The sequence below is a fragment of the Nicotiana tomentosiformis genome, chromosome 8, assembly GCF_000390325.3.
Source record: "Nicotiana tomentosiformis chromosome 8, ASM39032v3, whole genome shotgun sequence".
Lineage (NCBI taxonomy): Eukaryota > Viridiplantae > Streptophyta > Magnoliopsida > Solanales > Solanaceae > Nicotiana > Nicotiana tomentosiformis.
Genome location: NC_090819.1, coordinates 546,315 through 618,403, shown reverse-complemented (window position 1 = coordinate 618,403; position 72,089 = coordinate 546,315). Strand labels below are relative to the sequence as shown.

The 72,089-nt window shown below is 39.6% G+C and overlaps 3 protein-coding genes across 3 annotated transcripts; 2 read left to right on the top strand and 1 right to left on the bottom strand.

The window, feature by feature from the left end:
- The first annotated feature begins 45,162 nt into the window (after positions 1–45,162).
- Positions 45,163–46,280, top strand: LOC138896786 (uncharacterized). The gene is made up of 2 exons (XM_070182097.1): positions 45,163–46,149; positions 46,248–46,280. The coding sequence occupies exons 1-2, from the start codon at positions 45,163–45,165 to the stop codon at positions 46,278–46,280; spliced, it is 1,020 nt and encodes a 339-aa protein (XP_070038198.1).
- A 4,231-nt stretch (positions 46,281–50,511) lies between these two features.
- On the bottom strand, positions 50,512–51,441 carry LOC138896784 (uncharacterized). The gene has a single exon (XM_070182096.1). The coding sequence runs from the start codon at positions 51,439–51,441 to the stop codon at positions 50,512–50,514; it is 930 nt and encodes a 309-aa protein (XP_070038197.1).
- A 17,796-nt stretch (positions 51,442–69,237) lies between these two features.
- Positions 69,238–70,948, top strand: LOC138898292 (uncharacterized). Its single transcript, XM_070184354.1, has one exon. The coding sequence runs from the start codon at positions 69,486–69,488 to the stop codon at positions 70,740–70,742; it is 1,257 nt and encodes a 418-aa protein (XP_070040455.1). The 5' UTR covers positions 69,238–69,485; the 3' UTR covers positions 70,743–70,948.
- Positions 70,949–72,089: the final 1,141 nt, after the last annotated feature.

Sequence of the window (72,089 nt, the reverse complement as noted above, 5' to 3'; positions counted from 1 at the left end):
GCAAAATGGAGACAATGCTTAGGCTCATGCAATAGGAAAGGCAGAGCTTAGCCTTGTTTAATTAAGGAGGCAGAGCTTAGCCTCATGCAAAATGGAGACAATGCTTAGTATCATGCGGTAGGAAATATAGAGCTTAGCCTTGTGCAATTGAGGAAGTAGGGCTTTGTCTCATGCGAGATGGGAGACAATCCTTAGTCTCATGCAATAGGAAAGGCATAGCTTAGCCTTGTGGAATTAAGGAGGCAGAGCTTAGCCTCATGCAAAATGGAGACAATGCTTAGTCTCATGCAATAGGAAAGGCATAGCTTAGCCTTGTGCAATTAAGGAGGCAGAGCTTACCCTCATGCAAAATGGAGACAATGCTTAGTATCATGAAATAGGAAAGGGCAGAGCCTAGCCTTGTGCAATTAAGGAGGCAGATCTTAGCCTCATGCAAAATTGAGACAATGCTTAGTATCATGCAATAGGAAAGGCAGAGCTTAGCGTTGTGCAATTAAATAGGCAGAGCTTAGCCTCATGCAAAATGGAGACAATGCTTTGTCTCGTGCAATAGGAAAGGCACAGCTTAACCTTTTGCAATTAAGGTGTCAGGGGCTTAGCCTCATGCAAGATGAGAGCCAATGCTTAGTTGCATGCTATAGGAAAGGCAAAGCTTAGCCTTGTGCAATTGAGGAGGTTGGGATGGGAGACAATGCTTAGTCTCATGCAATAGGAAAGTCACAGCTTAGCCTTGTGCAATTAAGGAGGCAGAGCTTAGCCTCATGGAAGATGGGAGACAATGCTTAGTCTTATGGAATTAGAAAGGCATAACTTAGCCTTGTGCAATTAAGGAGGCAGTGCTTATCCTCATGCAAAATGGAGACAATTCTTAGGCTCATGTAATAGGAAAGGCATAGCTTAGCCTTGTGTAATTAAGGAGGCAGAGCTTAGCCTCATGCAAAATGGAGACAATGCTTAGTATCATGCGATAGGAAATATAGAGCTTAGCCTTGTGCAATTGAGGAGGTAGGGCTTAGCCTCATGCAAGATGGGAGACAATGCTTAGTCTCATGCAATAGGAAAGGCATAGCTTAGCCTTGTGCAATTAAGGAGGCGGAGCTTAGCCTCATGGAAGATGGGAAACAATGCTTAGTCTTATGCAATAGGAAAGGCATAACTTAGCCTTGTGCAATTAAGGAGGCAGTGCTTATCCTTATGCAAAATGGAGACAATGCTTAGGCTCATGCAATAGGAAAGGCATAGCTTAGCCTTGTGTAATTAAGGAGGCAGAGCTTAGCCTCATGCAAAATGGAGACAATGCTTAGTCTCATGCAATAGGAAAGGCATAGCTTAGCCTTGTGCAATTAAGGAGGCAGAGCTTACCCTCATGCAAAATGGAGACAATGCTTAGTATCATGAAATAGGAAAGGGCAGAGCCTAGCCTTGTGCAATTAAGGAGGCAGATCTTAGCCTTATGCAAAATTGAGACAGTGTTTAGTATCATGCAATAGGAAAGGCAGAGCTTAGCGTTGTGCAATTAAATAGGCAAGCTTAGCCTCATGCAAAATGGAGACAATGCTTTGTCTCGTGCAATAGGAAAGGCACAGCTTAACCTTTTGCAATTAAGGTGTCAGGGCTTAGCCTCATGCAAGATGAGAGCCAATGCTTAGTTGCATGCTATAGGAAAGGCAAAGCTTAGCCTTGTGCAATTGAGGAGGTTGGGATGGGAGACAATGCTTAGTCTCATGCAATAGGAAAGTCATAGCTTAGCCTTGTGCAATTAAGGAGGCAGAGCTTAGCCTCATGGAAGATGGGAGACAATGCTTAGTCTTATGCAATTAGAAAGGCATAACTTAGCCTTGTGCAATTAAGGAGGCAGTGCTTATCCTCATGCAAAATGGAGACAATGCTTAGGCTCATGTAATAGGAAAGGCATAGCTTAGCCTTGTGTAATTAAAGAGGCAGAGCTTAGCTTCATGCAAAATGGAGACAATGCTTAGTATCATGCGATAGGAAATATAGAGCTTAGCCTTATGCAATTGAGGAGGTGGGGCTTAGCCTCATGCAAGATGGGAGACAATGCTTAGTCTCATGCAATAGGGAAGGCATAGCTTAGCCTTGTGCAATTAAGGAGGCGGAGCTTAGCCTCATGGAAGATGGGAAACAATGCTTAGTCTTATGCAATAGGAAAGGCATAACTTAGCCTTGTGCAATTAAGGAGGCAGTGCTTATCCTAATGCAAAATGGAGACAATGCTTAGGCTCATGCAATAGGAAAGGCATAGCTTAGCCTTGTGTAATTAAGGAGGCAGAGCTTAGCCTCATGCAAAATGGAGACAATGCTTAGTATCATGCGGTAGGAAATATAGAGCTTAGCCTTGTGCAATTGAGGAAGTAGGGCTTAGTCTCATGCAAGATGGGAGACAATCCTTAGTCTCATGCAATAGGAAAGGCATAGCTTAGCCTTGTGGAATTAAGGAGGCAGAGCTTAGCCTCATGCAAAATGGAGACAATGCTTAGTCTCATGCAATAGGAAAGGCATAGCTTAGCCTTGTGCAATTAAGGAGGCAGAGCTTACCCTCATGCAAAATGGAGACAATGCTTAGTATCATGAAATAGGAAAGGGCAGAGCCTAGCCTTGTGCAATTAAGGAGGCAGATCTTAGCCTCATGCAAAATTGAGACAATGCTTAGTATCATGCAATAGGAAAGGCAGAGCTTAGCGTTGTGCAATTAAATAGGCAGAGCTTAGCCTCATGCAAAATGGAGACAATGCTTTGTCTCGTGCAATAGGAAAGGCAAAGCTTAACCTTTTGCAATTAAGGTGTCAGGGCTTAGCCACATGCAAGATGAGAGCCAATGCTTAGTCGCATGCTATAGGAAAGGCAAAGCTTAGCCTTGTGCAATTGAGGAGGTTGGGATGGGAGACAATGCTTAGTCTCATGCAATAGGAAAGTCATAGCTTAGCCTTGTGCAATTAAGGAGGCAGAGCTTAGCCTCATGGAAGATGGGAGACAATGCTTAGTCTTATGCAATTAGAAAGGCATAACTTAGCCTTGTGCAATTAAGGAGGCAGTGCTTATCCTCATGCAAAATGGAGACAATGCTTAGGCTCATGTAATAGGAAAGGCATAGCTTAGCCTTGTGTAATTAAGGAGGCAGAGCTTAGCTTCATGCAAAATGGAGACAATGCTTAGTATCATGCGATAGGAAATATAGAGCTTAGCCTTATGCAATTGAGGAGGTGGGGCTTAGCCTCATGCAAGATGGGAGACAATGCTTAGTCTCATGCAATAGGGAAGGCATAGCTTAGCCTTGTGCAATTAAGGAGGCGGAGCTTAGCCTCATGGAAGATGGGAAACAATGCTTAGTCTTATGCAATAGGAAAGGCATAACTTAGCCTTGTGCAATTAAGGAGGCAGTGCTTATCCTTATGCAAAATGGAGACAATGCTTAGGCTCATGCAATAGGAAAGGCATAGCTTAGCCTTGTGTAATTAAGGAGGCAGAGCTTAGCCTCATGCAAAATGGAGACAATGCTTAGTATCATGCGGTAGGAAATATAGAGCTTAGCCTTGTGCAATTCAAGAGGTAGATCTTAGCCTCATGCAAAATGGAAACAATGCTTAGTCTCATGCAAGAGGAAAGGCATAGCTTAGCCTTGTGCAATTAAGGAGGCAGAGCTTAGCCTCATGCAAAATGGAGACAATGCTTAGTCTCATGCAATAGGAAAGGCATAGCTTAGCCTTGTGCAATTAAGGAGGCAGAGCTTAGCCTCATGCAAAATGGAGACAATGCTTAGTATCATGCAATAGGAAAGGGCAGAGCCTAGCCTTGTGCAATTAAGGAGGCAGATCTTAGCCTCATGCAAAATTGAGACAATGCTTAGTATCATGCAATAGGAAAGGCAGAGCTTAGCGTTGTGCAGTTAAATAGGCAGAGCTTAGCCTCATGCAAAATGGAGACATAGCTTTGTCTCGTGCAATAGGAAAGGCACAGCTTAACCTTTTGCAATTAAGAAGTCAGGGCTTAGCCTCATGCAAGATGAGAGCCAATGCTTAGTCGCATGCTATAGGAAAGGCAAAGCTTAGCCTTGTGCAATTGAGGAGGTTGGGATGGGAGACAATGCTTAGTCTCATGCAATAGGAAAGTCACAGCTTAGCCTTGTGCAATTAAGGAGGCAGAGCTTAGCCTCATGGAAGATGGGAGACAATGCTTAGTCTTATGCAATTAAAAAGGCATAACTTAGCCTTGTGCAATTAAGGAGGCAGTGCTTATCCTCATGCAAAACGGAGATAATGCTTAGGCTCCTGCAATAGGAAAGGCATAGCTTAGCCTTGTGTAATTAAGGAGGCAGAGCTTAGCCTCATGCAAAATGGAGACGATGCTTAGTATCATGCGATAGGAAATATAGAGCTTAGCCTTGTGCAATTGAGGAGGTAGGGCTTAGCCTCATGCAAGATGGGAGACAATGCTTAGTCTCATGCAATAGGAAAGGCATAGCTTAGCCTTGTGCAATTACGGAGGCGGAGCTTAGCCTCATGCAAAATGGAGACAATGCTTAGTCTCATGCAATAGGAAAGGCATAGCTTAGCCTTGTGCAATTAAGGAGGCAGAGCTTAGCCTTATGCAAAATGGAGACAATGCTTAGTATCATGCAATAGGAAAGGGCAGAGCTTAGCCTTGTGTAATTAAGGAGGCAGATCTTAGCCTCATGAAAAATTGAGACAATGCTTAGTATCATGTAATAGGAAAGGCAGAGCTTAGCGTTGTGCAATTAAATAGGCAGAGCTTAGCCTCGTGCAAAATGGAGACAATGCTTTGTCTCGTGCAATAGGAAAGGCAGAGCTTAGCCTTCAGGGCTTAGCCTAATGCAAGATGAGAGCCATTGCTTAGTCTCATGCTATAGGAAAGGCAGAGCTTAACCTTGTGCAATTGAGGAGGCTGGGATGGGAGACAATGCTTAGTCTCATGCAATAGGAAAGGCATAGCTTAGCCTTGAGCAATTAAGGAGGCAGAGCTTAGCCGCATGCAAGATGGGAGACAATGCTTAGTCTCATGCAATACGAAAGGCATAACTTAGCCTTGTGCGATTAAAGAGGTAGATCATAGCCTCATGAAAAATGGAAACAATTCTTAGTCTCATGCAATAGGAAAGGCATAGCTTAGCCTTGTGCAATTAAGGAGGCAGAGCTTAGCCTCATGCAAAATGGAGACAGTGCTTAGTCTCATGCAATAGGAAAAGCATAGCTTAGCCCTGTGCAATTAAGGAGGCAGAGCTTAGCCTCATGCAAAATGGAGACAATGCTTAGTATCATGCAATAGGAAAGTTAGAGCTTAGCCTTGTGCAATTAACGAGGCAGATCTTAGCCTCATGAAAAATTGAGACAATGCTTAGTCTCATGCAATTGGAAAGGCATAGCTTAGCCTTGTGCAATTAAGGAGGCAGAGCTTATCCTCATGCAAAATGGAGACAATGCTTAATCTCATGCAATAGGAAAGGCAGAGCTTAGCCTTGTGCAATTAAGGAGGCAGATCTTAGCCTCATGCAAAATGGAGACAATGCTTAGTATCATGCGATAGGAAATATAGATCTTAGCCTTATGCAATTGAGGAGGTAGGGCTTAGCCTCATGCAAGATGGGAGACAATGCTTAGTCTCATGCAATAGGGAAGGCATAGCTTAGCCTTGTGCAATTAAGGAGGCGGAGCTTAGCCTCATGGAAGATGGGAGACAATGCTTAGGCTCATGCAATAGGAAAGGCATAGCTTAGCCTTCAGGGCTTAGCCTAATGCAAGATGAGACCCAATGCTTAGTCTCATGCTATAAGAAAGGCAGAGCTTAGCCTTGTGCAATTGAGGAGGCTGGGATGGGAGACAATGCTTAGTCTCATGCAATAGGAAAGGCATAGCTTAGCCTTGAGCAATTAAGGAGGCAGAGCTTAGCCGCATGCAAGATGGGAGACAATGCTTAGTCTCATGCAATACGAAAGGCATAACTTAGCCTTGTGCAATTAAAGAGGTAGATCTTAGCCTCATGCAAAATGGAAACAATGCTTAGTCTCATGCAAGAGGAAAGGCATAGCTTAGCCTTGTGCAATTAAGGAGGCAGAGCTTAGCCTCATGCAAAATGGAGACAATGCTTAGTATCATGCAATAGGAAAGGGCAGAGCTTAGCCTTGTGCAATTAAGGAGGCAGATCTTAGCCTCATGCAAAATTGAGACAATGCTTAGTATCATGCAATAGGAAAGGCAGAGCTTAGCGTTGTGCCATTAAATAGGCAGAGCTTAGCCTCATGCAAAATGGAGACAATGCTTTGTCTCGTGCAATAGGAAAGGTGTAGCTTAGCCTTCAGGGCTTAGCCTAATGCAAGATGAGAGCCAATGCTTAGTCTCATGCCATAAGAAAGGCAGAGCTTAGCCTTGTGCAATTGAGGAGGCTGGGTTGGGAGACAATGCTTAGTCTCATGCAATAGGAAAGGCATAGCTTAGCCTTGACCAATTAAGGAGGCAGAGCTTAGCCGCATGCAAGATGGGAGACAATGCTTAGTCTCATGCAATACGAAAGGCATAACTTAGCCTTGTGCAATTAAAGAGGTAGATCTTAGCCTCATGCAAAATGGAAACAATGCTTAGTCTCATGCAAGAGGAAAGGCATAGCTTAGCCTTGTGCAATTAAGGAGGCAGAGCTTAGCCTCATGCAAAATGGAGACAATGCTTAGTCTCATGCAATAGGAAAGGCATAGCTTAGCCTTGTGCAATTAAGGAGGCAGAGCTTAGCCTCATGCAAAATGGAGACAATGCTTAGTATCATGCAATAGGAAAGGGCAGAGCCTAGCCTTGTGCAATTAAGGAGGCAGATCTTAGCCTCATGCAAAATTGAGACAATGCTTAGTATCATGCAATAGGAAAGGCAGAGCTTAGCGTTGTGCAGTTAAATAGGCAGAGCTTAGCCTCATGCAAAATGGAGACATAGCTTTGTCTCGTGCAATAGGAAAGGCACAGCTTAACCTTTTGCAATTAAGAAGTCAGGGCTTAGCCTCATGCAAGATGAGAGCCAATGCTTAGTCAAATGCTATAGGAAAGGCAGAGCTTAGCCTTGTGCAATTGAGGAGGTTGGGATGGGAGACAATGCCTAGTCTCATGTAATAGGCAAGTCATAGCATAGCCTTGTGCAATTAAGGAGGCAGAGCTTAGCCTCATGGAAGATGGGAGACAATGCTTAGTCTTATGCAATAGGAAAGGCATAACTTAGCCTTGTGCAATTAAGGAGGCAGTGCTTATCCTCATGCAAAATGGAGACAATGCTTAGGCTCATGCAATAGGAAAGGCATAGCTTAGCCTTGTGTAATTAACGAGGCAGAGCTTAGCCTCATGCAAAATGGATACAATGCTTAGTATCATGCGATAGGAAATATAGAGCTTAGCCTTGTGCAATTGAGGAGGTGGGGCGTAGCCTCATTCAAGATGGGAGACAATGCTTAGTCTCACGCAATAGGAAAGGCATAGCTTAGCCTTGTGCAATTAAGGAGGCGGAGCTTAGCCTCATGCAAAATGGAGACAATGCTTAGTCTCATGCAATAGGAAAGGCATAGCTTAGCCTCATGCAAAATGGAGACAATGCTTAGTATCATGCAATAGGAAAGGACAGAGCTTAGCCTTGTGCAATTAAGGAGGCAGATCTTAGCCTCATGAAAAATTGAGACAATGCTTAGTATCATGCAATAGGAAAGGCCGAGCTTAGCGTTGTGCAATTAAATAGGCAGAGCTTAGCCTCGTGCAAAATAGAGACAATGCTTTGTCTCGTGCAATAGGAAAGGCAGAGCTTAGACTTCAGGGCTTAGCCTAATGCAAGATGAGAGCCAATGCTTAGTCTCATGCTATAAGAAAGGCAGAGCTTAGCCTTGTGCAATTGAGGAGGCTGGGATGGGAGACAATGCTTAGTCTCATTCAATAGGAAAGGCATAGCTTAGCCTTGAGCAATTAAGGAGGCAGAGCTTAGCCGCATGCAAGATGGGAGACAATGCTTAGTCTCATGCAATACGAAAGGCATAACTTAGCCTTGTGCAATTAAAGAGGTAGATATTAGCCTCATGCAAAATGGAAACAATGCATAGTCTCATGCAATAGGAAAGGCATAGCTTAGCCTAGTGCAATTAAGGAGGCAGAGCTTAGCCTCACACAAAATGGAGACAATGCTTAGTCTCATGCAATAGGAAAGGCATAGCTTAGCCCTGTGCAATTAAGGAGGCAGAGCTTAGCCTCACGCAAAATGGAGACAATGCTTAGTATCATGCAATAGGAAAGTTAGAGCTTAGCCTTGTGCAATTAAGGAGGCAGATCTTAGCCTCATGAAAAATTGAGACAATGCTTAGTCTCATGCAATTGGAAAGGCATAGCTTAGCCTTGTGCAATTAAGGAGGCAGAGCTTATCCTCATGCAAAATAGAGACAATGCTTAATCTCATGCAATAGGAAAGGCAGAGCTTAACCTTGTGCAATTAAGGAGGCAGATCTTAGCCTCATGCAAAATGGAGACAATGCTTAGTCTCATGCAATAGGAAAGGCATAGCTTAGCCTTGTGCAATTAATGAGGCAGAGCTTAGCCTCATGCAAAATGGAGACAATGCTTAGTATCATGCAATAGGAAAGGGCAGAGCTTAGCCTTTTGCAATTAAGGAGGCAGATCTTAGCCTCATACAAAATTGAGACAATGCTTAGTATCATGCAATAGGAAAGGCCGAGCTTAGCGTTGTGCAATTTAATAGGCAGAGCTTAGCCTCATGCAAAATGGAGACAATGCTTTGTCTCGTGCAATAGGAAAGGCAGAGCTTAGCCTTCAGGGCTTAGCATAATGCAAGATGAGAGCCAATGCTTAGTCTCATGCTATAAGAAAGGCAGAGCTTAGCCTTGTGCAATTGAGGAGGCTGGGATGGGAGACAATGCTTAGTCTCATGCAATAGGAAAGGCATAGCTTAGCCTTGAGCAATTAAGGAGGCAGAGCTTAGCCGCATGCAAGATGGGAGACAATGCTTAGTCTCATGCAATACGAAAGGCATAACTTAGCCTTGTGCAATTAAAGAGGTAGATCGTAGCCTCATGCAAAATGAAAACAATGCTTGGTCTCATGCAAGAGGAAAGGCATAGTTTAGCCTTGTGCAATTAAGGAGGCAGAGCTTAGCCTCATGCAAAATGGAGACAATGCTTAGTCTCATGCAATAGGAAAGGCAAAGCTTAGCCCTGTGCAATTAAGGAGGAAGAGCTTAGCCTCATGCAAAATGAAGATAATGCTTAGTATCATGCAATAGGAAAGTTAGAGCTTAGCCTTGTGCAATTAAGGAGGCAGATCTTAGCCTCATGAAAAACTGAGACAATGCTTAGTCTCATGCAATTGGAAAGGCATAGCTTAGCCTTGTGCAATTAAGGAGGCAGAGCTTATCCTCATGCAAAATGGAGACAATGCTTAATCTCATGCAATAGGAAAGGCAGAGCCTAGCCTTGTGCAATTAAGGAGGCAGATCTTAGCCTCATGCAAAATTGAGACAATGCTTAGTATCATGCAATAGGAAAGGCAGAGCTTAGCGTTGTGCAGTTAAATAGGCAGAGCTTAGCCTCATGCAAAATGGAGACAATGCTTTGTCTCGTGCAATAGCAATGGCACAGCTTAGCCTTCAGGGCTTAGCATAATGCAAGATGAGAGCCAATGCTTAGTCTCATGCTATAAGAAAGGCAGAGCTTAGCCTTGTGCAATTGAGGAGGCTGGGAGGGGAGACAATGCTTAGTCTCATGCAATAGGAAAGGCATAGCTTAGCCTTGAGCAATTAAGGAGGCAGAGCTTAGCCGCATGCAAGATGGGAGACAATGATTAGTCTCATGCAATACGAAAGGCATAACTTAGCCTTGTGCAATTAAAGAGGTAGATATTAGCCTCATGCAAAATGGAAACAATGCATAGTCTCATGCAATAGGAAAGGCATAGCTTAGCCTAGTGCAATTAAGGAGGCAGAGCTTAGCCTCACACAAAATGGAGACAATGCTTAGTCTCATGCAATAGGAAAGGCATAGCTTAGCCCTGTGCAATTAAGGAGGCAGAGCTTAGCCTCACGCAAAATGGAGACAATGCTTAGTATCATGCAATAGGAAAGTTAGAGCTTAGCCTTGTGCAATTAAGGAGGCAGATCTTAGCCTCATGAAAAATTGAGACAATGCTTAGTCTTGCAAAATAGAGACAATTCTTAATCTCATGCAATAGGAAAGGCAGAGCTTAACCTTGTGCAATTAAGAAGGAAGATCTTAGCCTCATGCAAAATGGAGACAATGCTTAGTCTCATGCAATAGGAAAGGCATAGCTTAGCCTTGTGCAATTAATGAGGCAGAGCTTAGCCTCATGCAAAATGGAGACAATGCTTAGTATCATGCAATAGGAAAGGGCAGAGCTTAGCCTTTTGCAATTAAGGAGGTAGATCTTAGCCTCATGCAAAATTGAGACAATGCTTAGTATCATGCAATAGGAAAGGCCGAGCTTAGCGTTGTGCAATTTAATAGGCAGAGCGTAGCCTCATGCAAAATGGAGACAATGCTTTGTCTCGTGCAATAGGAAAGGCAGAGCTTAGCCTTCAGGGCTTAGCATAATGCAAGATGAGAGCCAATGCTTAGTCTCATGCTATAAGAAAGGCAGAGCTTAGCCTTGTGCAATTGAGTAGGCTGGGATGGGAGACAATGCTTAGTCTCATGCAATAGGAAAGGCATAGCTTAGCCTTGAGCAATTAAGGAGGCAGAGCTTAGCCGCATGCAAGATGGGAGACAATGCTTAGTCTCATGCAATACGAAAGGCTTAACTTAGCCTTGTGCAATTAAAGAGGTAGATCGTAGCCTCATGCAAAATGAAAACAATGCTTAGTCTCATGCAATTGGAAAAGCATAGCTTAGCCTTGTGCAATTAAGGAGGCAGAACTTACCCTCATGCAAAATGGAGACAATGCTTAGTATCATGAAATAGGAAAGGGCAGAGCCTAGCCTTGTGCAATTAAGGAGGCAGATCTTAGCCTCATGCAAAATTGAGACAATGCTTAGTATCATGCAATAGGAAAGGCAGAGCTTAGCGTTGTGCAGTTAAATAGGCAGAGCTTAGCCTCATGCAAAATGGATACAATGCTTTGTCTCGTGCAATAGGAAAGGCACAGTTTAGCCTTCAGGGCTTAGCATAATGCAAGATGAGAGCCAATGCTTAGTCTCATGCTATAAGAAAGGCAGAGCTTAGCCTTGTGCAATTAAGGAGGCTGGGATGGGAGACAATGCTTAGTCGCATGCAATAGGAAAGGCATAGCTTAGCCTTGAGCAATTAAGGAGGCAGAGCTTAGCCGCATGCAAGATGGGAGTCAATGCTTAGTCTCATGCAATACGAAAGGCATAACTTAGCCTTGTGCAATTAAAGAGGTAGATCGTAGCCTCATGCAAAATGGAAACAATGCTTAGTCTCATGCAAGAGGAAAGGCATAGTTTAGCCTTGTGCAATTAAGGAGGCAGAGCTTAGCCTCATGCAAAATGGAGACAATGCTTAGTCTCATGCAATAGGAAAGGCATAGCTTAGCCCTGTGCAATTAAGGAGGTAGAGCTTAGCCTCATGCAAAATGAAGATAATGCTTAGTATCATGCAATAGGAAAGTTAGAGCTTAGCCTTGTGCAATTAAGGAGGCAGATCTTAGCCTCATGAAAAATTGAGACAATGCTTAGTCTCATGCAATTGGAAAGGCATAGCTTAGCCTTGTGCAATTAAGGAGGCAGAGCTTATCCTCATGCAAAATAGAGACAATGCTTAATCTCATGCAATAGGAAAGGCAGAGCTTAGCCTTGTGCAATTAAGGAGGCAGATCTTAGCCTCATGCAAAATGGAGACAATGCTTAGTCTCATGCAATAGGAAAGGCACAGCTTAGCCTTGTGCAACTAAGGAGGCAGAGCTTAGCCTCATGCAAAATGGAGACAATGCTTAGTATCATGCAATAGGAAAGGGCAGAGCTTAGCCTTGTGCAATTAAGGAGGGAGATCTTAGCCTCATGCAAAATTGAGACAATGCTTAGTATCATGCAATAGGAAAGGCAGAGCTTAGCCTTGTGCAATGAAATAGGCAGAGCTTAGCCTCATGCAAAATGGAGACAATGCTTAGTATCATGCGATAGGAAATATAGAGCTTAGCCTTATGCAATTGAGGAGGCAGGGCTTAGCCTCATGCAAGATGGGAGACAATGCTTAGTCACATGAAATAGGAAATGCATAGCTTAGCCTTGTTCAATTTAGGAGGCAGAGCTTAGCCTCATGCAAAATGGAGACAATGCTTAGTCTCATGCAATAAGAAAGGGTAGAGCTTAGCCTTGTGCAATTAAGGAGGCAGAACTTAGCCTCATGCAAAATTGAGACAATGCTTAGTCTCATGCAATAGGAAAGGCAAAGCTTAGCCTTGTGCAATTAAGGAGGCAGGGCTTAGCCTCATGCAAAATGGAGACAATGATTTGTCTCGTGCAATAGGAAAGGCAGAGCTTAACCTTATGCAATTAAGGAGTCGGGGCTTAGCCTCATGCAAGATGAGAGCCAATGCTTAGTCGTATGCTATAGGAAAGGCAGAGTTTAGCCTTGTCCAATTGAGGAGGCAGATCTTAGCCTCATGCAAAATAGAGACTATGGTTAGTATCATGCAATAGGAAAGGCAGAGCATAGCCTTGTGCAATTGAGGAGGCAGGGATTAGCCTCATGTAAAATGGAGACAATGCTTTGTCTCGTGCAATAGGAAAGGCACATCTTAGCCTTATGCAATTAAGGAGTCAGGGCTTAGCCTCATGCAAGATGAGAGCCAATGCTTAGTCACATGCAATAGGAAACGCATAGCTTAACCTTGTTCAATTAAGAAGGCAGAGCTTAGCCTCATGCAAAATAGAGACAATGCTTAATCTCATGCAATAGGAAAGGCAGAGCTTAGCCTTGTGCAATTAAGGAGGCAGATCTTAGCCTCATGCAAAATGGAGACAATGCTTAGTCTCATGCAATAGGAAAGGCATAGCTTAGCCTTGTGCAATTAAGGAGGCAGAGCTTAGCCTCATGCAAAATGGAGACAATGCTTAGTATCATGCAATAGGAAAGGGCAGAGCTTAGCCTTTTGCAATTAAGGAGGCAGATCTTAGCCTCATGCAAAATTGAGAAAATGCTTAGTATCATGCAATAGGAAAGGCAGAGCTTAGCATTGTGCAATTAAATAGGCAGAGCTTAGCCTCATGCAAAATGGAGACAATGCTTTGTCTCGTGCAATAGGAAAGGCAGAGCTTAGCCTTCAGGGCTTAGCCTAATGCAAGATGAGAGCCAATGCTTAGTCTCATGCTATAAGAAAGGCAGAGCTTAGCCTTGTGCAATTGAGGAGGCTGGAATGGGAGACAATGCTTAGTCTCTTGCAATAGGAAAGGCATAGCTTAGCCTTGAGCAATTAAGGAGGCAGAGCTTAGCCGCATGCAAGATGGGAGACAATGCTTAGTCTCATGCAATACGAAAGGCATAACTTAGCCTTGTGCAATTAATGAGGTAGATCTTAGCCTCATGCAAAATGGAAACAATGCTTAGTCTCATGCAAGAGGAAAGGCATAGTTTAGCCTTGTGCAATTAAGGAGGCAGAGCTTAGCCTCATGCAAAATGGAGACAATGCTTAGTCTCATGCAATAGGAAAGGCATAGCTTAGCCCTGTGCAATTAAGGAGGCAGAGCTTAGCCTCATGCAAAATGGAGACAATGCTTAGTCTCATGCAATAGGAAAGGCATAGCTTAGCCTTGTGCAACTATGGAGGAAGAGCTTAGCCTCATGCAAAATTGAGACAATGCTTAGTATCATGCAATAGGAAAGGCAGAGCTTAGCGTTGTGCAATTAAATAGGTAGAGCTTAGCCTCATGCAAAATGGAGACAATGCTTTGTCTCGTACAATAGGAAAGGCAGAGCTTAGCCTTGTGCAATAAAATAGGCAGAGCTTAGCCTCATGCAAAATGGAGACAATGCTTAGTATCATGCGATAGGAAATATAGAGCTTAGCCTTCTGCAATTGGGGAGGCAGGGCTTAGCCTCATGCAAGATGGGAGACAATGCTTAGTCACATGAAATAGGAAACGCATAGCTTAGCCTTGTTCAATTAAGGAGGCAGAGCTTAGCCTCATGCAAAATGGAGACAATGCTTAGTCTCATGCAATAGGAAAGGGTAGAGCTTAGCCTTGTGCAATTAAGGAGGCAGAACTTAGCCTTATGCAAAATTGAGACAATGCTTAGTCTCATGCAATAGGAAAGGCAAAGCTTAGCCTTGTGCAATTAAGGAGGCAGGGCTTAGCCTCATGCAAAATGGAGACAATGATTTGTCTCGTGCAATAGGAAAGGCAGAGCTTAACCTTATGCAATTAAGGAGTCGGGGCTTAGCCTCATGCAAGATGAGAGCCAATGCTTAGTATCATGCGATAGGAAATATAGAGCTTAGCCTTGTGCAATTGAGGAGGCAGAGCTTAGCCTAATGCAAAATAGAGACTATGGTTAGTATCATGCAATAGGAAAGGCATAGCTTAGCCTTGTGGAATTAAGGAGGCAGAGCTTAGCCTCATGCAAAATGGAGACAATGCTTAGTCTCATGCAATAGGAAAGGCATAGCTTAGCCTTGTGCAATTAAGGAGGCAGAGCTTACCCTCATGCAAAATGGAGACAATGCTTAGTATCATGAAATAGGAAAGGGCAGAGCCTAGCCTTGTGCAATTAAGGAGGCAGAGCTTAGCCTCGTGCAAAATGGAGACAATGCTTAGTCTCATGCAATAGGAAAGGGTAGAGCTTAGCCTTGTGCAATTAAGGAGGCAGAACTTAGCCTCATGCAAAATTGAGACAATGTTTAGTCTCATGCAATAGGAAAGGCAAAGCTTAGCCTTGTACAATTAAGGAGGCAGGGCTTAGCCTCATGCAAAATGGAGACAATGATTTGTCTCGTGCAATAGGAAAGGCAGAGCTTAACCTTATGCAATTAAGGAGTCGGGGCTTAGCCTCATGCAAGATGAGAGCCAATGCTTAGTCGTAGGCTATAGGAAAGGCAGAGCTTAGCCTTGTGCAATTGAGGAGGCAGAGCTTAGCCTCATGCAAAATGGAGACTATGGTTAGTATCATGCAATAGGAAAGGCAGAGCATAGCCTTGTGCAATTGAGGAGGCAGGGATTAGCCTCATGCAAAATGGAGACAATGCTTTGTCTCGTGCAATAGGAAAGGCACATCTTAGCCTTATGCAATTAAGGAGTCAGGGCTTAGCCTCATGCAAGATGAGAGCCAATGCTTAGTCACATGCAATAGGAAACGCATAGCTTAGCCTTGTTCAATTAAGGAGGCAGAGCTTAGCCTCGTGCAAAATGGAGACAATGCTTTGTCTCATGCAATAGGAAAGGGTAGAGCTTAGCCTTGTGCAATTAAGGAGGCAGAACTTAGCCTCATGTAAAATTGAGACAATGCTTAGTCTCATGCAACAGGAAAGGCAAAGCTTAGCCTTGTACAATTAAGGAGGCAGGGCTTAGCCTCATGCAAAATGGAAACAATTCTTTGTCTCGTGCAATAGGAAAGGCACAGCTTAATCTTATGCAATTAAGTAGTCAGGGTTTAGCCTCATGCAAGATGAGAGCCAATGCTTAGTCGCATGCTATAGGAAAGGCAGAGCTTAGCCTTGTGCAATTGAGGAGGCTGGGAATGGAGACAATGCTTAGTCTCATGCAATAGGAAAGTCATAGCTTAGCCTTGTGCAGTTAAGGAGGCAGAGCTTAGCCTCATGGAAGATGGGAGACAATGCTTAGTCTTATGCAATAGGAAAGGCATAACTTAGCCTTGTGCAATTAAGGAGGCAGAGCTTATCCTCATGCAAAATGGAGACAATGCTTAGGATCATGCAATAGGAAAGGCATAGCTTAGCCTAGTGTAATTAAGGAGGCAGAGCTTAGCCTCATGCGAAATTGAGACAATGCTTAGTATCATGCAATAGGAAGGGTAGAGCTTAGCCTTGTGCAATTAAGGAGGCAGATCTTAGCCTCATGCAAAATTGAGACAATGCTTAGTATCATGCAATAGGAAAGGCAGAGCTTAGCCTTGTGCAATGAAGGAGGAAGAGCTTAGCCGCATGCAAGATGGGAGATAATGCTTAGTCTCATGCAATAGGAATGGCATAACTTAGCCTTGTGCAATTAAAGAGGTAGAGCTTAGCCTTATGCAAAATGGAGACAATGCTTAGTCTCATGCAATAGGAAAGGCATAGCTTAGCCTTGTGCAATTAAGGAGGCAGAGCTTAGCCTCATGCAAAATGGAGACAATGCTTAGTCTCATGCAATAGGAAAGGGTAGAGCTTAGCATTGTGCAATTAAGGAGGCAGAACTTAGCCTCATGCAAAATTGAGACAATGTTTAGTCTCATGCAATAGGAAAGGCAAAGCTTAGCCTTGTACAATTAAGGAGGCAGGGCTTAGCCTCATGCAAAATGGAGACAATGATTTGTCTCGTGCAATAGGAAAGGCAGAGCTTAACCTTATGCAATTAAGGAGTCGGGGCTTAGCCTCATGCAAGATGAGAGCCAATGCTTAGTCGTATGCTATAGGAAAGGCAGAGCTTAGCCTTGTGCAATTGAGGAGGCAGAGCTTAGCCTCATGCAAAATGGAGACTATGGTTAGTATCATGCAATAGGAAAGGCAGAGCATAGCCTTGTGCAATTGAGGAGGCAGGGATTAGCCTCATGCAAAATGGAAACAATTCTTTGTCTCATGCAATAGGAAAGGGTAGAGCTTAGCCTTGTGCAATTAAGGAGGCAGAACTTAGCCTCATGCAAAATTGAGACAATGTTTAGTCTCATGCAATAGGAAAGGCAAAGCTTAGCCTTGTACAATTAAGGAGGCAGGGCTTAGCCTCATGCAAAATGGAGACAATGATTTGTCTCGTGCAATAGGAAAGGCAGAGCTTAACCTTATGCAATTAAGGAGTCGGGGCTTAGCCTCATGCAAGATGAGAGCCAATGCTTAGTCGTAGGCTATAGGAAAGGCAGAGCTTAGCCTTGTGCAATTGAGGAGGCAGAGCTTAGCCTCATGCAAAATGGAGACTATGGTTAGTATCATGCAATAGGAAAGGCAGAGCATAGCCTTGTGCAATTGAGGAGGCAGGGATTAGCCTCATGCAAAATGGAGACAATGCTTTGTCTCGTGCAATAGGAAAGGCACATCTTAGCCTTATGCAATTAAGGAGTCAGGGCTTAGCCTCATGCAAGATGAGAGCCAATGCTTAGTCACATGCAATAGGAAACGCATAGCTTAGCCTTGTTCAATTAAGGAGGCAGAGCTTAGCCTCGTGCAAAATGGAGACAATGCTTTGTCTCATGCAATAGGAAAGGGTAGAGCTTAGCCTTGTGCAATTAAGGAGGCAGAACTTAGCCTCATGTAAAATTGAGACAATGCTTAGTCTCATGCAACAGGAAAGGCAAAGCTTAGCCTTGTACAATTAAGGAGGCAGGGCTTAGCCTCATGCAAAATGGAAACAATTCTTTGTCTCGTGCAATAGGAAAGGCACAGCTTAATCTTATGCAATTAAGTAGTCAGGGTTTAGCCTCATGCAAGATGAGAGCCAATGCTTAGTCGCATGCTATAGGAAAGGCAGAGCTTAGCCTTGTGCAATTGAGGAGGCTGGGAATGGAGACAATGCTTAGTCTCATGCAATAGGAAAGTCATAGCTTAGCCTTGTGCAGTTAAGGAGGCAGAGCTTAGCCTCATGGAAGATGGGAGACAATGCTTAGTCTTATGCAATAGGAAAGGCATAACTTAGCCTTGTGCAATTAAGGAGGCAGAGCTTATCCTCATGCAAAATGGAGACAATGCTTAGGATCATGCAATAGGAAAGGCATAGCTTAGCCTAGTGTAATTAAGGAGGCAGAGCTTAGCCTCATGCGAAATTGACACAATGCTTAGTATCATGCAATAGGAAGGGTAGAGCTTAGCCTTGTGCAATTAAGGAGGCAGATCTTAGCCTCATGCAAAATTGAGACAATGCTTAGTATCATGCAATAGGAAAGGCAGAGCTTAGCCTTGTGCAATGAAGGAGGAAGAGCTTAGCCGCATGCAAGATGGGAGATAATGCTTAGTCTCATGCAATAGGAATGGCATAACTTAGCCTTGTGCAATTAAAGAGGTAGAGCTTAGCCTTATGCAAAATGGAGACAATGCTTAGTCTCATGCAATAGGAAAGGCATAGCTTAGCCTTGTGCAATTACGGAGGCAGAGCTTAGCCTCATGCAAAATGGAGACAATGCTTAGTCTCATGCAATAGGAAAGGGTAGAGCTTAGCATTGTGCAATTAAGGAGGCAGAACTTAGCCTCATGCAAAATTGAGACAATGTTTAGTCTCATGCAATAGGAAAGGCAAAGCTTAGCCTTGTACAATTAAGGAGGCAGGGCTTAGCCTCATGCAAAATGGAGACAATGATTTGTCTCGTGCAATAGGAAAGGCAGAGCTTAACCTTATGCAATTAAGGAGTCGGGGCTTAGCCTCATGCAAGATGAGAGCCAATGCTTAGTCGTATGCTATAGGAAAGGCAGAGCTTAGCCTTGTGCAATTGAGGAGGCAGAGCTTAGCCTCATGCAAAATGGAGACTATGGTTAGTATCATGCAATAGGAAAGGCAGAGCATAGCCTTGTGCAATTGAGGAGGCAGGGATTAGCCTCATGCAAAATGGAGACAATGCTTTGTCTCGTGCAATAGGAAAGGCACATCTTAGCCTTATGCAATTAAGGAGTCAGGGCTTAGCCTCATGCAAGATGAGAGCCAATGCTTAGTCACATGCAATAGGAAACGCATAGCTTAGCCTTGTTCAATTAAGGAGGCAGAGCTTAGCCTCGTGCAAAATGGAGACAATGCTTTGTCTCATGCAATAGGAAAGGGTAGAGCTTAGCCTTGTGCAATTAAGGAGGCAGAACTTAGCCTCATGCAAAATTGAGACAATGCTTAGTCTCATGCAACAGGAAAGGCAAAGCTTAGCCTTGTACAATTAAGGAGGAAGGGCTTAGCCTCATGCAAAATGGAAACAATTCTTTGTCTCGTGCAATAGGAAAGGCACAGCTTAATCTTATGCAATTAAGTAGTCAGGGTTTAGCCTCATGCAAGATGAGAGCCAATGCTTAGTCGCATGCTATAGGAAAGGCAGAGCTTAGCCTTGTGCAATTGAGGAGGCTGGGAATGGAGACAATGCTTAGTCTCATGCAATAGGAAAGTCATAGCTTAGCCTTGTGCAGTTAAGGAGGCAGAGCTTAGCCTCATGGAAGATGGGAGACAATGCTTAGTCTTATGCAATAGGAAAGGCATAACTTAGCCTTGTGCAATTAAGGAGGCAGAGCTTATCCTCATGCAAAATGGAGACAATGCTTAGGATCATGCAATAGGAAAGGCATAGCTTAGCCTAGTGTAATTAAGGAGGCAGAGCTTAGCCTCATGCGAAATTGAGACAATGCTTAGTATCATGCAATAGGAAGGGTAGAGCTTAGCCTTGTGCAATTAAGGAGGCAGATCTTAGCCTCATGCAAAATTGAGACAATGCTTAGTATCATGCAATAGGAAAGGCAGAGCTTAGCCTTGTGCAATGAAATAGGCAGAGCTTAGCCTCATGCAAAATGGAGACAATTCTTAGTATCATGCGATAGGAAATATAGAGCTTAGCCTTGTGCAATTGAGGAGGCAGGTCTTAGCCTCATGCAAGATGGGAGACAATTCTTAGTCTCATGCAATAGGAAAGGCATAGCTTAGCCTTGTGCAATTAAGGAGGCAGAGCTTAGCCTCATGCAAAATGGAGACAATGCTTAGTCTCATGCAATAGGAAAGGCATAGCCTAGCCTTGAGCAATTAAGGAGGCAGAGCTTAGCCTCATGCAAAATGGAGACAATGCTTAGTATCATGCAATAGGAAGGGTAGAGCTTAGCCTTGTGCAATTAAGGAGGCAGATCTTAGCCTCATGCAAAATTGAGACAATGCTTAGTATCATGCAATAGGAAAGGCAGAGCTTAGCCTTGTGCAATGAAATAGGCAGAGCTTAGCCTCATGCAAAATGGAGACAATGCTTAGTATCATGCGATAGGAAATATAGAGCTTAGCCTTGTGCAATTGAGGAGGCAGGGCTTAGCCTCATGCAAGATGGGAGACAATGCTTAGTCACATGAAATAGGAAACGCATAGCTTAGCCTTGTTCAATTAAGGAGGCAGAGCTTAGCCTCATGCAAAATGGAGACAATGCTTAGTCTCATGCAATAGGAAAGTGTAGAGCTTAGCCTTGTGCAATTAAGGAGGCAGAACTTAGCCTCATGCAAAATTGAGACAATGCTTAGTCTCATGCAATAGGAAAGGCAAAGCTTAGCCTTGTGCAATTAAGGAGGCAGGGCTTAGCCTCATGCAAAATGGAGACAATGATTTGTCTCGTGCAATAGGAAAGGCAGAGCTTAACCTTATGCAATTAAGGAGTCGGGGCTTAGCCTCATGCAAGATGAGAGCCAATGCTTAGTCGTATGCTATAGGAAAGGCAGAGCTTAGCCTTGTGCAATTGAGAAGGCAGAGCTTAACCTCATGCAAAATGGAGACTATGGTTAGTATCATGCAATAGGAAAGGCAGAGCATAGCCTTGTGCAATTGAGGAGGCAGGGATTAGCCTCATGCAAAATGGAAACAATGCTTTGTCTCGTGCAATAGGAAAGGCACATCTTAGCCTTATGCAATTAAGGAGTCCGGGCTTAGCCTCATGCAAGATGAGAGCCAATGCTTAGTCACATGCAATAGGAAACGCATAGCTTAGCCTTGTGCAATTAAGGAGGCAGATCTTAGCTTCATGCAAAATAGAGACAATGCTTAGTCTCATGCAATAGGAAAGGCAAAGATTAGCCTTGTGCAATTAAGGAGGCAGAACTTAGCCTCATGCAAAATTGAGACAATGCTTAGTCTCATGCAACAGGAAAGGCAAAGCTTAGCCTTGTACAATTAAGGAGGCAGGGCTTAGCCTCATGCAAAATGGAAACAATGCTTTGTCTCGTGCAATAGGAAAGGCACAGCTTAACCTTATGCAATTAAGAAGTCAGGGCTTAGCCTCATGCAAGATGAGAGCCAATACTTAGTCGCATGCTATAGGAAAGGCAGAGCTTAGCCTTGTGCAATTGAGGAGGCTGGGATGGGAGACAATGCTTAGTCTCATGCAATAGGAAAGTCATAGCTTAGCCTTGAGCAGTTAAGAAGGCAGAGCTTAGCCTCATGGAAGATGGGAGACAATGCTTAGTCTTATGCAATAGGAAAGGCATAACTTAGCCTTGTGCAATTAAGGAGGCAGAGCTTATCCTCATGCAAAATGGAGACAATGCTTAGGATCATGCAATAGGAAAGGCATAGCTTAGCCTAGTGTAATTAAGGAGGCAGAGCTTAGCCTCATGCAAAATTGAGACAATGCTTAGTATCATGCGATAGGAAATATAGAGCTTAGCCTTGTGCAATTGAGGAGGCAGGGCTTAGCCTCATGCAAGACGGGAGACAATTCTTAGTCTCATGCAATAGGAAAGGCATAGCTTAGCCTTGTGCAATTAAGGAGGCAGAGCTTAGCCTCATGTAAAATGGAGACAATGCTTAGTGTCATGCAATAGGAAAGGCATAGCTTAGCCTTGAGCAATTAAGGAGGCAGAGCTTAGCCTCATGCAAAATGGAGACAATGCTTAGTATCATGCAATAGGAAGGGTAGAGCTTAGCCTTGTGCAATTAAGGAGGCAGATCTTAGCCTCATGCAAAATTAAGACAATGCTTAGTATCATGCAATAGGAAAGGCAGAGCTTAGCCTTGTGCAATGAAATAGGCAGAGCTTAGCCTCATGCAAAATGGAGACAATGCTTAGTATCATGCGATAGGAAATATAGAGCTTAGCCTTGGGCAATTGAGGAGGCAGGGCTTAGCCTCATGCAAGATGGGAGACAACGCTTAGTCACATGAAATAGGAAACGCATAGCTTAGCCTTGTTCAATTAAGGAGGCAGAGCTTAGCCTCATGCAAAATGGAGACAATGCTTAGTCTCATGCAATAGGAAAGGGTAGAGCTTAGCCTTGTGCAATTAAGGAGGCAGAACTTAGCCTCATGCAAAATTGAGATAATGCTTAGTCTCATGCAATAGGAAAGGAAAAGCTTAGCCTTGTGCAATTAAGGAGGCAGGTCTTAGCCTCATACAAAATGGAGACAATGATTTGTCTCGTGCAATAGGAAAGTCAGAGCGTAACCTTATGCAATTAAGGAGTCGGGGCTTAGCCTCATGTAAGATGAGAGCCAATGCTTAGTCGTATGCTATAGGAAAGGCAGAGCTTAGCCTTGTGCAATTGAGAAGGCAGAGCTTAGCCTCATGCAAAATGGAGACTATGGTTAGTATCATGCAATAGGAAAGGCAGAGCATAGCCTTGTGCAATTGAGGAGGCAGGGATTAGCCTCATGCAAAATGGAAACAATGCTTTGTCTCGTGCAATAGGAAAGGCACATCTTAGCCTTATGCAATTAAGGAGTCCGGGCTTGGCCTCATGCAAGATGAGAGCCAATGCTTAGTCACATGCAATAGGAAACGCATAGCTTAGCCTTGTTCAATTAAGGAGGCAGAGCTTAGCCTCATGCAAAATGGAGACAATGCTTAGTCCCATGCAATAGGAAAGGGTAGAGCTTAGCCTTGTGCAATTAAGGAGGCAGAACTTAGCCTCATGCAAAATTGAGACAATGCTTAGTCTCATGCAACAGGAAAGGCAAAGCTTAGCCTTGTACAATTAAGGAGGCAGGGCTTAGCCTCATGCAAAATGGAAACAATGCTTTGTCTCGTGCAATAGGAAAGGCACAGCTTAACCTTATGCAATTAAGAAGTCAGGGCTTAGCCTCATGCAAGATGAGAGCCAATGCTTAGTCGCATGCTATAGGAAAGGCAGAGCTTAGCCTTGTGCAATTGAGGAGGCTGGGATGGGAGACAATGCTTAGTCTCATGCAATAGGAAAGTCATAGCTTAGCCTTGTGCAGTTAAGGAGGCAGAGCTTAGCCTCATGGAAGATGGGAGACAATGCTTAGTCTTATGCAATAGGAAAGGCATAACTTAGCCTTGTGCAATTAAGGAGGCAGAGCTTATCCTCATGCAAAATGGAGACAATGCTTAGGCACATGCAATAGGAAAGGCATAGCTTAGCCTAGTGTAATTAAGGAGGCAGAGCTTAGCCTCATGCGAAATTGAGACAATGCTTAGTATCATGCGATAGGAAATATAGAGCTTAGCCTTGTGCAATTGAGGAGGCAGGGCTTAGCCACATGCAAGATGGGAGACAATTCTTAGTCTCATGCAATAGGAAAGGCATAGCTAAGCCTTGTGCAATTAAGGAGGCAGAGCTTAGCCTCATGCAAAATGGAGACAATGCTTAGTCTCATGCAATAGAAAAGGCATAGCTTAGACTTGAGCAATTAAGGAGGCAGAGCTTAGCCTCATGCAAAATGGAGACAATGCTTAGTATCATGCAATAGGAAGGGCAGAGCTTAGCCTTGTGCAATTAAGGAGGCAGATCTTAGCCTCATGCAAAATGGAAACAATGCTTAGTATCATGCAATATGAAAGGCAGTGCTTAGCCTTGTGCAATTAAATAGGCAGAGCTTAGCCTCATGCAAAATGGAGACAATGCTTTGTCTCGTGCAATAGGAAAGGCAGAGCTTAGCCTTATGCAATTAAGGAGTCAGGGCTTAGCCTAATGCAAGATGAGAGCCAATGCTTAGTCGCATGCTATAGGAAAGGCAGAGCTTAGCCTTGTGCAATTGAGGAGGCAGAGCTTAGCCTCATGCAAAATGGAGACAATGCTTAGTCTCATGCAATAGGAAAGGGTAGAGCTTAGCCTTGTGCAATTAAGGAGGCAGAACTTAGCCTCATGCAAAATTGAGACAATGCTTAGTCTCATGCAATAGGAAAGGCAAAGCTTAGCCTTGTGCAATTAAGGAGGCAGGGCTTAGCCTCATGCAAAATGGAGACAATGATTTGTCTCGTGCAATAGGAAAGGCAGAGCTTAACCTTATGCAATTAAGGAGTCGGGGCTTAGCCTCATGCAAGATGAGAGCCAATGCTTAGTCGTATGCTATAGGAAAGGCAGAGCTTAGCCTTGTGCAATTGAGAAGGCAGAGCTTAGCCTCATGCAAAATGGAGACTATGGTTAGTATCATGCAATAGGAAAGGCAGAGCATAGCCTTGTGCAATTGAGGAGGCAGGGATTAGCCTCATGCAAAATGGAAACAATGCTTTGTCTCGTGCAATAGGAAAGGCACATCTTAGCCTTATGCAATTAAGGAGTCATGCAATACGAAAGGCATAACTTAGCCTTGTGCAATTAAAGAGGTAGATCTTAGCCTCATGCAAAATGGAAACAATGCTTAGTCTCATGCAATAGGAAAGGCATAGCTTAGCCTTGTGCAATTAAGGAGGCAGAGCTTAGCCTCGTGCAAAATGGAAACAATGCTTAGTCTCATGCAATAGGAAAGGCATAGCTTAGCCCTGTGCAATTAAGGAGGCAGAGATTAGCCTCATGCAAAATGGAGACAATGCTTAGTATCATGCAATAGGAAAGTTAGAGCTTAGCCTTGTGCAATTAAGGAGGCAGATCTTAGCCTCATGAAAAATTGAGACAATGCTTAGTCTCATGCAATAGGAAAGGCATAGCTTAGCCATGTGCAATTAAGGAGGCAGAGCTTAACCTCATGCAAAATGGAGACAATGCTTAGTCTCATGCAATAGGAAAGGCATAGATTAGCCTTGTGAAATTAAGGAGGAAGAGCTTAGCCTCATGCAAAATGGAGACAATTCTTAGTATCATGCAATAGGAAAGGGCAGAGCTTAGCCTTGTGCAATAAAGGAGGCAGATCTTAGCATCATCCAAAATTGAGACAATGCTTAGTATCATGCAATAGGAAAGGTAGAGCTTAGCCTTGTGCAATTAAATAGGCAGAGCTTAGCCTCATGCAAAATGGAGACAATGCTTTGTCTCGTGCAATAGGAAAGGCAGAGCTTAGCCTGATTTAATTAAGGAGTTAGGGCTTAGCCTAATGCAAGATGAGAGCCAATGCTTAGTCGCATGATATAGGAAAGGTAGAACTTAGCCTTGTGCAATTGAGGAGGCAGAGCTTAGCTACATGCAAGATGGGAGACAATGCTTAGTCTCATGCAATAGGAAAGGCATAACTTAGCCTTGTGCAATTAAAGAGGTAGAGCCTAGCCTCATGCAAAATGGATACAATGCTTAGTCTCATGCAATAGGAAAGGCATAGCTTAGCCTTGTGCAATTAAGGAGGCAGAGCTTAGCCTCATGCAAAATGGAGACAATGCTTAGTCTCATGCAATAGGAAAGGCATAGCTTAGCCCTGCGCAATTAAGGAGGCAGAGCTTAGCCTCATGCAAAATGGAGACAATGCTTAGTCTCATGCAATAGGAAAATTAGAGCTTAGCCTTGTGCAATTAAGGAGGCAGATCTTTGCCTCGTGAAGAATTGAGACAATGCTTAGTCTCATGCAATAGGAAAGGCATAGCTTAGCCTTGTGCAATTAAGGAGGCAGAGCTTATCCTCATGCAAAATGGAGACAATTCTTAGGATCATGCAATAGGAAAGGCATAGCTTAGCCTAGTGTAATTAAGGAGGCAGAGCTTAGCCTCATACGAAATTGAGACAATGCTTAGTATCATGCGATAGGAAATATAGAGCTTAGCCTTGTGCAATTGAGGAGGCAGGGCTTAGCCTCATGCAAGATGGGAGACAATTCTTAGTCTCATGCAATAGGAAAGGCATAGCTTAGCCTTGTGCAATTAAGGAGGCAGAGCTTAGCCTCATGCAAAATGGAGACAATGCTTAGTCTCATGCAATAGGAAAGGCATAGCTTAGCCTTGAGCAATTAAGGAGGCAGAGCTTAGCCTCATGCAAAATGGAGATAATGCTTAGTATCATGCAATAGGAAGGGCAGAGCTTAGCCTTGTGCAATTAAGGAGGCAGATCTTAGCCTCATGCAAAATGGAGACAATGCTTAGTATCATGCAATATGAAAGGCAGTGGTTAGCCTTGTGCAATTAAATAGGCAGAGCTTAGCCTCATGCAAAATGGAGACAATGCTTTGTCTCGTGCAATAGGAAAGGCAGAGCTTAGCCTTATGCAATTAAGGAGTCAGGGCTTAGCCTAATGCAAGATGAGAGCCAATGCTTAGTCGCATGCTATAGGAAAGGCAGAGCTTAGCCTTGTGCAATTGAGGAGGCTGGGATGGGAGACAATGCTTAGTCTCATGCAATAGGAAAGGCATAGCTTAGCCTTGTGCAATGAAGGAGGAAGAGCTTAGCCGCATGCAAGATGGGAGATAATGCTTAGTCTCATGCAATAGGAATGGCATAACTTAGCCTTGTGCAATTAAAGAGGTAGAGCTTAACCTTATGCAAAATGGAGACAATGCTTAGTCTCATGCAATAGGAAAGGCATAGCTTAGCCTTGTGCAATTAAGGAGGCAGAGCTTAGCCTCATGCAAAATGGAGACAATGCTTAGTCTCATGCAATAGGAAAGGCATAGCTTAGCCCTGTGCAATTGAGGAGGCAGAGATTAGCCTCATTCAAAATGGAGACAATGCTTAGTATCATGCAATAGGAAAGTTAGAGTTTAGCCTTGTGCAATTAAGGAGGCAGATCTTAGCCTCATGAAAAATTGAGACAATACTTAGTGTCATGCAATAGGAAAGGCATAGCTTAGCCGTGTGCAATTAAGGAGGCAGAGCTTAACCTCATGCAAAATGGAGACAATGCTTAGTCTCATGCAATAGGAAAGGCATAGATTAGCCTTGTGAAATTAAGGAGGAAGAGCTTAGCCTCATGCAAAATGGAGACAATGCTTAGTATCATGCAATAGGAAAGGGTAGAGCTTAGCCTTGTGCAATTAAGGAGGCAGATCTTAGCATCATGCAAAATTAAGACAATGCTTAGTATCATGCAATAGGAAAGGCAGAGCTTAGCCTTGTGCAATTAAATAGGCAGAGCTTAGCCTCATGCAAAATGGAGACAATGCTTTCTCTCGTGCAATAGGAAAGGCAGAGCTTAGCCTGATGCAATTAAGGAGTTAGGGCTTAGCCTAATGCAAGATGAGAGCCAATGCTTAGTCGCATGATATAGGAAAGGTAGAACTTAGCCTTGTGCAATTGAGGAGGCAGAGCTTAGCTACATGCAAGATGGGAGACAATGCTTAGTCTCATGCTATAGGAAAGGCATAACTTAGCCTTGTGCAATTAAAGAGGTAGAGCTTAGCCTCATGCAAAATGGATACAATGCTTAGTCTCATGCAATAGGAAAGGCATAGCTTAGCCTTGTGCAATTAAGGAGGCAGAGCTTAGCCTCATGCAAAATGGAGACAATGCTTAGTCTCATGCAATAGGAAAGGCATAGCCTAGCCTTGTGCAATTAAGGAGGCAGAGCTTAGCCTCATGCAAAATGGAGACAATTCTTTGTCTCGTGCAATAGGAAAGGCACAGCTTAGCCTTATGCAATTAAGGAGTCAAGGCTTAGAATCATTAAAGATGAGAGCCAATTCTTAGTCGCATGCTATAGGAAAGGCAGTGCTTTGCCTTGTGCAATTGAGAAGGCTGGGATGGGAGACAATGCTTAGTCTCATGCAATAGGAAAGGCATAGCTTAGCCTTGTGCAATTAAGGAGGCAGAGCTTAGCCTCATGCAAGATAGGAGACAATGCTTAGTCTCATGCAATAGGAAAGGCATAGCTTAGCCTTGTGCAATTAAGGAGGCAGAGCTTAGCCTCATGCAAAATGGAGACAATGCTTAGTCTCACGCAATAGGAAAGACTTAGCTTAGCCTTGTGCAATTAAGGAGGCAGAGCTTAGCCTCATGCAAAATGGATACAATGCTTAGTATCATGCAATAGGAAAGTTAGAGCTTAGCCTTGTGCAATTAAGGAGGCAGAGCTTATCCTCATGCAAAATGGAGACAATGTTTAATCTCATGCAATAGGAAAGGCAGAGCTTAGCCTTGTGCAATTAAGGAGGCAGATCTTAGCCTCATGCAAAATGGAGACCATGCTTACTCTCATGCAATAGGAAAGGGCAGAGCTTAGCCTTGTGCAATTAAGGAGGCAGATCTTAGCCTCATGCAAAATTGAGACAATGCTTAGTCTTATGCAATAGGAAAGGCAAAGATTAGCCTTGTGCAATTAAGGAGGCAGAGCTTAGCCTCATGCAAAATGAAGACAATGCTTTGTCTCGTGCAATAGGAAAGGCACAGCTTAGCCTTATGCAATTAAGCAGTCAAGGCTTAGAATCATTAAAGATGAGAGCCAATTCTTAGTCGCATGCTATAGGAAAGGCAGAGCTTTGCCTTGTGCAATTGAGAAGGCTGGGATGGGAGACAATGCTTAGTCTAATGCAATAGGAAAGGCATAGCTTAGCCTTGTGCAATTAAGGAGGCAGAGCTTAGCCTCATGTAAGATGGGAGACAATGCTTAGTCTCATGCAATGGGAAAGGGCAGAGCTTAGCCTTGTGCAATTAAGGAGGCAGATCTTAGCTTCATGCAAAATAGAGACAATGCTTAGTCTCATGCAATAGGAAAGGCAAAGATTAGCCTTGTGCAATTAAGGAGGCAGAGCTTAGCCTCATGCAAAATGGAGACAATGCTTTGCCTTGTGCAATAGGAAAGGCACAGCATAGCCTTATGCAATTAAGGAGTCAAGGCTTAGAATCATTAAAGATCAGAGCCAATTCTTAGTAGCATGCTATAGGAAAGGCAGAGCTTTGCCTTGTGCAATTGAGAAGGCTGGGATGGGAGACAATGCTTAGTCTCATGCAATAGGAAAGGCATAGCTTAGCCTTGTGCAATTAAGGAGGCAGAGCTTAGCCTCATGTAAGATGGGAGACAATGGTTAGTCTCATGCAATAGGAAAGGCATAGCTTAGCCTTGTATAATTAAGGAGGAAGAGCTTAGCCTCATGCAAGATGGGAGACAATGCTTAGTCTCATGCAATAGGAAAGGCATAACTTAGCCTTGTGCAATTAAGGAGGCAGAGCTTAGCCTCATGCAAAATGGAGACAATGCTTAGTCTCACGCAATAGGAAAGGCAAAGATTAGCCTAGTGCAATTAAGGAGGCAGAGCTTAGCCTCATGCAAAATGGAGACAATTCTTTGTCTCGTGCAATAGGAAAGGCACAGCTTAGCCTTATGCAATTAAGGAGTCAAGGCTTAGAATCATTAAAGATGAGAGCCAATTCTTAGTCGCATGCTATAGGAAAGGCAGAGCTTTGCCTTGTGCAATTGAGAAGGCTGGGATGGGAGAAAATGCTTAGTCTCATGCAATAGGAAAGGCATAGCTTAGCCTTGTGCAATTAAGGAGGCCGAGCTTAGCCTCATGTAAGATGGGAGACAATGCTTAGTCTTATGCAATAGGAAAGGGCAGAGCTTAGCCTTGTGCAATTAAGGAGGCAGATCTTAGCCTCATGCAAAATTGAGACAATGCTTAGTCTCATGCAATAGGAAAGGCAGAGCTTAGCCTTGTGCAATTAAGGAGTCAGAGCTTAGCCTCATGTAAAATGAAGACAATGCTTTGTCTCGTGCAATAGGAAAGGCACAGCTTAGCCTTATGCAATTAAGGAGTCAAGGCTTAGAATCATTCAAGATGAGAGCCAATTCTTAGTCGCATGCTATAGGAAAGGCAGAGCTTAGCCTTGTGCAATTGAGAAGGCTGGGATGGGAGACAATTCTTACTCTCATGAAATAGGAAAGGCATAGCTTAGCCTTGTGCAATTAAGGAGGCAGAGCTTAGCCTCATCTAAGATGGGAGACAATGCTTAGTCTCATGCAATAGGAAAGGCAGAGCTTAGCCTTGTGCAATTAAGGAGTCAAAGCTTAGCCTCATGCAAGATAGGAGACAATACTTAGTCTCATGCAATAGGAAAGGCATAACTTAGCCTTGTGCAATTAAGGAGGCAGAGCTAAGACTCATGCAAAATGGAGACAATGCTTAGTCTCACGCAATATGAAAGGCTTAGCTTAGCCTTGTGCAATTAAGGAGGCAGAGCTTAGCCTCATGCAAAATGGATACAATGCTTAGTATCATACAATAGGAAAGTTAGAGCTTAGCCTTGTGCAATTAAGGCTGCATATCGTAGCCTCATGAAAGATTGAGACAATGCTTAGTCTCAAGCAATAGGAAAGGCATAGCTTAGCCTTGTGCAATTAAGGAGGCAGAGCTTAGCCTCATGTAAGATGGGAGACAATGCTTAGTCTCATGCAATAGGAAAGGGCAGAGCTTAGCCTTGTGCAATTATGGAGGCAGATCTTAGCCTCATGCAAAATTGAGACAATGCTTAGTCTCATGCAATAGTAAAGGCAAAGATTAGCCTTGTGCAATTAAGGAGTCAGAGCTTAGCCTCATGCAAGATAGGAGACAATGCTTAGTCTCATGCAATAGGAAAGGCATAACTTAGCCTTGTGCAATTAAGGAGGCAGAGCTTAGACTCATGCAAAATGGAGACAATGCTTAGTCTCACGCAATAGGAAAGGCTTAGCTTAGCCTTGTGCAATTAAGGAGGCAGAGCTTAGCCTCATGCAAAATGGATACAATGCTTAGTATCATGCAATAGGAAAGTTAGAGCTTAGCCTTGTGCAATTAAGGCTGCAGATCGTAGCCTCATGAAAAATTGAGACAATGCTTAGTCTCAAGCAATAGGAAAGGCATAGCTTAGCCTTGTGCAATTAAGGAGGCAGAGCTTAGCCTCATGTAAGATGGGAGACAATGCTTAGTCTCATGCAATAGGAAAGGGTAGAGCGTAGCCTTGTGCAATTAAGGAGGCATATCTTAGCCTCATGCAAAATTGAGACAATGCTTAGTCTCATGCAATAGGAAAGGCAAAGATTAGCCTTGTGCAATTAAGGAGGCAGAGCTTAGCCTCATGCAAAATGGAGACAATGCATTGTCTCGGGCAATAGGAAAGGCACAGCTTAGCCTTATGCAATTAAGGAGTCAAGTCTTAGAATCATTAAAGATGAGAGCCAATTCTTAGTTGCATGCTATAGGAAAGGCAGTGCTTTGCCTTGTGCAATTGAGAAGGCTGGGATGGGAGACAATGCTTAGTCTCATACAATAGGAAAGGCATAGCATAGCCTTGTGCAATTAAGGAGGCAGAGCTTAGCCTCATGTAAGATGGGAGACAATGCTTAGTCTCATGCAATAGGAAAGGCATAGCTTAGCCTTGTGCAATTAAGGAGGCAGAGCTTAGCCTCATGCAAAATTGAGACAATGCTTAGTCTCATGCAATAGGAAAGGCAAAGATTAGCCTTGTGCAATTAAGGAAGAAGAGCTTAGCCTCATGCAAAATGGAGACAATGCTTAGTCTCACGCAATAGGAAAGGCAAAGATTAGCCTAGTGCAATTAAGGAGGCAGAGCTTAGCCTCATGCAAAATGGAGACAATTTTTTGTCTCGTGCAATAGGAAAGGCACAGCTTAGCCTTATGCAATTAAGGAGTCAAGGCTTAGAATCATTAAAGATGAGAGCCAATTCTTAGTCGCATGCTATAGGAAAGGCAGAGCTTTGCCGTGTGCAATTGAGAAGGCTGGGATGGGAGACAATGCTTAGCCTCATGCAAGATGGGAGACAATGCTTAGTCTCAAGCAATAGGAAAGGCATAGCTTAGCCTTGTGCAATTAAGGAGGCAGAGCTTAGCCTCATGTAAGATGGGAGACAATGCTTAGTCTCATGCAATAGGAAAGGGCAGAGCTTAGCCTTGTGTAATTAAGGAGGCAGATCTTAGCCTCATGCAAAATTGAGACAATGCTTAGTCTCATGCAATAGGAAAGGCAAAGATTAGCCTTGTGCAATTAAGGAGGCAGAGATTAGCCTCATGTAAAATGAAGACAATGCTTTGTCTCGTGCAATAGGAAAGGCACAGCTTAGCCTTATGCAATTAAGGAGTCAAGGCTTAGAATCATTCAAGATGAGAGCCAATTCTTAGTCGCATGCTATAGGAAAGGCAGAGCTTAGCCTTGTGCAATTGAGAAGGCTGGGATGGGAGACAATTCTTACTCTCATGAAATAGGAAAGGCATAGCTTAGCCTTGTGCAATTAAGGAGGCAGAGCTTAGCCTCATCTAAGATGGGAGACAATGCTTAGTCTCATGCAATAGGAAAGGCAGAGCTTAGCCTTGTGCAATTAAGGAGTCAGAGCTTAGCCTCATGCAAGATAGGAGACAATGCTTAGTCTCATGCAATAGGAAAGGCATAACTTAGCCTTGTGCAATTAAGGAGGCAGAGCTTAGACTCATGCAAAATGGAGACAACGCTTAGTCTCACGCAATATGAAAGGCTTAGCTTAGCCTTGTGCAATTAAGGAGGCAGAGCTTAGCCTCATGCAAAATGGATACAATGCTTAGTATCATGCAATAGGAAAGTTAGAGCTTAGCCTTGTGCAATTAAGGCTGAAGATCGTAGCCTCATGAAAAATTGAGACAATGCTTAGTCTCAAGCAATAGGAAAGGCATAGCTTAGCCTTGTGCAATTAAGGAGGCAGAGCTTAGCCTCATGTAAGATGGGAGACAATGCTTAGTCTCATGCAATAGGAAAGGGCATAACTTAGCCTTGTGCAATTAAGGAGGCAGATCTTAGCCTCATGCAAAATTGAGACAATGCTTAGTCTCATGCAATAGGAAAGGCAAAGATTAGCCTTGTGCAATTGAGGAGTCAGAGCTTAGCCTCATGCAAGATAGGAGACAATGCTTAGTCTCATGCAATAGGAAAGGCATAACTTAGCCTTGTGCAATTAAGGAGGCAGAGCTTAGACTCATGCAAAATGGAGACAATGCTTAGTCTCACGCAATAGGAAAGGCTTAGCTTAGCCTTGTGCAATTAAGGAGGCAGAGCTTAGCCTCATGCAAAATGGATACAATGCTTAGTATCATGCAATAGGAAAGTTAGAGCGAGCTTAGCCTCATGCAAAATGGAGACAATGCTTAGTCGCATGCAATAGGAAAGGCATAGCTTAGCCTTATGCAATTAAGGACGCAGAGCTTAGCCTCATGCAAAGTGGAGACAATGCTTAGTATCATGCAATAGGAAAGTTAGAGCTTAGCCTTGTGCAATTAAGGAGGTAGAGCTTATCCTCATGCAAAATGGAGACAATGTTTAATCTCGTGCAATAGGAAAGGCACAGCTTAGCCTTATGCAATTAAGGAGTCAAGGCTTAGAATCATTAAAGATGAGAGCCAATTCTTAGTCGCATGCTATAGGAAAGGCAGAGCTTTGCCGTGTGCAATTGAGAAGGCTGGGATGGGAGACAATGCTTTGCCGTGTACAATGCTTAGTATCATGCAATAGGAAAGGCATAGCTTAGCCTTGTGCAATTAAGAATGCAGAGCTTAGCCTCATGCGAGATGGGAGACAATGCATAGTCTCATGCAATAGGAAAGGCATAACTTAGCCTTGTGCAATTAAGAAGGCAGATCTTAGCCTCATGCAAAATGGAAACAATGCTTAGTATCATGCAATTTTAAAGGGCAGAGCTTAGGCTTGCGCAATTAAGGAGGCAGATCTTAGTCTCATGCAAAATTGAGACAATGCTTAGTCTGATGCAATAGGAAAGGCAGAGCTTAGCCTTGTGCAATTAAGGAGGCAGATCGTAGCCTCATGCAAAATGGAGACAATGATTAGTCTCATGCAATAGGAAAGGCAGAGCTTAGCCATGTGCAATTAAGGAGGCAGAGCTTAGCCTCATGCAAAATGGAGACAATGATTAGTCTCATGCAATAAGAAAGGGCAGAGCTTAGCCTTGTGCAATTAAGGGGGCAGATCGTAGCCTCATGCAAAATTGAGACAATGCTTAGTCTCATGAAATAGGAAAGGAAAAGCTTAGCCTTGTGCAATTAAGGAGGCAGAGCTTAGCCTCATGCAAAATGGAGACAATGCTTTGTCTTGTGCAATAGGAAAGGCACAGCTTAGCCTTATGCAATTAAGGAGTCAGGGCTTAGCCTCATGCAAGATGAGAGCGAATGCTTAGTCGCATGCTATAGGAAAGGTAGAGCTTAGCCTTGTGCAATTGAGGAGGCTGGGATGGGAGACAATGCTTAGTATCATACAATAGGAACGACATAGCTTAGCCTTGTGCAATTAAGGATGTAGAGCTTAGCCTCATGCGAGATGGGAGACAATGCTTAGTCTCATGCAATAGGAAAGGCATAACTTAGCCTTGTGCAATTAAGGAGGCAGATCTTAGCCTCATGCAAAATGGAAACAATGCTTAGTCTCATGCAATAGGAAAGGCATAGCTTGGCCTTGTGCAATTAAGGAGGCAGAGCATAGCCTCATGCAAAATTGAGACAATGCTTAGTCTCATGCAATAGGAAAGGCAAAGATTAGCCTTGTGCAATTAAGGAGGCAGAGCTTAGCCTCATGCAAAATGGAGACAATGCTTTGTCTCGTGCAATAGGAAAGGCACAGCTTAGCCTTATGCAATTAAGGAGTCAGGGCTTAGCCTCATGCAAGATGAGAGCCAATGCTTAGTCGCATGCTATAGGAAAGGCAGAGCTTAGCCTTGTTTAATTGAGAAGGTTGGGATGGGAGACAATGCTTAGTATCATGCAATAGGAATGGCATAGCTTAGCCTTGTGCAATTAAGGATGCAGAGCTTAGCCTCATGCGAGATGGGAGACAATGCTTAGTCTCATGTAATAGGAAAGGCATAACTTAGCCTTGTGCAATTAAGGAGACAGATCTTAGCCTCATGCAAAATGGAAACAATGCTTAGTATCATGCAATATTAAAGGGCAGAGCTTAGGCTTGCGCAATTAAGGAGGCAGATCTTAGCCTCATGCAAAGTTGAGACAATGCTTAGTCTCATGCAATAGGAAAGGCAGAGCTTAGCCTTGTGCAATTAAGGAGGCAGATCTTAGCCTCATGCAAAATTGAGACAATGCTTAGTCTCATACAATAGGAAAGGCAAAGCTTAGCCTTGTGCAATTAAGGAGGCAGAGCTTAGCCTCATGCAAAATGGAGACAATGCTTTGTCTCGTGCAATAGGAAAGGCACAGCTTAGCCTTATGCAATTAAGGAGTCAGGGCTTAGCCTAATGCAAGATGAGAGCCAATGCTTGGTCGCATGCTATAGGAAAGGCAGAGCTTAGCCTTGTGCAATTGAGGAGGCTGGAATGGGAAACAACGCTTAGTCTCATGCAATAGGAAAGGCATAGCTTAGCCTTGTGCAATTAAGGAGGTAGAGCTTAGTATCATTCAAAATGGAGACAATGCTTAGTATCATGCAATAGGAAAGGCATAGCTTAGCCTTGTGCAATTAAGAATGCAGAGCTTAGCCTCATGCGAGATGGGAGACAATGCATAGTCTCATGCAATAGGAAAGGCATAACTTAGCCTTGTGCAATTAAGGAGGCAGATCTCAGCCTCATGCAAAATTGAAACAATGCTTAGTATCATGCAATTTTAAAGGGCAGAGCTTAGGCTTGCGCAATTAAGGAGGCAGATCTTAGTCTCATGCAAAATTGAGACAATGCTTAGTCTCATACAATAGGAAAGGCAGAGCTTGGCCTTGTGCAATTAAGGAGGCAGATCGTAGCCTCATGCAAAATGGAGACAATGATTAGTCTCATGCAATAGGAAAGGCAGAGCTTAGCCATGTGCAATTAACGAGGCAGAGCTTAGCCTCATGCAAAATGGAGACAATGATTAGTCTCATGCAATAAGAAAGGGCAGAGCTTAGCCTTGTGCAATTAAGGAGGCAGATCGTATCCTCATGCAAAATTGAGGCAATGCTTAGTCTCATGAAATAGGAAAGGAAAAGCTTAGCCTTGTGCAATTAAGGAGGCAGAGCTTAGCCTCATGCAAAATGGAGACAATGCTTTGTCTTGTGCAATAGGAAAGGCACAGCTTAGCCTTATTCAATTAAGGAGTCAGGGTTAGCCTCATGCAAGATGAGAGCCAATGCTTAGTCGCATGCTATAGGAAAGGCAGAGCTTAGCCTTGTGCAATTGAGAAGGTTGGGATGGGAGACAATGCTTAGTATCATGCAATAGGAATGGCATAGCTTAGCCTTGTGCAATTAAGGATGCAGAGCTTAGCCTCATGCGAGATGGGAGACAATGCTTAGTCTCATGTAATAGGAAAGGCATAACTTAGCCTTGTGCAATTAAGGAGACAGATCTTAGCCTCATGCAAAATGGAAACAATGCTTAGTATCATGCAATATTAAAGGGCAGAGCTTAGGCTTGCGCAATTAAGGAGGCAGATCTTAGCCTCATGCAAAGTTGAGACAATGCTTAGTCTCATGCAATAGGAAAGGCAGAGCTTAGCCTTGTGCAATTAAGGAGGCAGATCTTAGCCTCATGCAAAATTGAGACAATGCTTAGTCTCATACAATAGGAAAGGCAAAGCTTAGCCTTGTGCAATTAAGGAGGCAGAGCTTAGCCTCATGCAAAATGGAGACAATGCTTTGTCTCGTGCAATAGGAAAGGCACAGCTTAGCCTTATGCAATTAAGGAGTCAAGGCTTAGCCTAATGCAAGATGAGAGCGAGTGCTTAGTCGCATGCTATAGGAAAGGCAGAGCTTAGCCTTGTGCAATTGAGGAGGCTGGGATGGGAAATAATGCTTAGTCTCATGCAAAAGGAAAGGCATAGCTTAGCCTTGTGCAATTAAGGAGGCAGAGCTTAGCCGCATGCAAGATGGGAGACAATGCTTAGTCTCATGCAATAGGAAAGGCATAACTTAGCCTTGTGCAATTAAGGAAGTAGAGCTTAGCCTCATGCAAAATGGAGACAATGCTTAGTCTCATGCAATAGGAAAGGCATAGCATAGCCTTGTGCAATTAAGGAGGCAGAGCTTAGTAACATGCAAAATGGAGACAATGCTTAGTATCATGCAATAGGAAAGGCATAGCTTAGCCTTGTGCAATTAAGGATGCAGAGCTTAGCCTCATGTGAGATGGGAGAGAATGCATAGTCTCATGCAATAGGAAACGCATAACTTAGCCTTGTGCAATTAAGGAGGCAGATCTTAGCCTCATGCAAAATGGAAACAATGCTTAGTATCATGCAATATTAAAGGGCAGAGCTTAAGCTTGCGCAATTAAGGAGGCAGATCTTAGACTCATGCAAAATTGAGACAATGCTTAGTCTCATGCAATAGGAAAGGCAGAGCTAACAGATCTTAGCCTCATGCAAAATGGAGACAATGATTAGTCTCATGCAATAGGAAAGGCAGAGCTTAGCCTTGTGCAATTAAGGAGGCAGAGCTTGGCCTCATGCAAAATGGAGACAATGCTTAGTAACGTGCAATAGGAAAGGCAGAGCTTAGCCTTGTGCAATTGAGGAGGAAGGGATTAGCCTCATGCAAGATGGGAGACAATGCTTAGTATTATGCAATAGGAAAGGCATAGTGTAGCCTTGTGTAATTAAGGAGGCAGAGCTTAGCCTCATGCAAAATGGAAACAATGCTTAGTATCATGCAATATTAAAGGGCAGAGCTTAAGCTTGCGCAATTAAGGAGGCAGACCTTAGACTCATGCAAAATTGAGACAATGCTTAGTCTCATGCAATAGGAAAGGCAGAGCTTAGCCTTATGCAATTAAGGAGGCAGATCTTAGCCTCATGCAAAATGGAGACAATGATTAGTCTCATGCAATAGGAAAGGCAGAGCTTAGCCTTGTGCAATTAAGGAGGGAGAGCTTGGCCTCATGCAAAATGGAGACAATGCTTAGTATCATGCAATAGGAAAGGCAGAGCTTAGCCTTGTGCAATCGAGGAGGCAGGGATTAGCCTCATGCAAGATGGGAGACAATGCTTAGTATTATGCAATAGGAAAGGCATAGTGTAGCCTTGTGTAATTAAGGAGGCAGAGCTTAGCCTCATGCAAAATGGAGACAATGCTTAGTCTCATGCAATAGGAAAGGGCAGAGCTTAGCCTTGTACAATTAAGGAGGCAGATCTTAGCCTCATGCAAAATTGAGACAATGCTTAGTCTCATGCAATAGGAAAGGCAAAGATTAGTCTTTTGCAATTAAGGAGGCAGAGCTTAGCCTCATGCAAAATGGAGACAATGCTTTGTCTCGTGCAATAGGAAAGGCACAGCTTAGCCTTATGCAATTAAGGAGTCAAGGCTTAGCCTCATGCAAGATGAGAGCCAATTCTTAGTTGCATTCTATAGGAAAGGCAGAGCTTAGCCTTGTGCAATTGAGGAGGCTGGGATGGGAGACAATGCTTAGCCTCATGCAATAGGAAAGGCATAGCTTAGTCTTGTGCAATTAAGGAGGCAGAGCTTAGCCTCATGCAAGATGGGAGACAATGCTTAGCCTCATGCAATAGGAAAGGCATAACTTAGCCTTGTGCAATTAAGAAGGCAGATCTTAGCCTCATGCAAAATGGAAACAATGCTTAGTATCATGCAATATTGAAGGGCAGAGCTTAGGCTTGCGCAATTAAGGAGGCAGATCTTAGACTCATGCAAAATTGAGACAATGCTTAGTCTCATGCAATAGGAAAGGCAGAACTTAGCCTTGTGCAATTAAGGAGGCAGTTCTTAGCCTTATGCCAAATGGAGACAATGATTAGTCTCATGCAATAGGAAAGGCAGAGCTTAGCCTTGTGCAATTAAGGAGGCAGATCTTAGCCTCATGCAAAATGGAGACAATGCTTAGTATCATGCAATAGGAAAGGCAGAGATTAGCCTTGTACAATTGAGGACGTAGGGATTAGCCTCATGCAAGATGGGAGACAGTGCTTAGTATTATGCAATAGGAAAGGCATAGTTTAGCCTTGTGTAATTAAGGAGGCAGAGCTTAGCCTCATGCAAAATGGAGACAATGCTTAGTCTCATGCAATAGGAAAGGGCAGAGCTTATCCTTGTACAATTAAGGAGGCAGATCTTAGCCTCATGCAAAATTGGGACAATGCTTAGTCTCATGCAATAGGAAAGGCAAAGATTAGTCTTTTGCAATTAAGGAGGCAGAGCTTAGCCTCATGCAAAATGGAGACAATGCTTTTTCTCGTGCAATAGGAAAGGCACAGCTTAGCCTTATGCAATTAAGGAGTCAAGGCTTAGCCTCATGCAAGATGAGAGCCAATTCTTAGTTGCATGCTATAGGAAAGGCAGAGCTTAGCCTTGTGCAATTGAGGAGGCTGGGATGGGAGACAATGCTTAGTCTCGAGCAATAGGAAAGGCATAGCTTAGCCTTGTGCAATTAAGGAGGCAGATCTTAGCCTCATGCAAAATGGAGACAATTATTAGTCTCATGCAATAGGAAAGGCAGAGCTTAGCCTTGTGCAATTAAGGAGGCAGAGCTTAGTCTCATGCAAAATGGAGACAATGCTTAGTATCATGCAATAGGAAAGGCAGAGCTTAGCCTTGTGCAATTGAGGAGGCAGGGATTAGCCTCATGCAAGATGGGAGACAATGCTTAGTATTATGCAATAGGAAAGGCATAGTTTAGCCTTGTGTAATTAAGGAGGCAGAGTTTAGCCTCATGCAAAATGGAGACAATGCTTAGTCTCATGCAATAGGAAAGGGCAGAGCTTAGCCTTGTACAATTAAGGAGGCAGATCTTAGCCTCATGCAAGATGAGAGCCAATTCTTAGTCGCAAGCTATAGGAAAGGCAGGGCTTAGCCTTGTGCAATTGAGGAGGCTGGGATGGGAGACAATGCTTAGTCTCATGCAATAGGAAAGGCATAGCTTAGCGTTGTGCAATTAAGGAGGCAAAGCTTAGCCTCATGCAAGATGGGAGACAATGCTTAGTCTCATGCAATAGGAAAGGCATAACTTAGCCTTGTGCAATTAAGGAGGCAGAGCTTAGCCTCATGCAAAATGGAGACAATGCTTAGTATCATGCAATAGGAAATATAGAGCTTAGCCTTGTGCAATTGAGGAGGCAGGGCTTAGCCTCATGCAAGATGGGAGACAATGCTTAGTGTCATGCAATAGGAAAGGCATAGCTTAGCCTTGTGCAATTAAGGAGGCAGAGCTTAGCCTCATGCAAAATGGAGACAATGCTTAGTCTCATGCAATAGGAAAGGCAGAGCTTAGCCTTGTGCAATTAAGGAGTCAGAACTTAGCCTCATGCAAGATGGGAGACAATGCTTAGTCTCATGCAATAGGAAAGGCATAACTTAGCCTTGTGCAATTAAGGAGGCAGAGCTTAGCCTCATGCAAAATGGAGACAATGCTTAGTCTCACGCAATAGGAAAGGCATAGCTTAGCCTTGTGCAATTAAGGAGGCAGAGCTTAGCCTCATGCAAAATGGAGACCATGCTTAGTAGCATGCAATAGGAAAGTTATAGCTTAGCCTTGTGCAATTAAGGAGGTAGATCTTAGCCTCATGAAAAATTGAGACAATGCTTAGTCTCATGCAATAGGAAAGGCATAACTTAGCCTTGTGCAATTAAGGAGGCAGAGCTTAGCCTCATACAAAATGGAGACAATGTTTAGTCTCATGTAATAGGAAAGGCAGAGCTTAGCCTTTTGCAATTAAGGCGGCAGATCTTAGCCTCATGCAAAATGGAGACAATGATTAGTCTCATGCAATAGGAAAGGCAAAGCTTAGTCTTGTGCAATTAAGGAGGCAGAGCTTAGCCTCATGCAAAATGGAGACAATGCTTAGTATCATGCAATAGGAAATCAAGATTGACATCAATAGGAAATGGCCCTTGTGAAAAGAGCTTCTAGAAGTTGAAATCAAGATTGACTACAACACCGATGTTGACCCTACCAGAAGGTATATATAGGTTTGTGGTATATTGTGATGCTTCAAGAATCGGACTAGGGTATGTATTGATGCAACATGGCAAGATGATCGCTTACACTTCTAGGCAGCTCAAAAATCATGAGAAGAACTATCTAACACATGACTTAGAACTCGCGACGGTGCTTTTTGCAGTGAAGATTTGGCGTCATTATTTGTATGGGGTCCATGTGAATATATTCAAGGACTATAAGAGCCTTCAATGTATTTTCAAACAAAAGGAATAGAATCTAAGGCAAAGAAGATGGCTTGAATTACTCAAGGACTACGACACCAATATTCTATATCATCCGGGGAAGGCTAATGTCGGGGCGGATACACTTAGCCAAAAGTCCATAGGTAGTTTGGCACACTTAGGGACACATCAAAGGCCGTTGGCCAAGGAAGTTCACCGGCTGGCTAGTTTTGGAGTTCGTCTTGCAGACTCTAGTGAAGGAGGAGTAATTGTGCAAAATATAGCAGAATCACCGCTTGTTGTGGAAGTCAAGGGGAAGTAGTAGGACGATCCGTTATTGGTACAGTTGAAGGAGGGAATTCATAAACATAAGACCATGGCTTTTTCTCTTAGCATGGATGATTTTATGCTAAGGTACCATAGGTTTCTAGGTGCTTTACAGTCTTTAGCTATATGTCCTAATTTTCCACAGTTATAACAAGTACATTCTGTTGGTTTCTTTTTTGGTCTAAATGATCTTTTAGTCTGATAATCTTTTATATAGTATCTTTTTCTTGGTTTTTTATTTTTATATTTTGATCTATATTTATTATATTTCTTCTTTTTCCATTTTTTATTATTATATTTATCTGTACATCCAAATTGTGGTGCTGTTTTATTTTTACAACATTTTAAGTTTTTTATTAATGTTTTTTCTATTTTTGTTTCTTCTTTATATTTTTCACATAATTGTGCAAACCATTGTTGTAGAAATTTTATCCTAGCTCCTAAAGTATCTGTTACTCCTGCTTCATTCCAATCTTTTATTATTTTAGAATTAAAAGGTTATGGTAATTTTGTGAAATATAATTTTCTTATTTCTTTGCCTTCTTCTGTATTATATGTTCCTTTATAATAATATTCTTTAAATGCACAAGTATATTCATCTATATAGCACATATTACATATTGCTAATTTTGTTATTAGGTTTCTATTTACTTATTTTTCCTTATTTTGTTCTTCAATTTCTGTAGTCATACTACTAAATTCGTTTCTTATGGCTATTTCATATTTGTATAATATTTCTATATTTGTTGTTGCTAATTCACCATTGAATTTTTTATTACTTCTTAAGGTATCTATACTTTCTTTTGTTAAATTGTGCAACCATAATTTTACTGTTCCTATGAGTGTTCTTTCTATATATCCTGGTGTTTCTGCCATTCCTATTTTATTATCTACCAATTGTTTAGATATATATCCTATCCATAGTTGGATTATTTTATTTATATCTGCTACGCAATCTAAATCTAAAAAATTATATTGTTCTGATATTGGTTTTGGTGTCCATTTTCTATTTAATCTACTATCCCATAGCGTATTATTTCTATCAAATTGTTCATAGTTAACCGTATAATAATTTGGGTTTATTCCTTTTGGGTTTTTTACACCTGATGTACTAGGTTTTTCTTCCATATTTACATCTCCTGTATTTATTTCTATATTTTTTATTTTTTCTATATTTTCTAAAAGTTCTGTATATGTTTCACTTATTTCACTTGGTTCTGACTTTTGGTCGTCTATATTGTTATCTATTTCTTCAATTCTGGGAATTTCTTCTGGTTGTAATATTTGTTTAAATTTATTTATCTCATCTGTTAATTCTATTTCTTTATTCTTTTCTCTTTGCTTATTTTCATATAGTGTTTTTAACATGTTTAATTCTTTTTCTAATGCTATAATTTTTGTGTTTTTAGTTTCTTCTAATTGTTGTATTTCCCTGTTTGCTTGATTTTTGATATTTTCAATTTCTTTTTTCTTATCAATTTCTTCATTTTCTTTACTTATTCTTGTCATGGCTGTCAAGCTATCTTCTAATCTTGCTGTTTCTTTTTCTATCATTAGGTATAATTGGTCTCCTATTTTTTTATATCTTCTGCCTAAATTTGAAAATATTATTTTTATTTTCAGTCCATCTTGGTTTTCATATGTCTTTTCATTTATAGCAAATTCTTCTTTGTTCATTTTTAATCTATAGCTCTGATACCATTTATTGAGGATCTTAGAAATTTCATTTATAATTTAGTCAAATATAAAAGCTTTTTCATAATATTCTTTTTGTAGTGGAATTAATCTAATTATTTTTTTTAAGCTTTCTAGTATATATTCTATATATTCTATATCTTGGGTTCTTTGATATTCTTCTATATTAGTTTTTACTAAATTTGTCAGTAGTTCTATGCTGTCGGTAGTTTGTTGCCAATATTGTAGATATATATTATTCATTATGTGTTATCAGAATATAGATCTAATTCATATAAGTCTATTTCTGGTATAATTAATTCTGTCCAATTTTGATCCATTATTTCTATTATTTCAAAAGTAAGTAATTTCTCATAGATTATTCTTCTTATATCATTATCAATATTTTTTAGTATATATAATATAAGTATTTTATATGTTATATTAGAAAATATAAGTAAAAATACAACTACCCAATTAGAAATTATCATATTTACAATAGACAAAGTAAAAATAATCCAGAATGAATTAGAAAAATTATATAATGATAACCCTCTAAAAGGATGGAATAAACATAAGACAAAAATAAAAATAGAATTAATAGAAGAAAATAGTATAATAACACAAAAACCCTTAAAATATAACTTTGATGATTTAGCAGAATTTAAAATGCATATAAAAGAATTATTAGATAACAAGTATATACAAGAAAGTAATAGTAAACATACAAGTCCAGCATTTATAGTAAATAAACATAGTGAACAAAAAAGAGAAAAAAGCAGAATGGTTATAGATTACCGAAATTTAAATGCAAAAACTAAAACATATAATTACCCAATACCTAACAAGATATTAAAAATAAGATAAATCCAAGGATATAATTACTTTAGTAAATTCGACTGTAAATCAGGATTTTACCATCTAAAACTAGAAGATGAATCTAAAAAACTAACAGCATTTACAGTACCACAAGGATTTTATGAATGGAATGTTTTATCATTTGGATATAAAAATGCATCAGGAAGATACCAACATTTTATGGATAATTATTTTAACCAACTAGAGAATTGTATAGTATATATAGATGATATATTACTATATTCAAGAACACAAGATGAACATATAAAATTATTAGAAAAATTCATACATATTATAGAAAACTCTGGTATAAGCTTAAGCAAAACCAAAGCAGAAATTATGAAGAATCAGATAGAATTTTTAGGAATACAAATAGATAAAAATGGAATAAAAATGCAAACACACATAGTACAAAAAATAATCAATCTTGATGAAAACATAGATACAAAAAAGAAATTACAATCATTTTTAGGATTAGTAAACCAAGTAAGAGAATATATACCCAAATTAGCAGAAAACTTAAAACCTTTACAGAAAAAACTAAAAAAGGATGTAGAATATGAGTTCGATGAAAAAGATAAGGAACAAATAAGGAAGATTAAAATATTGTGTAAGAAACTACCAAAATTATACTTCCCAGATGAAAATAAGAAATTTACTTATATTGTAGAAACAGATTCAAGTAATCATAGTTATGGAGGAGTTCTTAAATATAAATATGATAAAGAAAAAATAGAACATCATTGCAGATATTATTCAGGATCTTATACTGAACCACAAGAAAGATGGTAAATAAATAGAAAAGAATTATTTGCATTATATAAATGTTTATTAGCATTTGAACCATATATAGTTTACAACAGATTTATTGTAAGAACAGATAATACCCAAGTAAAATGAATTTGCTATAGATGAAAAGACATATGAAAACCAAGATGGACTGAAAATAAAAATAATATTTTCAAATTTAGGCAGAAGATATAAAAAAATAGGAAACCAATTATTCCTAATGATAGAAAAAGAAATAGCAAGATTAGAAGATAGCTTGACAGCCATGACAAGAATAAGTAAAGAAAATGAAGAAATTGATAAGAAAAAAGAAATTGAAAATATCAAAAATCAAGCAAACAGGGAAATACAACAATTAGAAGAAACTAAAAATACAAAAATTATAGCATTAGAAAAAGAATTAAACATGTTAAAAACACTATATGAAAATAAGCAAAGAGAAAAGAATAAAAAAATAGAATTAACAGATGAGATAAATAAATTTAAACAAATATATTAAACTTTACATTTACAATTGAAATAATCACTACTAACAAGAATGTTGTTGCAGATTACTTGTCAAGACAAAGCTACCCAAACTGACCCAGATAATACAATGGAAAATCTACTCTTAGCCATGACTACACTTTGTAATAAAGTGGAAAGTATGGAAGAAGAGATACAGATAATAAGAAAAACAGCTACTAGTAGTCAGCAGCATGACTCAAAAAATACGGAGATAAGACGATCGGAAGTCTCTAAAATTCCAGAGCTAGAAGGTGACGTTGAGAAACACCTAAAAACTCATAACAGTTTGTTAAATACAGTTGCAGGAAGCAGCACAGCTAGCAGTTCATCTGCAAAGAAGAAGGAAGAAATTAAACCTAGATACACAAACATAAATATGAACAATTTATTTTCAAAACCATTCGTACAGAAAAATATCCAAAATACCCAGAACGAAATATTCCTACCACCACAGATAAATACCTACAAAGAAAGTCTGAACCAAGCCATGAAGACATATAACCATATAACCCGTATATATATAGACAATATACACAAAATACAAAACTTTTTAAACAAAAACCCAAGATCCCAAACTACCCAGAATCCAAATGAAGATTATATTACTCATTATCTAACAGGATACAATAAATTAATAGCACTACCAAATACAAGTGCAAAACTAATAGCCACCTGCTACAATTATGGATTACTAGATACTGTATATACACAAACAGGACAGGAGATAGCTACCATACCTGAGTTACACAGAGCATTTATGCAATACAGAAGAATAACTAAAGGAACGTTATTCTATATACGATTTTATTCAGCTACAGCAGAGATATTATATGAAGAAATAAAGCCTATCATACAAGTTATCAAGATCGGACTTACAAGAGAAATGCTCATACCAGAAAGAATAGAAGAACAAGAAGAGATAGAAAAAATAGATATTCCAGATTTTTATGCAAATAAAAGGATTATTGGAATATCCACTATACTAAATGAACTAGCAAACAACTACCTAAACCAGAATGCGATTTGGAGTTATTATTCAAGAGAACAAACAATGATATATTCAAATTGCAGAGAAATACGATTTCAGTTTCTGTTACTAATTCTCTTGTAATATAGTTTTCTTCTTGTCCTATATTTATTAATATTTGATATTTTCTTTGTTCCATGATTCCAGTTATATAATAGTGGGATGTATTTATTTTTTCTTTTGTGTTTCTATTTAAATTTTTTGGGATTATATACTCTCTTCTTGATGTACTTATCCTTGATGATGTTGGTGTTTCATAAGTTAATTGGTTTGGTATACTTGATGTACTTAATCTTTCTTTTACTATTTCTAAATCTTCTTCCATGTCAATTTCTTTATAGCTATATTCATTATTGTCAATAACTGTAACTATTCTTTCAAACGGGTTTTCTATTTTGATTTTATTAGTTTTATTTTTTGCTACTATTTTATGTTTTGTTGTTAAGACGTATAAGTTTTTACATCTAGCTGTAAATATTTTACTTCCAGGTGTTAATTCTATTTCTGACATTTTCCAGTATAATACTAATGATTTATCTATATTCTTATCGTTTATTGCTATTGAATAATTGGCACTTATTATAAATTTAAATTTTTGATATATGAGATTTCCTTTTATTGCACTTATTATGCTTTTTTCTATAGGTTGTATTATTCTATCATCTGCTAAATATATTTCTATAGGGGTATCTATTCCTTCCCTAAAACATACTTTTATTAGTATTTCAGTTCCTCCTAGGTGTACATATTTAATTGGGTTTTTTGCTTTTATATCTTGTATTTCTTTGTTTATTATTCTTTTGTTTATTATTGGTATTTTGGCCTTTCCTTTTGTATATTTACAGTCAATTATATGTTCTTTTTGGCTAACTACGTAGTATTCTTCTTTTTGTCTTTTAAACCAATTTTTTTATTGTAGGTACTTCAAATATTTTTTCGACACTGAGGTCTAATTCTTTTCCTTTTATTTGTTCAAATATATTATTATCAAATATAATTTTTTGTTCTGAGGATTCTTCATCTTTATATTCTTCACGTGTTATTACTTCTATTTCTTTTTCAGTCATTGGATTTCATTATCTTCTTTAGTTATCTCATTTTCTATTTCTTCTTCTGTATCTGATATTTCGTATATACTATCTTCACTGTCTATTTCATAATCTATATATTCCATTTGCATATATTCTTCATCATCAATTATGATTTCGGTTATTTGCTTTTTCTTTAGGTTTCTAGGTGCTTTACAGTCTTTAGCTATATGTCCTAATTTTCCACAGTTATAACAAGTACATTCTGTTGGTTTCTTTTTTGGTCTAAATGATCTTTTAGTCTGATAATCTTTTATATAGTATCTTTTTCTTGGTTTTTTATTTTTATATTTTGATCTATATTTATTATATTTCTTCTTTTTCCATTTTTTATTATTATATTTATCTGTACATCCAAATTGTGGTGCTGTTTTATTTTTACAACATTTTAAGTTTTTTATTAATGTTTTTTCTATTTTTGTTTCTTCTTTATATTTTTCACATAATTGTGCAAACCATTGTTGTAGAAATTTTATCCTAGCTCCTAAAGTATCTGTTACTCCTGCTTCATTCCAATCTTTTATTATTTTAGAATTAAAAGGTTCTGGTAATTTTGTGAAATATAATTTTCTTATTTCTTTGCCTTCTTCTGTATTATATGTTCCTTTATAATAATATTCTTTAAATGCACAAGTATATTCATCTATATAGCACATATTACATATTGCTAATTTTGTTATTAGGTTTCTATTTACTTGTTTTTCCTTATTTTGTTCTTCAATTTCTGTAGTCATACTACTAAATTCGTTTCTTATGGCTATTTCATATTTGTATAATATTTCTATATTTGTTGTTGCTAATTCACCATTGAATTTTTTATTACTTCTTAAGGTATCTATACTTTCTTTTGTTAAATTGTGCAACCATAATTTTACTGTTCCTATGAGTGTTCTTTCTATATATCCTGGTGTTTCTGCCATTCCTATTTTATTATCTACCAATTGTTTAGATATATATCCTATCCATAGTTGGATTGTTTTATTTATATCTGCTACGCAATCTAAATCTAAAAAATTACATTGTTCTGATATTGGTTTCGGTGTCCATTTTCTATTTAATCTACTATCCCATAGCGTATTATTTCTATCAAATTATTCATAGTTAACCGTATAATAATTTGGATTTATTCCTTTTGGGTTTTTTACACCTGATGTACTAGGTTTTTCTTCCATATTTACATCTCCTGTATTTATTTCTATATTTTTTATTTTTTCTATATTTTCTAAAAGTTCTGTATATGTTTCACTTATTTCACTTGGTTCTGACTTTTGGTCGTCTATATTGTTATCTATTTCTTCAATTCTGGGAATTTCTTCTGGTTGTAATATTTGTTTAAATTTATTTATCTCATCTGTTAATTCTATTTCTTTATTCTTTTCTCTTTGCTTATTTTCATATAGTGTTTTTAACATGTTTAATTCTTTTTCTAATGCTATAATTTTTGTGTTTTTAGTTTTTTCTAATTGTTGTATTTCCCTGTTTGCTTGATTTTTGATATTTTCAATTTCTTTTTTCTTATCAATTTCTTTATTTTCTTTACTTATTCTTGTCATGGCTGTCAAGCTATCTTCTAATCTTGCTGTTTCTTTTTCTATCATTAGGTATAATTGGTCTCCTATTTTTTTATATCTTCTGCCTAAATTTGAAAATATTATTTTTATTTTCAGTCCATCTTGGTTTTCATATGTCTTTTCATCTATAGCAAATTCTTCTTTGTTCATTTTTAATCTATAGCACTGATACCATTTTCAAATCTATAGCTCTGATACCATTTATTGATGATCTTAGAAATTTCATTTATAATTTAGTCAAATGTAAAAGCTTTTTCATAATATTCTTTTTGTAGTGGAATTAATCTAATTATTTCTTTTAAGCTTTCTAGTATATATTCTATATATTCTATATCTTGGGTTCTTTGGTATTCTTCTATATTAGTTTTTACTAAATTTGTCAGTAGTTCTATGCTGTCGGTAGTTTGTTGCCAATATTGTAGATATATATTATTCATTATGTGTTATCAGAATATAGATCTAATTTATATAAGTCTATTTCTGCTATAATTAATTCTGTCCAATTTTGATCCATTATTTCTATTATTTTAAAAGTAAGTAATTTCTCATAGATTATTCTTCTTACATCATTATCAATATTTTTTAGTATATATAATATAAGTATTTTATAGCTAAGATTATCATTTATTAAGTAAGTGTTCATTTTATCATATGATTTGCTAAACATATTCCTTTTAATCTCTATGTCTATTATCCTTATTCATCATATTATAATAAGTTATTTTGATCATCTTTTCTGGTCACTACCATGATTTTCTGCTTCAATCAGTTACCCTAACAGCGCTTCAACTTTGTTTACTCCCCTAAACGGCCTCTCTGCCTACCGGTTTCAACCTTAGGATGCATAGTCTGGGCTTACCTACTCTTAGCATATTTTCATGGCAAACTTTCTCAAGATGATTTCTATAACAGTACTATTATATGATGGATAATTATAATTTACATATTAGTGATTATCAGGAATATAATAATTTAGCTACTCATAATTATAATATGACATACCTGTTTTTGTAGGTTCTTGATATCTCCTTGTTGATTCATAGCTTTCATATCTTCTTGTTGGTCCATAGCTTTCCTGTATTTTTATCTTTTAGTATATCTAGAGAGTAAGAGAAGAGAGAAGTCTTTGGATGCCTGAATATGCAGCCTGTCTTTTATTCATAATCGAAGGGCTATTTAAAGATTACAAAATGACTCTTACTATTCATGAACGACCTTTACTGTTCATGAAACTGACTCTTACTATTCATGAACGACCTTTACTGTTCATGAAACTGACTCTTACTATTCATGAACGACCTTTACTGTTCATGAAACTGACTCTTACTTTTTGTAAAGTAAGGAACTATTTACTTTACGACTTTTACAAAAAATAAAATAACATTAAAGAAAAGAAAAGAATCTAATAAATCTTTTACTTTATCTTGTCTGCCATAGTTTTTGTCATTTTAGCTTGTCGTCTTCTTCTCGATTATTCCAGTTGTACGTCTGGAACAATGTTATCTTCTCCTTTGCATTTTGAGCATATGTGGTCTGGGTTTATAGTTTGCAATATCTTGTTAACAGTTCTGGAGAGATGAAATTCGTCCTTATAGCTCTTGTGATTGTAGGTTGTTCTGGTTTTAAAAGACTTAAGACCCATTATCTTAATTCCTCCATATCTGCTTCTCGTATTTCTCTGCAATTTGAATATATCATTGTTTGTTTAGGTAGTTGTTTGCTAGTTCATTTAGTATAGTGGATATTCCAATAATCCTTTTATTTGCATAAAAGTCTGGAATATCTATTTTTTCTATCTCTTCTTGTTCTTCTATTCTTTCTGGTATGAGCATTTCTCTTGTAAGTCCGATCTTGATAACTTGTATGATAGGCTTTATTTCTTCATATAATATCTCTGTTGTAGCTGAATAAAATCGTATATAGAATAACGTTCCTTTAGTTATTCTTCTGTATTGCATAAATGCTCTGTGTAACTCAGGTATGGTAGCTATCTCCTGTCCTGTTTGTGTATATACAGTATCTAGTAATCCATAATTGTAGCAGGTGGCTATTAGTTTTGCACTTGTATTTGGTAGTGCTATTAATTTATTGTATCCTGTTAGATAATGGGTAATATAATCTTCATTTGGATTCTGGGTAGTTTGGGATCTTGGGTTTTTGTTTAAAAAGTTTTGTATTTTGTGTATATTGTCTATATATGTATGGGTTATATGGTTATATGTCTTCTTGGCTTGGTTCAGACTTTCTTTGTAGGTATTTATCTGTGGTGGTAGGAATATTTCGTTCTGGGTATTTTGGATTTTCTGTACGAATGGTTTTGAAAATAAATTGTTCATATTTATGTTTGTATATCTAGGTTTAATTTCTTCCTTCTTCTTTGCAGATGAACTGCTAGCTGTGCTGGTTCCTGCAACTGTATTTAACAAACTGTTATGAGTTTTTAGGTGTTTCTCAATATCACCTTCTAGCTCTGAAATTTTAGAGACTTCCGATCGTCTTATCTCCGCATTTTTTGAGTCATGCTGCTGACTACTAGTAGCTGTTTTTCTTATTATCTGTATCTCTTCTTCCATACTTTCTACTTTATTACAAAGTGTAGTCATGGCTAAGAGTAGATTTTCCATTATATTATCTGGGTCAGTTTGGGTAGATTTGTCTTGACAAGTAATCTGCAACAACATTCTTGTTAGTAGTGATTATTTCAATTGTAAATGTAAAGTTTAATATATTTAATACCAGTCTGCGTATTTCTTTTGTTGTAACTGAGTCTTGTACCTTTCCGGTTATCCACCATTTTACTTGGGTATTATCTGTTCTTACAATAAATCTATTGTAAACTATATATGGTTCAAATGCTAATAAATATTTATATAGTGCAAATAATTCTTTTCTATTTATTTCCCATTTTTCTTGTGGTTCAGTATAAGATCCTGAATAATACCTGCAATGATGTTCTATTTTTTCTTTATCATATTTATATTTAAGAACTCCTCCATAACTATGATTACTCGAATCTGTTTCTACAATATAAGTAAATTTCTTATTTTCATCTGGGAAGTATAGTTTTGGTAGTTTCTTACACAATATTTTAATCTTCCTTATTTGTTCCTTATTTTTTTCATCGACCTCATATTCTACATCCTTTTTTAGTTTCTTTTGTAAAGGTTTTAGGTTTTCTGCTAATTTAGGTATATATTCTCTTACCTGGTTTACTAATCCTAAAAATTATTTGAATTTCTTTTTTGTATCTATGTTTTCATCAAGATTGATTATTTTTTGTACTATGTGTGTTTGCATTTTTATTCCATTTTTATCTATTTGTATTCCTAAAAATTCTATCTGATTTTTCATAATTTCTGCTTTGGTTTTGCTTAAGCTTATACCAGAGTTTTCTATAATATGTATGAATTTTTCTAATAATTTTATATGTTCATCTTGTGTTCTTGAATATAGTAATATATCATCTATATATACTATACAATTCTCTAGTTGGTTAAAATAATTATCCATAAAATGTTGGTATCTTCCTGGTGCATTTTTATATCCAAATGGTAAAACATTCCATTCATAAAATCCTTGTGGTACTGTAAATGCTGTTAGTTTTTTAGATTCATCTTCTAGTTTTAGATGGTAAAATCCTGATTTACAGTCGAATTTACTAAAGTAATTATATCCTTGGATTTGTCTTATTTTTAATATCTTGTTAGGTATTGGGTAATTATATGTTTTAGTTTTTGCATTTAAATTTTGGTAATCTATAACCATTCTGCTTTTTCCTCTTTTTTGTTCACTATGTTTATTTACTATAAATGCTGGACTTGTATGTTTACTATTACTTTCTTGTATATACTTGTTATCTAATAATTCTTTTATATGCATTTTAAATTCTGCTAAATCATCAAAGTTATATTTTAAGGGTTTTTGTGTTATTATACTATTTTCTTCTATTAATTCTATTTTTATTTTTGTCTTATGTTTATTCCATCCTTTTAGAGGGTTATCATTATATAATTTTTCTAATTCATTCTGGATTATTTTTACTTTGTCTATTGTAAATATGATAATTTCTAATTGGGTAGTTGTATTTTTACTTATATTTTCTAATTTTTGTGTGATTTTTTCATTTCCTCGTATCCATTCTGTAGTTTTTCGTTGTTTATTGTTTACCCTTTTTGCTCCCACTTTATTTTTACATGGTGTGGTAAACCACCAGTGTGTTTTTGTTATTATGTGTGGGTATAATTTTTCTAAAAATGGCATTCCTAGTAACATATCTTTCGTAGTAAATTCAAAGTTATATATTTCTTCTATAATTAATATTTTATCCCATATTTGTATTTTTACATTCTTGGCTTTATAGTTAATCATACTTCCTTCATTATTAAATCCTGTTACTACCATAGGTGTTTTTAATTTTTTCCATTTATCCGTTGGTAAACAATTATATTTATATATATTAGCTTCTGCCCCTGTATCTATCATTGGTGTATAGTATCTATTATAATATCCTTCTACTATGATTTTTGCGAGTATATATATTTTCATTCTTCTGTCCTTTTTATTATTATTTTCTTATCTTTGTATGTTATGGTTAATTGCTTATCTCCTAGACTGTATGGTTTTACCTTTTCTAACCATTTTATTCCTAGTGTAATATTTTCATTTTCGTTTTCTTGGTATATTTTAAATTGTATTATTAGAGGTATTCCTCCAATAATTATTTCTTTTTCTGTTATTTCTTCATTTATTATTAATTCTTTAGGTAATTTAGGGCATAATTGTTCAGTAAATATTATTTCAGTTTCTGTTACTAATTCTCTTGTAATATAGTTTTCTTCTTGTCCTGTATTTATTAATATTTGATATTTTCTTTGTTCCATGATTCCAGTTATATAATAGTGGTATGTATTTATTTTTTCTTTTGTGTTTCTATTTAAATTTTTTGGGATTATATACTCTCTTCTTGATGTACTTATCCTTGATGATGTTGGTGTTTCATAAGTTAATTGGTTTGGTATACTTGATGTACTTAATCTTTCTTTTACTATTTCTAAATCTTCTTCCATGTCAATTTCTTTATAGCTATATTCATTATTGTCAATAACTGTAACTATTCTTTCAAACGGGTTTTCTATTTTGATTTTATTAATTTTATTTTTTGCTGCTATTTTATGTTTTGTTGTTAAGACGTATAAGTTTTTACATCTAGCTGTAAATATTTTACTTTCAGGTGTTAATTCTATTCCTGACATTTTCCAGTATAATACTAATGATTTATCTATATTCTTATCGTTTATTGCTATTGAATAATTGGCACTTATTATAAATTTAAATTTTTGATATATGAGATTTCCTTTTATTGCACTTATTATGCTTTTTTCTATAGGTTGTATTATTCTATCATCTGCTAAATATATTTCTATAGGGGTATCTATTCCTTCCCTAAAACATGCTTTTATTAGTATTTCAGTTCCTCCTAAGTGTACATATTTAATTGGGTTTTTTGCTTTTATATCTTGTATTTCTTTGTTTATTATTCTTTTGTTTATTATTGGTATTTTGGCTTTTCCTTTTGTATATTTACAGTCAATTATATGTTCTTTTTGGCTAACTACGTAGTATTCTTCTTTTTGTCTTTTGAACCAATTTTTTATTGTAGGTACTTCAAATATTTTTTCGACACTGAGGTCTAATTCTTTTCCTTTTATTTGTTCAAATATATTATTATCAAATATAATTTTTTGTTCTGAGGATTCTTCATCTTTATATTCTTCACGTGTTATTACTTCTATTTCTTTTTCAGTCATTGGATTTCATTATCTTCTTTAGTTATCTCATTTTCTATTTCTTCTTCTGTATCTGATATTTCGTATATACTATCTTCACTGTCTATTTCATAATCTATATAATCCATTTGCATATATTCTTCATCATCAATTATGATTTCGGTTATTTGCTTTTTCTTTAGGTTTCTAGGTGCTTTACAGTCTTTAGCTATATGTCCTAATTTTCCACAGTTATAACAAGTACATTCTGTTGGTTTCTTTTTTGGTCTAAATGATCTTTTAGTCTGATAATCTTTTATATAGTATCTTTTTCTTGGTTTTTTATTTTTATATTTTGATCTATATTTATTATATTTCTTCTTTTTCCATTTTTTATTATTATATTTATCTGTACATCCAAATTGTGGTGCTGTTTTATTTTTACAACATTTTAAGTTTTTTATTAATGTTTTTTCTATTTTTGTTTCTTCTTTATATTTTTCACATAATTGTGCAAACCATTGTTGTAGAAATTTTATCCTAGCTCCTAAAGTATATGGTACTCCTGCTTCATTCCAATCTTTTATTATTTTAGAATTAAAAGGTTCTGGTAATTTTGTGAAATATAATTTTCTTATTTCTTTGCCTTCTTCTGTATTATATGTTCCTTTATAATAATATTCTTTAAATGCACAAGTATATTCATCTATATAGCACATATTACATATTGCTAATTTTGTTATTAGGTTTCTATTTACTTGTTTTTCCTTATTATGTTCTTCAATTTCTGTAGTCATACTACTAAATTCGTTTCTTATGGCTATTTCATATTTGTATAATATTTCTATATTTGTTGTTGCTAATTCACCATTGAATTTTTTATTACTTCTTAAGGTATCTATACTTTCTTTTGTTAAATTGTGCAACCATAATTTTACTGTTCCTATGAGTGTTCTTTCTATATATCCTGGTGTTTCTGCCATTCCTATTTTATTATCTACCAATTATTTAGATATATATCCTATCCATAGTTGGATTGTTTTATTTATATCTGCTACGCAATCTAAATCTAAAAAATTACATTGTTCTGATATTGGTTTTGGTGTCCATTTTCTATTTAATCTACTATCCCATAGCGTATTATTTCTATCAAATTGTTCATAGTTAACCGTATAATAATTTGGGTTTATTCCTTTTGGGTTTTTTACACCTGATGTACTAGGTTTTTCTTCCATATTTACATCTCCTGTATTTATTTCTACATTTTTTATTTTTTCTATATTTTCTAAAAGTTCTGTATATGTTTCACTTATTTCACTTGGTTCTGACTTTTGGTCGTCTATATTGTTATCTATTTCTTCAATTCTGGGAATTTCTTCTGGTTGTAATATTTGTTTAAATTTATTTATCTCATCTGTTAATTCTATTTCTTTATTCTTTTCTCTTTGCTTATTTTCATATAGTGTTTTTAACATGTTTAATTCTTTTTCTAATGCTATAATTTTTGTGTTTTTCGTTTCTTCTAATTGTTGTATTTCCGTGTTTGCTTGATTTTTGATATTTTCAATTTCTTTTTTCTTATCAATTTCTTTATTTTCTTTACTTATTCTAGTCATGGCTGTCAAGCTATCTTCTAATCTTGCTGTTTCTTTTTCTATCATTAGGTATAATTGGTCTCCTATTTTTTTATATCTTCTGCCTAAATTTGAAAATATTATTTTTATTTTCAGTCCATCTTGGTTTTCATATGTCTTTTCATCTATAGCAAATTCTTCTTTGTTCATTTTTAATCTATAGCTCTGATACCATTTAACAAACTGTTATAGAATAAATGGCACCTTACGACGCTACTTGCACGAGGCCTCGCCATTCCATTGCCAAAAGCCATCAGCCGCCATGAGCGACACCAGACACAACTCACAACAACCGATGGCAATCGACACGTACTAAGTTTAGCCCCATGCGCACGGCACCTTGCGGCGCTACTTGCACGAGACCTCGCCGTTCCGTTGCAAAAAGCTATCAGCCGCCACACCGATGTCGACTCCCGATGTTGCCCGCAACAACTGATGGCAGTCGGCATGTACTGAGCTTAGCCCAATGCGCACGGCACCTTGCGGCGCTACTTGCACGACGCTTCGCCGTTCCGTTGCCAAACACCATCAGCCGCTACGAGCAATGTCGCCTCCCAATGTTGCCCGCAACAATCGATGGAATTCAGAACGTACTGAGTTTAGCCCCATGCGCATGGCACCTTGCGGCGCTACTTGCACGAGGCCTCGCCATTCCGTTTCCAAAAGCTATCAGCCGCCACACCGATGTTGCCTCCCGATGTTGCCCCCAACAACCGATGGCAGTCGGCACATACTGAGTTTAGCCTCATGCGCACGGCACCTTGCGGCGCTACTTGCACGAGACCTCGCTGTTCCGTTTCCAAAAACTATCAGCCGCCACACCGATGTTGCCCGCAACAACCTATAGCAGTCGACACGTACTGAGCTTAGCCCCATGTGCACGACACCTTGCGGCGCTACTTGCACGACGCTTTGCCGTTCCGTTGCCAAAAGCCATCAGCCACCACGAGCGATGTCGCCTCCCGATGTTGCCCACTACAACCGATGGCATTTGGAAAGTACTGTGTATAGCCCCATGCGCACGGCACCTTACGACCCTACTTGCACGAGGCCTCGCCATTCCATTGCCAAAAGCCATCAGCCACCACGAGCGACACCAGACACAACTCACAACAACCGATGGCAATCGACACGTACTAAGTTTAGCCCCATGCGCACGGCACCTTGCGACGCTACTTGCACGAGACCTCGCCGTTCCGTTGCCAAAAGCTATCAGCCGCCACACCGATGTCGACTCCCGATGTTGCCCCCAACAACTGATGGCAGTCGGCATGTACTGAGCTTAGCCCAATGCGCACGGCACCTTGCGGCACTACTTGCACGACGCTTCGCCGTTCCGTTGCCAAACACCATCAGCCGCTACGAGCGATGTCGCCTCCCAATGTTGCCCGCAACAATCGATGGAATTCAGAACGTACTGAGTTTAGCCCCATGCGCATGGCACCTTGCGACGCTACTTGCACGAGGCCTCGCCATTCCGTTTCTAAAAGCTATCAGCCGCCACACCGATGTTGCCTCCCGATGTTGCCCCCAACAACCGATGGCAGTCGGCACATACTGAGTTTAGCCCCATGCGCACGGCACCTTGCGGCGCTACTTGCACGAGACCTCGCCGTTCCGTTTCCAAAAACTATCAGCCGCCACACCGATGTCACCTCCCGATGTTGCCCGCAACAACCTATAGCAGTCGGCATGTACTGAGCTTAGCCCCATGTACACGACACCTTGCGGCGCTACTTGCACGATGCTTTGCCATTCCGTTGCCAAAAGCCATCAGCCGCCACGAGCGATGTCGCCTCCCGATGTTGCCCACTACAACCGATGGCATTTGGAAAGTACTGTGTATAGCCTCATGTGCACGGCACCTTACGACGCTACTTGCACGAGGCCTCGCCATTCTATTGCCAAAAGCCATCAGCTGCCACGAGCGACACCAGACACAACTCACAACAACCGATGGCAATCGACACGTACTAAGTTTAGCCCCATGCGCACGGCACCTTGCGGCGCTACTTGCACGAGACCTCGCCGTTCCGTTGCCAAAAGCTATCAGCCGCCACACCGATGTCGACTCCCGATGTTGCCCCCAACAACTGATGGCAGTCGGCATGTACTGAGCTTAGCCCAATGCGCACGGCACCTTGCGGCACTACTTGCACGACGCTTCGCCGTTCCGTTGCCAAACACCATCAGCCGCTACGAGCGATGTCGCCTCCCAATGTTGCCCGCAACAATCGATGGAATTCAGAACGTACTGAGTTTAGCCCCATGCGCATGGCACCTTGCGACGCTACTTGCACGAGGCCTCGCCATTCCGTTTCCAAAAGCTATCAGCCGCCACACCGATGTTGCCTCCCGATGTTGCCCCCAACAACCGATGGCAGTCGGCACATACTGAGTTTAGCCCCATGCGCACGGCACCTTGCGGCGCTACTTGCACGAGACCTCGCCGTTCCGTTTCCAAAAACTATCAGCCGCCACACCGATGTCACCTCCCGATGTTGCCCGCAACAACCTATAGCAGTCGGCACGTACTGAGCTTAGCCCCATGTACAAGACACCTTGCGGCGCTACTTGCACGATGCTTTGCCGTTCCGTTGCCAAAAGCCATCAGCTGCCACGAGCGATATCGCCTCCCGATGTTGCCCACTACAACCGATGGCATTTGGAAAGTACTGTGTATAGCCTCATGCGCACGGCACCTTACGACGCTACTTGCACGAGGCCTCGCCATTCCATTGCCAAAAGCCATCAGCCGCCACGAGCGACACCAGACACAACTCACAACAACCGATGGCAATCGACACGTACTAAGTTTAGCCCCATGCGCACGGCACCTTGCGGCGCTACTTGTACGAGACCTCGCCGTTCCGTTGCCAAAAGCTATTAGCCGCCACACCGATGTCGACTCCCGATGTTGCCCCCAACAACTGATGGCAGTCGGCATGTACTGAGCTTAGCCCAATGCGCACGGCACCTTACGGCGCTACTTGCACGACGCTTTGCCGTTCCGTTGCCAAACACCATCAGCCGCTACGAGCGATGTCGCCTCCCAATGTTGCCCGCAACAACCGATGGAATTCAGAACGTACTGAGTTTAGCCCCATGCGCATGGCACCTTGCGGCGCTACTTGCACGAGGCCTCGCCATTCCGTTTCCAAAAGCTATCAGCCGCCACACCGATGTTGCCTCCCGATGTTGCCCCCAACAACCGATGGCAGTCGGCACATACTGAGTTTAGCCCCATGCGCACGGCACCTTGCGGAGCTACTTGTACGAGACCTCGCCGTTTCGTTTCCAAAAACTATCAGCCGCCACACCGATGTCACCTCCCGATGTTGCCCGCAACAACCTATAGTAGTCGGCACGTACTGAGCTTAGCCCCATGTGCACGACACCTTGCGGCGCTACTTGCACGATGCTTTGCCGTTCCGTTGCCAAAAGCCATCAGCCGCCACGAGCGATGTCGCCTCCCGATGTTGCCCACTACAACCGATGGCATTTGGAAAGTACTGTGTATAGCCTCATGCGCACGGCACCTTACGACGCTACTTGCACGAGGCCTCGCCATTCCATTGCCAAAAGCCATCAGCCGCCACGAGCGACACTAGACACAACTCACAACAACCGATGGCAATCGACACATACTAAGTTTAGCCCCATGCGTACGGCACCTTGCGGCGCTACTTGCACGAGACCTCGCCGTTTCGTTGCCAAAAGCTATCAGCCGCCACACCGATGTCGACTCCCAATGTTGCCCCCAACAACTGATGGCAGTCGGCATGTACTGAGCTTAGCCCAATGCGCACGGCACCTTGCGGCACTACTTGCACGACGCTTCGCCGTTCCGTTGCCAAACACCATCAGCCGCTACGAGCGATGTCGCCTCCCAATGTTGCCCGGAATAATCGATGGAATTCAGAACGTACTGAGTTTAGCCCCATGTGCATGGCACCTTGCGGCGCTACTTGCACGAGGCCTCGCCATTCCCTTTCCAAAAGCTATCAGCCGCCACACCGATGTTGCCTCCCGATGTTTCCCCCAACAACCGATGGCAGTCGGCACATACTGAGTTTAGCCCCATGCTCACGGCACCTTGAGGCGCTACTTGCACGAGACCTCGCCGTTCCGTTTCCAAAAACTATCAGCCGCCACACCGATGTCACCTCCCGATGTTGCCAGCAACAACCTATAGCAGTCGGCATGTACTGAGCTTAGCCCCATGTACACGACACCTTGCGGCGCTACTTGCACGATGCTTTGCCGTTCCGTTGCCAAAATCCATCAGCCGCCACGAGCGATGTCGCCTCCCGATGTTGCCCACTACAACCGATGGCATTTGGAAAGTACTGTGTATAGCCTCATGCGCACGGCACCTTACGACGCTACTTGCACGAGGCCTCGCCATTCCATTGCCAAAAGCCATCAGCCGCCACGAGCGACACCAGACACAACTCACAACAACCGATGGCAATCGACACGTACTAAGTTTAGCCCCATGCGCACGGCACCTTGCGGCGCTACTTGCACGAGACCTCGCCGTTCCGTTGCCAAAAGCTATCAGCCGCCACACCTATGTCGACTCCCGATGTTGCCCCCAAAAACTGATGGCAGTCGGCATGTACTGAGCTTAGCCCAATGCGCACGGCACCTTGCGGCACTACTTGCATGACGCTTCGCAGTTCCGTTGCAAAACACCATCAGCCTCTACGAGCGATGTCGCCTCCCAATGTTGCCCGCTACAACCGATGGAATTCAGAACGTACTGAGTTTAGCCCCATGCGCATGGCACCTTGCGGCGCTACTTGCACGAGGCCTCGCCATTTCATTGCCAAAAGCTATCAGCTGCCACACCGATGTTGCCTCCCGATGTTGCCCCCAACAACCGATGGCACTCGGCACATACTGAGTTTAGCCCCATGCGGACGGCACCTTGCGGCGCTACTTGCACGAGACCTCGCCGTTCCGTTTCCAAAAACTATCAACCGCCACACCGATGTCGCCTCCCGATGTTGCCCCCAACAACTGATGGCAGTTGGCATGAACTGAGCTTAGCCCAATGCGCACGGCACCTTGCGGCGCTACTTGCACGACGCTTCGCCATTCCGTTGCCAAACACCATCAGCCGCTACGAGCGATGTCACCTCCCGATGTTGCCCACTACAACCGATGGCATTTGGAAAGCACAACTCACAATAACCGATGGCAATCGACACGTACTAAGTTTAGCCCCATGCGCACGGCACCTTGCGGTGCTACTTGCACGAGACCTCGCCGTTCCGTTGCCAAAAGCTATCAGCCGCCACACCGATGTTGCCCCCAACAACTGATGGCAGTCGGCATGTACTGAGCTTAGCCCAATGCGCACGGCACCTTGCGGCGCTACTTGCTCGACGCTTCGCCGTTCCGTTGCCAAACACCATCAGCCGCTACGAGCGATGTCGCCTCCCAATGTTGCCCGCAACAACCGATGGAATTCGGAACGTACTGAGTTTAGCCCCATGCGCATGGCACCTTGCAGCGCTACTTGCACGTGGCCTCGCCATTCCGTTGCCAAAAGCTATCAGCCGCCACACCGATGTTGCCTCCCGATGTTGCCCCCAACAACCGATGGCACTCGGCACATACTGAGTTTAGCCCCATGCGGACGGCACCTTGCGGCGTTACTTGCACGAGACCTCGCCGTTCCGTTTCCAAAAACTATCAGCCGCCACACCGATGTCGCCTCCCGATGTTGCCCCCAACAACTGATGGCAGTCGGCATGTACTGAGCTTAGCCCCATGCACACGGCACCTTGCGGCGCTACTTGCATGACGCTTCGCCGTTCCGTTGCCAAACACCATCAGCCGCTACGAGCAATGTAGCCTCCCGATGTTGCCCACAACAACGGATGGCATTCGGAACGTAATGAGTTTAGCCCCATGCGCATGGCACCTTGCAGCGCTATTTGCATAAGGCCTCGCCGTTCCGTTGCCAAAAGCTATCAGCCACCAAACCGATGTCACCTCCCGATGTTGCCCACACCAACCGATGGCAATCGGCACGTACTGAGCTTAGCCCCATACGCACGGCACCTTGCGGCGCTACTTGCATGACGCTTCGTTTTTCTGTTGCCAAAAGCCATCAGCCGCCATGAGCGATGTCGCCTCCCAATGTTGCCCACAACAACTGATGGCATTCAGCACGTACTGAGTTTAGCCCCATGCGCATGGCACCTTGCGGTGCTACTTGCACGAGGCCTCGCCGTTCCTTTGCCAAAAGCTATCAGCCGCCACACTGATGTCACCTCCCGATGTTGCCCGCGACAATCGATAGCAGTCGCCACGTACTGAGCTTAGCCCCATGCGCACGACACCTTGCGGCGCTACTTGCACGACGCTTTGCTGTTCCGTTGCTAAAAGCCATCAGCCGCCACGAGCGATGTTGCCTCCCGATGTTGCCGACAACAACCAATAGCATATGGAACGTACTATGTTTAGCCAGATGCGCACGGCACCTTACGGCGCTACTTAAACGAGGCCTCACCATTCCATTGCAAAAAGCCATCAGCCACCATGAGCGACGCCAGACACAACTCACAACAACCGATGGCAATCGACACGTACTGAGTTTAGCCCCATGCGCACGGCACCTTGCGGCGCTACTTGCACAATGCTTCGTCGTTCCGTTGCCAAAAGCCATCAGCCGCCACAAGTGATGTCGCCTCCCGGTGTTTTCCACAACAAGCGATGGCATTCGGAACGTACTGAGTTTAGCCTCATGCGCACGGCACCTTGCGGTGCTACTTGCACGAGGCCTCGTAGTTACGTTGCCAAAACCCATCAGCCGCCACGAGCGACACCAGACACAACTCACAACAACCGATGGGAATCAGCACGTACTGAGTTTATCCCCATGCTCACGGCACCTTGCGGTGCTACTTGCACGAGGTCGCGCCGTTTCGTTGCCAAAAGCCATCAGCCGCCATGAGCAATGTTGCCTCCTGATGTTGCCCACACCAACCGATGGCAATCGGCACGTACTGAGCTTAGCCCCATACGCACGGCACCTTGCGGCACTACTTGCACGACGCTTCGCTGTTCCGTTGCCAAAAGCCATCAGCCACCACGAGCAATGTAGCCTCCCGCCCCATGGGCATGGCACCTTGCGGCGCTACTTGCACGAGGCCTCGCCGTTCCGTTGCCAAAAGCCATCAGCCGCCACAGCGATGTCACCTCCCGATGTTGCCCGCAATAATCGATAGCAGTCGGCACATACTGAGCTTAGCCCCATGCGCACGACACCTTGCGGCGCTACTTGCACGACGCTTTGCCGTTCCGTTGCCAAAAGCCATCAGCTGCCACGAGCGATGTCGCCTCCCGATGTTGCCGACAACAACCAATGGCATTCGGAACGTACTGTGTTTAGCCCCATGCGCACGGTACCTTACGGCGCTACTTGCACGAGGCTTCGCTGTTCCGTTGACAAAAGCTATCAGCCGCCACACCTATGTCACCTCCCGATGTTGCCCACAACAACTGATAGCAGTCGGTACGTACTGAGCTTAGCCCCATGCACAGACACCTTGCGACACTACTTGCACGATGCTTCGTCGTTCCGTTGCCAAAAGCCATCAGCCGCCACGAGCGATGTTGCCTCCCAATGTTGCCCACTATAACCGATGGCATTTGGAAAGTACTGTGAATAGCCCCATGCGCACGGGACCTTACGGCGCTACTAGCACGAGACCTCGCTGTTCCGTTGCCAAAAACTATCAGCCGCCACACCGATGTCGCCTCCCGATGTTTCCCCAGACAACTGATGGCAGTCGGCATGTACTGAGCTTAGCCCCATGCGCACGGCACCTTGCGGCACTACTTGCACGACGCTTCGCCGTTCCGTTGCCAAACACCATCAGCCGGTACGAGCGATGTCGCCTCCCAATATTGCCCACAACAACCGATGGCAGTCGGCACGTACTAAGCTTAGCCCCATGCGCACAGCACCTTGCGGCACTACTTACTCAAGGCCTCGCCGTTCCGTTGCCAAAAGCCATCAACCACCACGAGCGATGTCGCCTCCCAATGTTGCCCACAACAATCGATGGCATTCGGAACGTACAGAGTTTAGCCCCATGCGCACGGCACCTTGCGGCGCTACTTGCACGAGACCTCGCCGTTCCATTGCCAAAAGCTATTAGCCACCACACCGATATCGCCTCCCGATGTTGCCCCCAACAACTGATGGCAGTCGGCATGTACTGAGCTTAGCCCCCCAAAGAACCCAAGATATAGAATATATAGAATATATACTAGAAAGCTTAAAAGAAATAATTAGATTAATTCCACTACAAAAAGAATATTATGAAAAAGCTTTTACATTTAACTAAATTATAAATGAAATTTCTAAGATCCTCAATAAATGGTATCAGAGCTATAGATTAAAAATGAACAAAGAAGAATTTGCTATAGATGAAAAGACATATGAAAACCAAGATGGATTGAAAATAAAAATAATATTTTCAAATTTAGGCAGAAGATATAAAAAAATAGGAGACCAATTATACCTAATGATAGAAAAAGAAACAGCAAGATTAGAAGATAGCTTGACAGCCATGACAAGAATAAGTAAAGAAAATGAAGAAATTGATAAGAAAAAAGAAATTGATTATATCAAAAATCAAGCAAACAGGGAAATACAACAATTAGAAGAAACTAAAAACACAAAAATTATAGCATTAGAAAAAGAATTAAACATGTTAAAAACACTATATGAAAATAAGCAAAGAGAAAAGAATAAAAAAATAGAATTAACAGATGAGATAAATAAATTTAAACAAATATTACAACCAGAAGAAATTCCCAGAATTGAAGAAATAGATAACAATATAGATGACCAAAAGTCAGAATCAAGTGAAATAAGTGAAACATATACAGAACTTTTAGAAAATATAGAAAAAATAAAAAATGTAGAAATAAATACAGGAGATGTAAATATGGAAGAAAAACCTAGTACATCAGGTGTAAAAAACCCAAAAGGAATAAACCCAAATTATTATACGGTTAACTATGAACAATTTGATAGAAATAATACGCTATGGGATAGTAGATTAAATAGAAAATGGACACCAAAACCAATATCAGAACAATATAATTTTTTAGATTTAGATTGCGTAGCAGATATAAATAAAACAATCCAACTATGGATAGGATATGTATCTAAACAATTGGTAGATAATAAAATAGGAATGGCAGAAACACCAGGATATATAGAAAGAACACTCATAGGAACAGTAAAATTATGGTTACACAATTTAACAAAAGAAAGTATAGATACCTTAAGAAGTAATAAAAAATTTAATGGTGAAATAGCAACAACAAATATAGAAATATTATACAAATATGAAATAGCCATAAGAAACGAATTTAGTAGTATGACTACAGAAATTGAAGAACAAAATAAGGAAAAACAAACAAATAGAAATCTAATAACAAAATTAGCAATATGTAATATGTGCTATATAGACGAATATACTTGTGCATTTAGAGAATATTATTATAAAGGAACATATAATACAGAAGAAGGCAAAGAAATAAGGAAATTATATTTCACAAAATTACCAGAACCTTTTAATTCTAAAATAATAAAAGATTGGAATGAAGCAGGATTAACAGATACTTTAGGAGCTAGGATAAAATTTCTACAACAATGGTTTGCACAATTATGTGAAAAATATAAAGAAGAAACAAAAATAGAAAAAATATTAATAAAAAACTTAAGATGTTGTAAAAATAAAACAGCACCACAATTTGGATGTACAGATACATATAATAAAAAATGGAAAACAAAGAAATATAATAAATATAGAACAAAATATAAAAGTAAAAAACCAAGAAAAAGATATTATGTAAAAAATTACCAGACTAAAAGATCATTTAGACCAAAAAAGAAACTAACAGAATGTACTTGTTATAACTGTGGAAAATTAGGACATATAGCTAAAGACTGTAAAGCACCTAGAAACCTAAAGAAAAAGCAAATAACAGAAATCATAATTGATGATGAAGAATATATGCAGATAGAATATATAGATTATGAACTAGATAGTGAAGATAGTATATATGAAATATCAGATACAGAAGATGAAATAGATAATGAAATAACTAAAGAGGATGATGAAATCCAATGACTGAAAAAGAAATAGAAGTAATAACACGTGAAGAATATAAAGATGAAGAATCCTCAGAACAAAAAATTATATTTGATAATAATATATTTGAACAAATAAAAGGAAAAGAATTAGACCTCAGTGTCGAAAAAATATTTGAAGTACCTACAATAAAAAATTGGTTCAAAAGACAAAAAGAAGAATACTACGTAGTTAGCCAAAAAGAACATATAATTGACTGTAAATATACAAAAGGAAAAGCCAAAATACCAATAATAAATAAAAGAATAATAAACAAAGAAATACAAGATATAAAAGCAAAAAACCCAATTAAATATGTACACCTAGGAGGAACTGAAATACTAATAAAAGTATATTTTAGGGAAGGAATAGATACCCCTATAGAAATATATTTAGCAGATGATAGAATAATACAACCTATAGAAAAAAGCATAATAAGTGCAATAAAAGGAAATCTCATATATCAAAAATTTAAATTTATAATAAGTGCCAATTATTCAATAGCAATAAACGATAAGAATATAGATAAATCATTAGTATTATACTGGAAAATGTCAGGAATAGAATTAACACCTGGAAGTAAAATATTTACAGCTAGATGTAAAAACTTATACGTCTTAACAACAAAACATAAAATAGCAGCAAAAAATAAAATTAATAAAATCAAAATAGAAAACCCGTTTGAAAGAATAGTTACAGTTATTGACAATAATGAATATAGCTATAAAGAAATTGACATGGAAGAAGATTTAGAATAGTAAAAGAAAGATTAAGTACATCAAGGATACCAAACCAATTAACTTATGAAACACTAACATCATCAAGGATAAGTACATCAAGAAGAGAATATATAATCCCAAAAAATTTAATAAAAAACACAAAAGAAAAAATAAATACATACCACTACTATATAACTGGAATCATGGAACAAAGAAAATATCAAATATTAATAAATACAGGACAAGAAGAAAACTATATTACAAGAGAATTAGTAACAGAAGCTGAAATAATAACTACTGAACAATTATGCCCTGAATTACCTAAAGAATTAATAATAAATGAAGAAATAACAGAAAAAGAAATAATTATTGGAGGAATACCTCTAATAATACAATTTAAAATATATCAAGAAAACGAAAATGAAAATATTACACTAGGAATAAAATGGTTAGAAAAGGTAAAACCATACAGTCTAGGAGATAAGCAATTAACCATAACATACAAAGATAAGAAAATAATAATAAAAAGAACAGAAGAATGAAAATATATATACTCGCAAAAATCATAGTAGAAGGATATTATAATAGATACTATACACCAATGATAGATACAGGGGCAGAAGCTAATATATGTAAATATAATTGTTTACCAACGGATAAATGGGAAAAATTAAAAACACCTATGGTAGTAACAGGATTTAATAATGAAGGAAGTATGATTAACTACAAAGCCAAGAATGTAAAAATACAAATATGGGATAAAATATTAATTATAGAAGAAATATATAACTTTGAATTCACTACGAAAGATATGCTACTAGGAATGCCATTTCTAGAGAAACTATACCCACATATAATAACAAAAACACACTGGTGGTTTACCACACCATGTAAAAATAAAGTAGGAGCAAAAAGGGTAAATAATAAACAACGAAAAACTACAGAATGGATACGAGGAAATGAAAAAATCACACAAAAATTAGAAAATATAAGTAAAAATACAACTACCCAATTAGAAATTATCATATTTACAATAGACAAAGTAAAAATAATCCAGAATGAATTAGAAAAATTATATAATGATAACCCTCTAAAAGGATGGAATAAACATAAGACAAAAATAAAAATAGAATTAATAGAAGAAAATAGTATAATAACACAAAAACCCTTAAAATATAACTTTGATGACTTAACAGAATTTAAAATGCATATAAAAGAATTATTAGATAACAAGTATATACAAGAAAGTAATAGTAAACATACAAGTCCAGCATTTATAGTAAATAAACATAGTGAACAAAAAAGAGGAAAAAGCAGAATGGTTATAGATTACCGAAATTTAAATGCAAAAACTAAAACATATAATTACCCAATACCTAACAAGATATTAAAAATAAGACAAATCCAAGGATATAATTACTTTAGTAAATTCGACTGTAAATCAGGATTTTACCATCTAAAACTAGAAGATGAATCTAAAAAACTAACAGCATTTACAGTACCACAAGGATTTTATGAATGGAATGTTTTACCATTTGGATATAAAAATGCACCAGGAAGATACCAACATTTTATGGATAATTATTTTAACCAACTAGAAAATTGTATAGTATATATAGATGATATATTACTATATTCAAGAACACAAGATGAACATATAAAATTATTAGAAAAATTCATACATATTATAGAAAACTCTGGTATAAGCTTAAGTAAAACCAAAGCAGAAATTATGAAGAATCAGATAGAATTTTTAGGAATACAAATAGATAAAAATGGAATAAAAATGCAAACACATATAGTACAAAAAATAATCAATCTTGATGAAAACATAGATACAAAAAAGAAATTACAATCATTCTTAGGATTAGTAAACCAAGTAAGAGAATATATACCTAAATTAGCAGAAAAACTAAAAAAGGATGTAGAATATGGGTTCGATGAAAAAGATAAGGAACAAATAAGGAAGATTAAAATATTGTATAAGAAACTACCAAAATTATACTTCCCAGATGAAAATAAGAAATTTACTTATATTGTAGAAACAGATTCGAGTAATCATAGTTATGGAGGAGTTCTTAAATATAAATATGATAAAGAAAAAATAGAACATCATTGCAGGTATTATTCAGGATCTTATACTGAACCACAAGAAAAATGGGAAATAAATAGAAAAGAATTATTTGCATTATATAAATGTTTATTAGCATTTGAACCATATATAGTTTACAACAGATTTATTGTAAGAACAGATAATACCCAAGTAAAATGGTGGATAACCAGAAAAGTACAAGATTCAGTTACAACAAAAGAAATACGCAGACTGGTATTAAATATATTAAACTTTACATTTACAATTGAAATAATCACTACTAACAAGAATGTTGTTGCAGATTACTTGTCAAGACAAAGCTACCCAAACTGACCCAGATAATACAATGGAAAATCTACTCTTAGCCATGACTACACTTTGTAAGAAAGTGGAAAGTATGGATGAAGAGATACAGATAATAAGAAAAACAGCAGCTAGTAGTCAGCAGCATGACTCAAAAAATGCGGAGATAAGACGATCGGAAGTCTCTAAAATTCCAGAGCTAGAAGGTGACGTTGAGAAACACCTAAAAACTCATAACAGTTTGTTAAATACAGTTGCAGGAAGCAGCACAGCTAGCAGTTCATCTGCAAAGAAGAAGGAAGAAATTAAACCTAGATATACAAACATAAATATGAACAATTTATTTTCAAAACCATTCGTACAGAAAAATATCCAAAATACCCAGAACGAAATATTCCTACCACCACAGATAAATACCTACAAAGAAAGTCTGAACCAAGCCAAAAAGACATACAACCATATAACCCGTACATATATAGACAACATACACAAAATACAAAACTTTTTAAACAAAAACCCAAGATCCCAAACTACCCAGAATCCAAATGAAGATTATATTACCCATTATCTAACAGGATACAATAAATTAATAGCACTACCAAATACAAGTGCAAAACTAATAGCCACCTGCTACAATTATGGATTACTAGATACTGTATATACACAAACAGGACAGGAGATAGCTACCATACCTGAGTTACACAGAGCATTTATGCAATACAGAAGAATAACTAAAGGAACGTTATTCTATATACGATTTTATTCAGCTACAGCAGAGATATTATATGAAGAAATAAAGCCTATCATACAAGTTATCAAGATCGGACTTACAAGAGAAATGCTCATACCAGAAAGAATAGAAGAACAAGAAGAGATAGAAAAAATAAATATTCCAGACTTTTATGCAAATAAAAGGATTATTGGAATATCCACTATACTAAATGAACTAGCAAACAACTACCTAAATCAGAATGCGATTTGGAGTTATTATTCAAGAGAACAAACAATGATATATTCAAATTGCAGAGAGATACGAGAAGCAGATATGGAAGAATTAAGACAATGGGTCTTAAGTCTTTTAAAACCAGAACAACCTACAATCACAAGAGCTATAAGGACGAATTTCATCTCTCCAGAACTGTTAACAAGATATTGCAAGCTAATCAGTCACAAATACCCAGACCACATATGCTCAAAATGCAAAGGAGAAGATAACATTGTTCCAGACGTACAACTGGAATAATCGAGAAGAAGACGACAAACTAAACGACAAAAACTATGGCAGACAAGATAAAGTAAAAGATTTATTAGATTCTTTTCTTTTCTTTAATGTTATTTTGTTTTTTGTAAAAGTCGTAAAGTAAATAGTTCTTTACTTTACAAAAGTAAGAGTCAGTCTCATGAACAGTAAAGGTCGTTCATGAACAGTAAGAGTCATTTTTGTAATCTTTAAATAGCCTTTCGATTATGAATAAAAAACAGGCTGCATCTTCAGGCATCCAAAAATTCCTCTCTTCTCTCTAAAGATACTTTTTGCACTTGTATTTGGTAGTGCTATTAATTTATTGTATCCTGTTAGATAATGGGTAATATAATCTTCATTTGGATTCTGGGTAGTTTGGGATCTTGGATTTTTGTTTAAAAAGTTTTGTATTTTGTGTATGTTGTCTATATATGTACGGGTTATATGGTTGTATGTCTTTTTGGCTTGGTTCAGACTTTCTTTGTAGGTATTTATCTGTGGTGGTAGGAATATTTCGTTCTGGGTATTTTGGATATTTTTCTGTACGAATGGTTTTGAAAATAAATTGTTCATATTTATGTTTGTGTATCTAGGTTTAATTTCTTCCTTCTTCTTTGCAGATGAACTGCTAGCTGTGCTGCTTCCTGCAACTGTATTTAACAAACTGTTATGAGTTTTTAGGTGTTTCTCAACGTCACCTTCTAGCTCTGGAATTTTAGAGACTTCCGATCGTCTTATCTCCGCATTTTTTGAGTCATGCTGCTGACTACTAGCTGTTTTTCTTATTATCTGTATCTCTTCATCCATACTTTTCACTTTCTTACAAAGTGTAGTCATGGCTAAGAGTAGATTTTCCATTATATTATCTGGGTCAGTTTGGGTAGCTTTATCTTGACAAGTAATCTGCAACAACATTCTTGTTAGTAGTGATTATTTCAATTGTAAATGTAAAGTTTAATATATTTAATACCAGTCTGCGTATTTCTTTTGTTGTAACTGAGTCTTGTACCTTTCTGGTTATCCACCATTTTACTTGGGTATTATCTGTTCTTACAATAAATCTATTGTAAACTATATATGGTTCAAATGCTAATAAACATTTATATAGTGCAAATAATTCTTTTCTATTTATTTCCCATTTTTCTTGTGGTTCAGTATAAGATCCTGAATAATACCTGCAATGATGTTCTATTTTTTCTTTATCATATTTATATTTAAGAACTCCTCCATAACTATGATTACTCGAATCTGTTTCTACAATATAAGTAAATTTCTTATTTTCATCTGGGAAGTATAGTTTTGGTAGTTTCTTACACAATATTTTAATCTTCCTTATTTGTTCCTTAT

Bases quoted from the DNA above. Each gene is read 5' to 3' on its own strand.
- LOC138896786 (XM_070182097.1), top strand. From the start codon at position 45,163: ATGTTGTTGCAGATTACTTGTCAAGACAAAGCTACCCAAACTGACCCA. The intron at 46,150-46,247 runs GCGATTTGGAGT...CTTGTAATATAG, and splicing joins ACAACTACCTAAACCAGAAT to TTTTCTTCTTGTCCTATATT.
- LOC138896784 (XM_070182096.1), bottom strand. From the start codon at position 51,441: ATGGAAAATCTACTCTTAGCCATGACTACACTTTGTAATAAAGTAGAA.
- LOC138898292 (XM_070184354.1), top strand. From the start codon at position 69,486: ATGTTGTTGCAGATTACTTGTCAAGACAAAGCTACCCAAACTGACCCA.